The 55,060-nt window shown below is 38.7% G+C and overlaps 1 protein-coding gene and 2 non-coding genes across 3 annotated transcripts; 1 reads left to right on the top strand and 2 right to left on the bottom strand.

Annotated features, from left to right (window-relative positions):
- Positions 1-4,834: 4,834 nt before the first annotated feature.
- Positions 4,835-4,906, bottom strand: Trnaw-cca (transfer RNA tryptophan (anticodon CCA)). Its single transcript has one exon. It is a non-coding gene; the product is annotated as a tRNA-Trp (tRNA).
- A 15,908-nt stretch (positions 4,907-20,814) lies between these two features.
- Positions 20,815-54,552, bottom strand: LOC145766237 (protein MTSS 2-like). The gene is made up of 16 exons (XM_082577906.1): positions 54,383-54,552; positions 51,924-51,985; positions 51,649-51,722; positions 32,692-32,776; positions 31,714-31,805; positions 31,298-31,372; positions 29,392-29,552; positions 27,706-27,867; positions 25,922-26,010; positions 25,282-25,363; positions 24,841-25,050; positions 24,281-24,419; positions 23,671-23,982; positions 23,052-23,321; positions 22,738-22,920; positions 20,815-22,317 (listed from the first exon to the last, which is right to left on the bottom strand). Exons 1-16 carry the CDS (start codon positions 54,446-54,448, stop codon positions 21,890-21,892), a joined length of 2,490 nt encoding a protein of 829 aa, XP_082434032.1. The 5' UTR covers positions 54,449-54,552; the 3' UTR covers positions 20,815-21,889.
- Positions 46,693-46,804, top strand: LOC145767662 (U6 spliceosomal RNA). The gene has a single exon (XR_014288831.1). It is a non-coding gene; the product is annotated as a U6 spliceosomal RNA (small nuclear RNA).
- Positions 54,553-55,060: the final 508 nt, after the last annotated feature.

Genomic DNA, 55,060 nt, shown 5'->3' with positions numbered 1-55,060 from the left:
AGGTGTTTAGATAAATGCAAAATATAGGCCTATAGGTTCGTTTTACCACCTTTTTATTGTAGGCAACGTCCGATAACTTAATGGAATCAAATATAACTCTAAACTCTCCAAGGGAAACAAAGCAATACTGTATTATAGGGCGTGTTGATTTAATTTATTTTGGAACTTTGCTAGGGAACGTATATAAAAACATGTGTATAGATATCTATAATTGAAATCCAAAATTATTATTCGATTAAATAAGATTTAGCTTGGTAAATTTAGGTTTATTTAAAATACAACAAATAAAAAAAAATTGTTTCGATTATGGTCATTTTTTAGTTATAAGTTCTTCAATTCCATATAAATATGACTTTAAATTGTTTCTAATTTGTTATAGTCTTCATTTAAAGATACTTTTTCAGCTTTCAAGATTTGTTTTTATATCAGATGCCAGGCGCGGATTTATGGGGGGGCAAGGGGTCTGCCCCCCCCGAAATTTTGTGAGAAATTGTTGAAATTGTATGCTTCCGCATCAAATGGTTTGATATGCTTCTAAACACCTGATATTAGTCCCACGGCGGACTTAACTTATCCCGGGGGGAAATAATTTCTTGTTATTATTATGGTTGAAATGATCCATCGATCAGACTCCGTATTTTCTTTTATACAACTTCAAATACATTTTAATGGCAACATTTGTTGGAGCTGACTCAGCTGAAATCAACGCTGAACCAAATGACGTCAGTTGAAACAATCTGAAACCTTGAATGGCTGTTTTATAGTTTTTAGTCTTCATTATTTAATTTACAATTTCAATCAATTACCGTACATGCCTGCAAACATGCAAATATCCAATTGGTCATGGACACTGCATAGTGCATACAGGGTTTTAAACCAGATTTCAAGTTTACTTTCAAGATTAAAATATTTGCATTAACTTGTTGAAAATAAATTTAATAACGATGGCTTCTAAGAAGAGGGACTTTGACGCATATGAGCAACTTATTGGAACAGGTCAAGAGATGTTGCCTTCTGAGCTTCCCATTCTGAGATGTCTTCTGAAATATGGGCTACTGTTGAGAGAACGAAGCTGTGAGGATGTGAGAAACTAGCCTACCCTCTATCTAATCTGGCAATGGACATATCCCCTGAATTATTGAAAAGATGGAGCCGAGCAAATTGTTGTTTTATATACCTAATTATTACGTGCCGACCCGCAATCTTAAAAAAGATTCATTTGAGCTGGGAACAGGCAAAAAATATATCTCTTGGAAGAGGAAAGATTCAAGTCAAAGAAGCATTTATTGCAAAGCTTGACAGGCTTCTTGATATCCTGAATTGTAAATGCAACATTATTCCGTGTTCCGAGTTTGGTTGCTCAGCAGATATTGGTAAAATACAAATTCACATAATATGTACGTGGACGTGCCCAAAGGAAAAGAAGATTCCAGGGAAAGAGCTTGCTTTTATCAACGGCCAGAGAAATAAGATCGGATCAATTGGGCCACATCAGATTGCCTTGCCAGATATAGCCTACCTAAGCACAACAGGCAGGTCAAAAGACAGAAACGACAAGAAGATGAAAGAAAACTGATTGTGGAGGATTTTGAAACCATTAGGGAAGAGGTTTCAATATCATCTAACAAAACCATGTCCTCCGATGATGAAAATATTGATGATGTTAAATATGTGACATCAAGCCCAGAAATGCCAAGCAAATCTTGTAATAAATTACAATAGAATACATTAGAAATACATATTGTGGCTATGACGAGCATTAGATATGGTCTTGGGCTACATGCAGCGGCTGCTATGACCACTGCTGCCTTTATGGATAGGGGCTTAATCACACAAGAAGACAAGAGACTTGTAGTTGATCATAGTAAAGTCAAAAGAGCCCAATGAAAAGTCATGGCAACATTAAATGCATCTTCTTTGACGGCCGCCAAGACATGACAAAGGTTCTTATAAAAGCAGACAATTCAGACAGACAATTCCCGAGCATCATCAAAAAAGAGCTCTATTCAGTATGCAGTGAACCAGGAAGAAGATATCTTTGTCATTTCACTCCTGTGACAAAATCTTCCAACAAAAAACCTGCTGAAGTGATTGCAGATAATCTCATGGATTTTTTCGGTAATAAAGAGATTGAAAAAAGTCTGCAGGCAATTAGAAGCGATTCCACGAACGCTAATACTGGCTGGGCTGGTGGTGTTGTCCATTGGGTAGAAGTGAAGCTGAGACGCAAGCGGATATGGTTGATTTGTGCCCTCCACACCAACGAGTTACCCTTAAGGCATTTAATGAAAACAATCGATGGAAAGACCTTGTCTAACAACAAAGGGACAGGTGACATTGGAAAGATGTTAGACATTGCCACATAGACATTGCCATTGGACACTTCATTTGTTAAACTTCCCATTGGAGAACCCCTTATTGGTTTATCTCAAAATTTTATATCTGATCTGTCTACTGATCAAACTTACGGATATAGAATTACCGAGGCCATTAAAACAGAAAAGCTTCCTGCTGATTTGGCTCTCCTTCAGATTGGTCCTGTGAGCGATTCCGGGTGGCTGACAACAGCAAATAGGGTTTGCAGAATATGGATCTCAATCCATGGCCTTGAAGGCAATACTCTTCATAATTTAAGAATGTTGGTAGAATTTATTGTCCGGGTATATTATCCCTGTTGGTTCAATATTAAAATTAAGTGCTCTTGGGTCGAAGGGCCATGTCACATTCTGCGCCAACTCCGGCTAGGCCGGATGCAAAATAAAACAGTAGTGAATGCTGTCATGCCAACCATCAAACCTTCAGCATGATATGCATTCAGCGAAAACATCATCCAGACTATTTTGTGCTCAGAAGACATTGAGGAGAGAAAAGCTGGAGTACAAAAGATTATAATTGAGCTAATCGACTGATCCGACAGGGTGTACGATCCACCTTTGACTTGCAAACTTACAATAGTGCAAGTAAAGTGCTTGATTAACGAACCTATGAAAGTTCCACAGTGGCCTTGTCATGGTCAGTCAATAGAAAGGTGCTCTAAGCAAGTCACTGAGGCAGCTAGAAAAGTGTATATGCATAAAAGACGCGAGGGTTGCATCAGGGGCCAAGTAGCGAGTCGGCGCATGATGTCAAAGAATGAATTAAAACAAGACTTCATGAATCTTGTTGGTCAAGAAAATACCATTATTTTGTGTTTTGTATTGTCGTTTTATCGTTGGTTATTGCTGTTGGTAATCCTTCATGTTAGTTGATTTGTTTTTGGTAGGCAACTTAATTTTGGTCTACATGTTTTTACATTACTTCATGGAAAAAATTACATTAACAAATAGACCATTTCATGAAGATTTGGGAAAAATATAGGCTACCAGTATTTTTATTAAATTTTAATTTATTTCTTTTGTTATATAGGCTAGTGTTGGAGTGGACTTAAGAGATGATAAATTAAAAAAATTATTATTTTACAAATTTTTTCATGGCTTTTTTCATGGCCTTGAAAAAGGCTCATGGCCCACTAGGGGGCCATGGCCCCCAAGTTGGGAACCCCTGCCGTACAATATTTGTAACTTCATCATTGCTGTTGTTTTGCGACAAAAAAAGCAAAGTGAATTCATTTTCAACAAAACACAATTAGTTCAATTCAATTTTATTTTTCATGCTGGCGCGACCTAGAGAACGACAAAGTAGACTCACGAATGTGGCACTAAACAAAAAGAAAATATGACAAAACCGAAAGGTTTAAAATATTAAATATGCATCGATAAAAAATGATGTGTAACTTAGTCTACATAAATCCGTCCTTGCAAAACACTGTGTAGTGTGTCTTCTTCATCCGTTCAGTCGTTTACGACTCTCGGTCACTTTCAATTCAATTTTTTTTATTTTATTTTTTATTTTTTGTTGCTGGCGCAAACATGTACACAACGGCAAAGTAAACGTACGAATTTGACACCAACAAAAGGGAAAGATGGCAAAACTCAAAAGTTTAAAATATGCATCGATAAAACAGTGTTACCACTATCTTAAAATTGCACAGCCACCAAACCTGGAAGCGAGATAGAAAAAAAAATTTTGTAAAATAGTCCTACAATTACAATTAACACTTGCAAGTACAAGGGCGATTAAACTTTATAACACAAAGAAAATTTTCAAAAGGTGACAAGTTTTCTAAACTTTTGCTTTGTGAGTCTTTAAAAGCATTTAAAAAAATTGATGCTATAAAAGATTCAGCAAGGCAAAATTACAGGAAACCGGCTCAGTGTGACCGCACGAATTTAGAAAAAAGTAAAAAAAAGTAAAAAAAAAAGCAAAGATACGACTACGCACTCTAAATGTCATATTTCTCCACATCTCTCGAACCCACGCAGCCTCCTTCAATTCATGCACTCCCATACCACGTACCACTGTCATTTACAATTGCGTCAAGCCGTTTTGTTTTTGGGCGCCTCCTTCCTCTTCCTCCGCTGACCAAACCAAGCAATGCAAGCATGATGTCTTTTTGTGTAGTGTGTATTCTGTGTTAATAAATGAAATAAAGGCAATCTGGTGTAATGTGGAGGAAGACTAATAGACAAATCAAATGGCAAATAAAACTTTTCCACTGTTTCCAATAGTGTTGGCAGGGGGGTTCAGGAGGTACTTTTGGACTTGGGCCTGGGATAATTTTAAGGGCCCAGAACCTTTTCAAGAGACCCGGTATCTTGAAGAAACCACCGTGTATTCTTTGGATACAGTGTGTTTTGTTACAAAATTTCTTGAGTGGGGCCTAAAAATCTCATATCGCGCCCGATATATCGTCTCAACGACCCTGACTGTTTCAAACAACGAGAAAAAAAAAACATGACCCCGACGTGATTTGAACACGCAACCTTCTGATCTGGAGTCAGACGCGCTACCGTTGCGCCACGGAGTCTTGGTTTCCTTTACGATAAATTTGTAAAGATGAAACGCGATACATCATTGCAATTGCATTGCGTTGCGTTGGCAGTTTTTTTAAATGATAGATCTATATCACTCTGAGGGCTAGATTGCTGCGAGATTACAGCTGCGGGCCGGATGCAAATTGTGAAAAGATATACAACTACTGTATTTAGAATCTCCATTGACTTGCATTGAACACAATAAATAACAAAGTCAGCGGTGGAATAGCAAAGTTGTGATCAGGGGTGCATTCCTAAAATTTTTTTTGGGGGGGCTCTAACACTTAGCTGTGTTGTTATAGACAAAGTATGTATAAGTAATCGGTGTAGGTTAGCCAACAATGTTTACCTTTTTTAAAAGGAAATACTGTTCAGTATGTTTTTACTTCTGAACATCATGTCGAAAAACAACCCATGCTAAAACATAGCTTGAAGTACAGAAAAAGGTAGAAGCAACAAAACGTGAAAGCGTGGTTGAATCCGATATAAAATTATAAGTTTGAAATTTGGCTTGGTTGCTACACTGCAATCTCCTTTGCTTTTTTTTACTGCGTAGGCCTACACTTGAAACTCGATTTGCATGAGCTAATTCCAATCTCTTAACTCAATTGTAAACTTATTTGTATGAGCCAATCCTAAGTACACTTGCAAAAACATTGACTGCAATAGGAAAGTAAGGAAATGCAATTCTTGAAATGAGCGCTTGTGGTTGCAGATTTGCTATATAAGAACCAATAAGCTGCCAATGTGACAGTTACACTAAAATCTCATTTAGTTATTAACGAACAGTTTAAAAAACTCCAATTACAGCAAAAGTATAGTCCGCCCCGATAGCTCAATTGGTTAGCGCGTCACTTCTGGAACGAAGAAGCTTCAAGATCAAGCGGCGCTGGTTCGACTCTCGGGGTGTGCGCTTGAGCAACGCACGTTAAGGACTGCTCTCCATTCAGCGGCATCTAATGGATGGAATAGTTCCCCGGCAACAAGACTTCAACAATCGGAAACTTCACTCTGTAAATCTCGGTGACCGGGCTTGCGTCAGTAATTCAAAAGCCTCTACAAGTATGCGAAACTGCCAGGATTAAGCTCTGCAAGAAGCTTTCCCAGTCCGAGGATAAAGATTCAATCAATCAATCAATCAATCAATCAAGTTGGTGCAAACGAGATTACACAAAACGAACAGCCTGTCTGCCAGGTCTTTGGTTTTATGGGCTAAGTTTAAAGCACCACGACAGTCCTTGATTTTAGCTAGCAAACAGTTTTTGCGGAGATCTGAGTTCATTCAATGTGGGCAGCTTAGAATGCTTAACTTGAACATCCACAGCCGACCGATGAGTCTGCAACCACTTCTGAGTTGCCGCAGTGCCATTCCATAAATGAGGAGGTGGTCCATTGATGCTGATGAACAACAATGCTGAAACAAGTGATATGGTCAGCCGTGATCGTAGCTGTGTGATGACCAAGTTCATTTGTAAAAATCCACGTTCGGCTTCAGCAGAACTTATAGCAATCATGTTTAGTACTACGTTCTTGAGCAACTTTATCGTATCTGGTATATGACAAGGATTGTCAACATACAATCGAAAATCGGAAATAGGAGTGATGACATGAAATCTCTCCTCTATTTTTCGTAATCTCTGCTCCCCTTCTTGCCATGGAACTTCGACTGCAGCAGGCCATAACTCTGGTACAATAATTCCCAAGCTCTTCACAGAATTTTCATTGTTGGTGTCCACCATCCTGCTTCCAATGTTCTCAACCAAAGCTTAAATAAACTGATTACGATCAAAAGAAGGGTAGGCTAGTCTCTACGTCGAGCTTTGAACTGGTCCAATGTTGTGCCTTTAAAGGAGTAGTTTTTTGTACTTCCGGGACTCAAGTTAACAACTTCATCAAACGAATACTTTCCTTCTTGAATAGCTTTTTTTATTTAAAGTAGAGAATTAACAGTCCATTTGACATGACGATTAGCTACTACAAAGTTGATATTCCCAGTCTGGAGAATTTCTGACAAAAGTGATAATTGGCGATTGCTATCAACTTATGTTCGTGTGTTTTTTTGCAGTTCTGTTGTGAGAAAGCTGTTAAAGTGTTACTTGTTCAGTCGAGAAGTTGTTGTTCAGCCAGAAAAGCTGAAAAATGGAAGCTTGAACGAGCCCCCCCTGAGCCCCCCCCTACATCAAGCCTTTTCGTTTTTCGGGGGGCTGAGCCCCCCCGAGCCCCCCCAGGAATGCAACCCTGGTTGTGATGTAAATCGAAAGTTGCTGGAAAAGTCCGCCCCGATAGCTCAATTGGTTAGCGCGTCACTTCTGGAACGAAGAAACTTCAAGATCAAGCGGCGCTGGTTCGACTCTCGGGGTGTGCGCTTGAGCAACGCACGTTAAGGACTGCTCTCCATTCAGCGGCATCTAATGGATGGAATAGTTCCCCGGCACCAAGACTTCAACAATCGAAAACTTCACTCTGTCAATCTCGGTGACCGGGCCTGCGTCAGTGATGCGAAGCCTCTACAAGTATGCGAAACTGCCAGGATTAAGCTCTGTAAGAAGCTTTCCCAGTCCGAGGATAAAGATTCAATCAATCAATCAATCAAAAGTTATCCCTTGCTGTGATACACTACAGGGCATCGTGCTCTTGAAAAAACATTACACCTTTCCAAATTTGGCCTAGGCTGTCCCCGGGTGTCCCTATTTGTGGTGGCCTAATGATAAAAACAGAACACCAACATGTAGGCTGCCTGGTGGAAAAAAGTTAAACTTTTTTCCTTAACAGTTGTAGTGCAGCTGTTATTTCCGCGACACGTGGCGGGCCGGATGAAATCAGTTTGCGGGCCGTAATTTGGTGACCCCTGGCCTATATTAATTCTATCTTTGCTCGCCCGCCAATCGCCTCAAAAGTGCGACGCGTGTAGTTAGTTTTTTGCGCAGTGACTTCAAGTGCCGGCGGTACGTGAGTGACCTGTCCAGGGTTATGCCGAGGTATGTAGGTTCAGCACAGCAGGGCAGGCGTTCCCCATCAATCTTGATGTTTATCTCACGCTGTGCCTCCCGGTTGTTAAGGTGGAAGGCCGCCGACACTGTCTTTGACTTGCTGAGCTGTAGCTTCCATTTCTGGAGGTATGCTGATAGTGTTTGCATGTCTTGGCTGAGGTTCCTCTCCACTGACTGCCAGTTTCCTGCTGAGTGCAGGAGTGCCAGGTCGTCTGCGTAAGCATATTTCCTGGAGGTGGTGGGGGGCAAGTCGTAGGTATATATGTTGAACAGGAGAGGAGCCAAGACTGAGCACTGTGGGACGCCGTTTTTAAGTCGGCGTAGTCTGCTTCGACGACCGCTACCGGTTGTGAGGGTAAAACTGCGGTTTTGCACAAGTTCCATCATCATATGGACCATGTGTCTGTCAGGGAGCAGACGGAGTAACTTGCAGGTAAGGCCGCTATGCCATACGGTGTCATAGGCAGCCGTGAGGTCAACAAACACGGCGCCAGCCTTCTTCTTAGCCGAGAAGCTGTCCTCAATGTCTTGGGTCATAAGTGTGACCTGATCTACGGTTGATCGTCCGTGTCGGAAACCAGCTTGTTCACGGGGGAGCTGCGGATCTATTATTGGTTCGACACGGGCGTAGATGAGTCTCTCGAGGATCTTGAAGGGGATGCAGAGCAGTGAGATTGGACGGTAACTCTTCGGGTCCCCTGGGGGCTTCTTCGGCTTAGGGACTGCAACCACAAGGGCTCTTCTCCAGATCCTGGGAATTCTCAGGTGGCGCAAACAGCAGGAAAGGAAGTCTTTTAACCAGGACTTTAAGGAGGCAGCAGCATGGAGTATCAACTCCGGGCATAGGTGGTCAGGGCCCGGGGCTTTACCTGGTTTTATGTGCTGGAGGGCGGCGGAAAAATTCTTCCAGGGTGAACTCACCCGAGATGTTGTCCCCGTTTTGGGTTGTTACCCTCCAGAGGTCCGTCATTTCTTGCAAGACGGATCTATCAGATTCACGGTCTCTCGATTTGTATTTCCCGTTCTCCACAAGTTGTGAGGCGATGGAGTTTGCTGAAACGGGACATTGTTGGCGAGAGGCACGTGAACTGCCAGTTAGGTTGTTCAGTGTACTCCATGCTATGCGGCTGGAGTGCGTGAAGTCGATTGATTCAACGGCTTCTGTCCAGCGCTCCTTCCTCTTTAAGTCCAGCCTTGCCAGCAGAGCTGTGGCTGAGCTGTTGGTGTCATTGCCCTGAGGGGCGTGGAGGAAGTCGGAGTAGAGGCTTTCGCACTCCTTATCCCAGCACGGTATGTAGGTCTTTCGTCGGCCGCGGGGGATGGATTGTTTTGCCGCTGATGTTATTGCATCACAAAAGTCCTGGTAGGCTTCTTCCACGTTGTTGGTGTGAGGGGATGGGAGATACTGTGGGGCTTCATTGGTGAGGAGGCTATAGTACTCCCAGTTAGCCATTCTGAAGTTCCATCGATTAACAGGCTTGCTCGGGACAGGCATTATGAGCGTTGGAGCCGTGATAATCGAGGGTCGATGTTGGGACCTGGGGAACTTCTCTAGCACACGTCTGTCCGGTTGGCAATTATCGGGGTCATCACTTGCGAAAGCCAGATCGGGGTTTGTACCAGTGTTCCAGCGTCCGGAGAAGAAGCTCGCTGCACCCTTGGGATCGTGCAGTAGGGTGAGGTTGTTATTGGCTGACCATGAGGCCAGGCTTTCTCCGTCGGTGTTGGTGGTGTTGTAGCCCCAATCAACGTGGTGGCAATTAAAATCGCCAGCATAGAGGCTGGGTTGGGGGAACACTGGGATGGCTGTTGGTGTTAAGCGTGAGGGTGGTGGCTTATAGACATTGATGATGTGATAGCCTGATATGTCTATGCATAACCACTCTATCTCCGACTGGGCACTGGACTGGTCTATTGGCGTCCAGCTCAGTTGCTCATGGACAAACGTGGCGAGGCCGTGTTTCCTGCTGATGGTTGCGCCTGCGAGTGTGAAGTTGGGTAATACCAACTTATCCACAGATGTGCAGTGGGTCTCCTGGAGGAGAATAACGAGGGCCTGATGTTTTGTGGCCAGATACTCGATGATGCTGAGCTTGCTGGCCGTGATGCCCTCGGTGTTCAGCTGCAGTACGGTGGGTCGTCGGTACTTTTCGACAGAGGAGCTGCCGCGCCCTGACAAGGGCGTTTTCCTATCCACCCTGGGCTGAACCTGGGCCTGGTTTGCTCGAGTGTGACAAGCTTCGTTTTGCATATCTTTTCTCAAAGATATGGTACTGACGGGAGGGACCACGAGAAGGTGCTTGTTCTTCCCCCCCATTTGTTAAATGACCAATGCTTAAAAGACATCAATAAAAGTTTGTTGCCTACACAACCTTTATATTCATAACATTGTCGATAAAGGGGGCCCGAAAATAACTTGGTACCGGACCCGAGAAATCCTATCAACGGCCCTGCACTTGAATAAAAAGGGGGATCAACTTCAAAACTAAATGTAGTCAAACAACACAAAAATTCAAAAAACAAGCATCATCAAATATCAAAGAAAATGAAGGGGTGTACCAGCAAACATCTATAGGATTGGCCCATGATACTAGAGAAGGATCCACAGAGGATACAAACTGATATGAATGAATCAACAAGTGAATAAAAAAATAACAGTTAACCTCTCAAGTACATGTAGCTCCACACAGAGTGAAATTTACATGCCTTTTGACTCTTTTTTATCTCTTTAAAAGTAATGTCTAAAAAGACATTATTGACCCAAAAAGAATGTCTAAAAAGACATTATGAAAAGTAACTACGGACAAAGGCCAGTGTTTCGACCTTCCGATCTTTTCAGCGTAGTAAAGTGAAAGTTGTCTTGAAGTGTTGGTTGAGATGATGATTTGAAACTTGAGCGATTGTTGTGAGACAATAAGACTGGATTTAATTTTTAATTTCGGACTCAAGCGAAACGTAATTTTACAGTCTATTAAAAGGTGTGATTTTTTTGAGAGAGTTTGTGCTAAGAATTGACAGGAATTTGTTAAAAATAAAAACTAGAAAAAAAGACGAGAATTTGCAACTGAGCTAGGACATAACAATCATCTGAGATGGATCTAAAATACAAGAAATTAGATTCTAGTGGCATCAAATATCTTGGCATATTTCTTGATGGCAAACTAAGTTTGAATTATCACAGTGAAGATCTATCAGGGAGATTGGCGAAAATATCTGGAATATTTTATAAAATTAGAAACTACATAAACAAAGAAAGCATGTTAACACTGTAGGCCAGGGTTACTCAATTAATCTCAACAAAGGACCAGTTTGACAAGTTGAGTATTTTTAGCGGTCCGATGAATCAGTTGGTTGGTTTTCAATCTTTATCCTCGGACTGACAAAGCCTTGATTGGTTTTATTCCTAGTAGTTTCGCATACTTCTACTTGTAGAGGCTATTGACCAGTGGCGTAGCTAGGGGGGGGGGGGGGTGGGAGGGGGGCGGACCGCCCCGGGCGGCACGTCTGAGGGGCGGCACTTTCAGACAGGACCTTTTTTTTTTGATAATGCAAAAGTACACGGAAAATAAAAGCAAACAGAACGGCAACGTTCAAAACAGTGGCGTAGCCAAGGAGGAGAAGGGGTTTGGGGGTTACAACCCCCCCTTTGGCATGCATGTGACGTCACGATATTGAGAATGATGCTTTCAGTCTCTATGTTTCTAAAACAAAGTTTGCCTAATTTTAAACAAAACTACATTAAAAGAGCGAGTTTTGCCAATACCAAACATTCAAATATCTCAGCCAGGAATTAGCAACAAGAAAACATAGAGACTTAGCTTTATTAAGTTACCGAAAAATTCCCAAGAAAACATGATCTTATCCTTTTGCTATGCCACCGGACAGCACCATTTTACAGGAATATTTATACTAGGGGATTTATACCCACATTTTTGTTGAAAATGCTCTCAGAATGCACCAAATCCAAAGTAATTTTTCAAAATTTTCTGGGGGAGGCCCCCCAGACCCCCCGCCGCTGGGTGTCGTCTTTGTCGAGAACGCCGTCGGGCTTCGCCCGCCGGCCCTTTCAAAATTACTGGCTACGCTACTGGTTCAAAACATACAATAATTCCATTTTAACTCAATTAAAAAAATTTCATTTTCACATGCTTTTTCTTGAAAGGGCGGCAAAATCTGAATTCGCCCCGGGCGGCACATTCCCTAGCTAACGCCACTGCTCTTGACACAGGGCCGGTTACCGAGATTGGTAGAGTGAAGTTTTTCGATTGTTGAAGTGTTGTTGCTGGGGAATTATTCCATTCACTTGGTGCCGCTGAATGGAGAGCAGTCCAGAAATCGAGAGTCGAACTTGCGCCTCGTGATCTTGAGCCGGGCGCGTAACCACTGAGCTAACGGGACGGACATAAAGTTATTTCACACGCAACATCGAAAGTTAAACTATCTGTACCAAATCCAGGGCCAGATTTACCAATAGGCAGAGTAGGCAGTTGCCTAGGGCGGCAAATTATTGGGGGCGGCAAAATATACAATATATTACATTGATAATACTGTACGTGAATATAATAATTTACAACAGATATATTCAGATACATAGCAATTAATAAATATGTTATCACACCACACACATTTATAAACAGTGCGGCAAGTCATGTATGGCAAGTAACAGCCCCTAGAGTTCACGCTTGATTGGTTTTCAACAATATGTGTTGCTTAGCACTTCTTTTAATTAGGCTATCTGTCTTGCTTAGTATGGAGGACTAGGATTTGTCTGTGCAATTTTTATTAATCACACCAGATATCCTGCTAAAAGCATTAGATGGTGAAAATGTGGTGAAGAGTCTTTCGATTACGAGATGGTCACGACGAAATGATGCTTGCAATGCCTTGTTGCATAGTTATGCGGAAATTTTAGAGGCTCTGGAGACTTTTGAAAATGATCCCATGCAGAAGGCAGCCAGATGTGAATTTTGTGGATTAATTACCAGTTTGCACAAACTGGAGACAGCTTTTTTGACAGTGTTTTGGGCCTATATACTACAACACTTCTCACGATCTTCAGTGGCACTGCAAGCTGCCGACGCTGACATTGGTCTTACAGTATCCCAGTATGATAGGCTACAATGGGGGGTTTAATAGCCGATATTTAATCAAAGGCAGATGTTTTAACAAATTAGATGATGCGGCAAAGAACCTGCTTCCAGGAGTAGATTATGAAGAGGGACGCCAGAGAAAACAGAAACTTTTATCCGGTGAAACTAGAGACAATGATATCACTGTCACTGTGGACAAGCGAATCAATCTGAAAAGAAATGTTTTTTTGCCTATTCTAGACAATATTGCAGCAGAACTGAAAAAACGATCAACAGCATACCAGGTCATTTACACTAAAATTGCATTTATTGAACAATTGACGACACTATCTGTTGAAGACATCAATCAAAAGGCTACTGACCTGGAGGATTACTACTCTGATGACCTTGAAAATCTTGAAAGTGAGTGCATACATCTCCGTTCATTTTTGCGATCACTTTCCTCGGATGAACTTACTGCTGGAAATATTACTTTTGCTGTGCTGGGGAATTTTATTGCGAAAAGGCGACTGCAGGAAGTAGGCTATACTCAAATGTTCTAGTGGCAATTAGAATGGTTCTTTGCAGTTTGCACAATGGTGACCAATTGCAGTGCAGAGCGATCATTCTCTATTTTGAAGCTGATCAAGAGCATGGCGGTCTACGTTGAAGCATGATCACATGAATGATCTCACATTTTTGAGCATTAACTCATCTTTACTTATTTCTAGACTTTGAAGAAATTATTTATTTGTTTGCAAGAGAAAAAGCCCGCCGGAAGCGGTTTTAAACAATTAGTTCATTATACAATGACATTCATTGATGTAGCCTATTCAAATAAACAGAGCAAATAACTTTTTTGTAAGGAATTGAAAATATAAATCGTAGCGCACCATCGAAAATTTTTTTGGGGGGCGGCACTTTTCTTATCTGCCTAGGGCAGCACTTAGGCTAAATCCGGCCCTGACCAAACCACGTAAAATGTAACTCGAATTGGATTTCTGAAAAAGTGTTGGGGAGTATGGGAGTCAAAGCTCCCCAGCAACTAGGATAAATCACTGCTAAAATTGCCTTTTCCCAGTAGAAATATGTTTAAAGAAGCCCTGAAACGTGGCAATGAGGTTATTCTTCCAAAAGCTCAAGGTCCACCATCAACACCCAGAAGGTCCGGATTCGAACCGCGGTCCGCCAGTTGAGTAGCGCTGCTGTAGGCCTACTATGCTCTTGCACGCTCAATAATACAATATGGTATTTTATGTTTCTCGGCAGCCGATTTGTAGCAAGAATTGACAGCGATAGACACCGTGTTTCGCCCATGAGGCTGGGCTCGTCAGCTACACCGCTATGGTTAGCGAATCGCAACTGCTCGCTGTACTAGTGAGTGCTCAGCCTTGTGCTGATAGCCGGGAAGAACGCCCCTTTCTTCACAATGGTATTTTATGTTGGATTTTTTATGTTTGGTAAAACAACAGCTTGAACCAAAATGCAATGGTTTAGGTAGAGTAGGCTATCACAAAATGATAGCACATTTTATATAGACAAAATAGATTTCGTAGGCTATATTAGCCTATAATTTCCAAGACCATCTAATTTAATTACTTAACAATGGCTTCAACTTGATCAGAATTTGCTCTTTTGATCTTTCATTTTTACCAATGACTTTGTAAGCTGCTCTCTGTGGCAATAAAATTTACAAGCTCTCGTCATAAATCCAGGTAAGCTATCAAATATGGCAATTTTGCGTAACCGCTAGCTCCCAAGAGATGCATATTATATTTAAACATCTAATGATCTAATGCCATAAATCTAGTTTCAAATGTCATTTCTTTCATAACGGCTTTTCATTCAGAGATGTTCAATTTATAAAGCAAGCAGAAACAACTAACATATAATCGCCTGCAGCAAAATTATAATGCAACAAGCTTTGCTGCGAATACAATCAATTATTGACAGTTGGTCATGGTGTTTTGCGCTAGGGAATAAGTATCTATTTTTCTAAAAGAGATTGAAGTCCATCAAACAAATCATGTAAGATGCAACGGATTTATTAAATCATCACCAGCAGACTTTTTTGTTTTGATGTGAACGTGAAATGTGCACTGTGCATCTTCCAAGATTACAGCAGGCTGCATGGCATTCTTGGCAAGAGCAGCTGTAGGCCTATCAGAGTAGGATTCTTGTTTTGGAATTTGGTTGAGTCCTAATTTTCTTTTGTAAATATTTAAATTGGATTCAACCCAATTAAGCTTCCTTCCTTATCGATCAATAGTTTGTAATTAGGCCAAGTTATTTTTTCTCAAAGTTACACAGCTGCAGCTAGAATAAATCAAACACAGAAAATCTGCTTTTTTAAATCTAGCTTTTCCGCAATCTTTAATTGGGTCTCTTGGTCATTGCCCATTGTATCTTCCTTGTCTTATTAGGTTATGGTTTGCGAAATTTATAATGATCTGAACGTTAATTAGATTGGACTCTAAATAGCCTACACCAAAAATGTGTTTTTTTCTTCTTTAATTTGACGTTAGCCTGCAAGCCTACTTTGTTTCAGCAATGTTCAAGTGTATGGCTGTGGAAGCAGAACGCAGAATTGCTCCTCCAGTACAAATGGGACCGAAGCAAGAAAAAATTCTACATTCATTATACTTTTTATTGAGAGCACTCTGAGATCCTGTATTGTCTTAATTTATAGCTCTAGAGTTTGACCATGCCAGCTAATAACGCTCCAGCTCTAAAAGAAGAAAGACGGACATAATTGGTAGGCTACAAACAAAAATAAACGTTTCACATAAAAAAGTTTTGCAGCAGGGAATAAGTTTTAAAAGATGAGGTATCCCCAATAGCTAGCGGTTTTAAGGCGGAGGTCTGTTGTTTGCGATTCACACTGGATAATTTGCATTCGGATCAGGATGAGTTGCTATTCTCAAAATGTTTGTAAAAATGAAAAAGAATGTAAAAGTAAAGTAGGCTAATGATAACAATACTCCAAGCAAGTCAGTCCTGATTTGTAAGTTCTGTCATGCATAGTTTTTCAACGTAACAACTTTAATCAAAAAATTAGTAAAAAGTAATATTACAAAAAAGCAATGACGCAGTAAGTCGATATGCCTCGTAGATTCGGAGATTCTTAGGTGTGCCGTAGCCCAAAAAAAGTTTGAAAACCATATTGTGGTAGCTTATTTGTCTATTGCTTTGGCGATATAGTTAGAATGATGATCACTTTAAGAAAGAGGGCTCAACCGTTGCATTAAAGCTTCCACCATAAAAGCTTTAAAGCAAGGTTGTTTTTGTAGTAGCCTAAATGCACCATGACATTATTTTAATGTTCGTCAAGCTGAAAAACTTTTAGAACCTCTGTTCTATGTCGTTCGTACTCAATAATCAATAACCTAACAAATAAAAGCAATGAGAGCAACAAAAAGTTGTAACCGAATTTCATCCATTAAATTAATTAATAACATTCAGTGAAAGCAACATTTTAGCAGGTTGCAAAACAGCAAAATCCATCATTATTACATTGATTTAACGTCTGCAAATTTTGCTGTCTGTTTGTTTTTTCCATGCAATTATCTGCAAGGTGGTGCCCGATGACCTTCATCCAAGTGTTAAATCTCCACTACAGTATATTGGTGAAAACTTTAAACAATTTCAAAGTAATTTGCTCCAACTTACAAGTGAAGAAAAACCAATAAAAATTGAAAATCTTTTGCATTGATATAATGTTGCTTTGACAAAAGAGCGATGTAACAAAATTTAACTTCATCGCAGTCTTAACTTAACCCTTTGCGCTGAAATCGATTGTGGAAGCCAGTGGCGTTTAATCCACAAATTGCGGATCGCGAGTTAATGGCTTTTAAATTAGGATTAAGCTTCGAAAGCGGAAGCTGGCCGCTTTTATAGACAGTTCCTTTTTACTGTAGCCTACACTGAATCAACAACGGTAGAAATTGAATCAATGTACCATTTTCTATCTGGTAGCAAAAGTTTTGTATCTGATGTTAGCATTATTATGCTATACTGTTGGCTTGGTCTTACTCTTGAGCCAAGTGTTGCACCTCAGAGGTTTATAGACAGATTGGAAGAATAATAACAAGCACAAAAAGTCTAAATTTTAAGCCAAGATGCACTAAACAGTGCACCGCCGTTAGATCTGCTTTAGCATTAAAATAAACGGAATCGGATAGCCTATAGCCTACTCCTGAAATCAGGAATGGATTGTCAGAGCTGCTTTCAAAATTTACATGGCAATGTTTGTGTGTGTGCATAGATTTCTGTTGAAACTTATATTTTAACAAAATGAAAGTCATTCACCAAAGCGTGATGAAATTATAATTTAAAAGTGTAAGTCCACCAACTAGTTGGATTGAAAAAACATCTTTATATACCGGTAGCCTAGTAGTCTAAATAGGCTACTAACTTATTGTTATATGGTTAACCTGCCCCACAAGTTTGCATAATGCACTGTAGCCTCCTTTCTTCATTTTATATATACGTAGGCTTATATTTTCATAATCTATCATCCTTGTTTAAAAAATAAAACTATAAATGTTATAATATAGGCTAACTTACGTTAGGACTAGGTTATACTTTATGTAGCAATCAATAGAGTTTCCAATTAATGTTTCATTCCTAACACCAAGCAGAGATTTATTTTACAAAATTTATGTTCACGTTATCACATAAATCAGGAATTAGCAAACTGAAAGTGATAACTTCCTTGTAGACAAGCATATTACAGAAATAGGCTACTGTACTATTTTTCATTTTTACCCACCTGCTATTCAAGTAACTAATTCAACGAATCTTATCATGTTATAGAAAATATTAACCATGCTAAGCCATGTTCGTACTACTGTAGGCTATTAAGCTATCTTCTTTTTATCTTAGTTGCAGTTTGTTACAAAGTCGTTTTAAAGTTTTAATCGCTTGTAAGAAAAATTTGGTTTTTTATTGCAAAAAAACATTATGAGAAAAAATCATAAATTACACCAGCGTAATCAAACACAATGTTCAACATGGACAGAAAATGAACACCCTCACAAGAAAGAAAAAGTTTCAAGCTTACCTTATAATAAGGATGAAGCGCAGACCTCAAAATTGCTGCCTGGCTATCCTTCAAAAGTAAACCAGACGCCGATTCTGTACTGCCGAAGCTGCAAGCTACACAGCGACAGCAGCTTGAGAAGCGTTTCGGAAGGAGCAATTTCACCCATGAGATGTTGCGGGTATTCACATGGAATTGGTTGCCAAATGGAAAACTATCATAACTCTCACAAGACATCAAGCCGTTCTTTCCAAACTGCAAGGTAGGCAAGTGAAGGCTGTGTTGACCAGGGCTGACTAATCTGACCAAACGTGCCCAATTACAATCCACCAAAGTTGGTAATTGATTTTTGTTCTAAAAGACCAGGCGCTATGTAAAATATAAAAGATAAGACTATTGAAAACCAATTTATTTCAGAATTCTGAAAAATCCTTCTCCACAATCGCTTGGTGACAAAGTGAAACAAGAGCATTGTGCAAAGATACTCGTCGAATCGGTTCAACAGGACAACGCCATTAGCTTAAAGATGCCTTACTACCAAAGCAAGCAAAATAAAACATCTTACAACACCTCCAAGATACAAAAGCACATGAAGAATGGATCGATTCCAAAGAAGACTCTGCGCAATAAGAAAAAATACCAAACCCTTTTACTTCACGTTAACAGAAAGAATCCTGCTTTGTTAAACAAGGTAGGCTATAAATGGGCTTAACCGACCGGTAAATATTGTTAAATTTTTAAAGCTTGTTTTTAAAATTGTTGTTTAACGTTTTAAAATTAGTTTGCTAATTCACCATTTTTTATTGAAATAAGCAAAATATTTAGTCAAAGTTTTTAGCCCCACTCAAAATTTTGGTGTGGCTTTTGGCTGTTGTGTATTTACTTTGAAATGTGTGTAGGACCTTACTTACAAGCCTAGGATTGACTTGAGAGGTCGTGACATTCCAGACAATTTCTATACAGCATTGTTCACAATGTTATGTTGCTGTCCTCCATTTGGAATTGCGTCCTTGATGCAAACCTTTAAGGTACTGTAGGCAAAGATATCGATGCATTTTTGCCACGTTTTCTAAACTGTAATTTGCATTAAATATTGCCTATAGGCTTGTAGTTACAGAATACAAGCGTGGTTTACCAGTGCAATGGGCTAACATAAATACTTGGAGCCAGTAGCGGACCCAAGAGGAGGAGGACGAATGAGGTGATCGCCCTCCTCCATAAAACACAAAAAAGTATATCCACGTTACTTTTGCAATGGCGGATTAATGTAAAGTTACATACATCATTGTGTTTTGTTGAAATCGTCCCCCTACGACTACTTTCTGGACCCGCCCCTGATTGGAGCTACTATCGGAGCCAAAGTTTTTGAGGTTTGGAAGCTTTCACGAATCATAAGCCAACATCGGTTTATGGATAATTCAGTAGCAAAAAAAAAAACTGATCTGTTCACATGATAAGTTACTGTTTTCCACTTCCTAGACCAGGGGTCGGAAACCCTTTTTGCAGTAGCTTGCTAACCGGATTAAGGCAGACATTATTTTGCGGACCGGCCATCAATGAAACACATAATAGGCTGGGCCATGCTTAGTGCATGCTGTAAATGCACATAGCCGATATCACAACTTAGGCTATTCAGTTACCGTAACGCTGAAAGCCCTGGGCTTGTTTTGCAGCAATAAGCTGCCGCCAACTGGGGATTATGATTGTCAATGACACCCACAGTGTGTTCGTTTACTTCCAGACTAATTTGTAATCTGTCGTGGTTGAGCTGTTTTTCAAGAAAACTTTATGAAATTCTTCTTTTTTGTTTGAGTATCTTTTCGCAGCAAACCTTTACTAAACCTAACTAATCCTTAAAAATAAAATTCATATTTTAGCACCAGCACGGTTAATAAAAAAATGCAATTTTTGTAAAAGTTTGGCCTTGCTTTTGCGTGACCCCGTAACAAATTCCTCACGGACTTTCCGACCCGTCTTAGACTGTGTTTTATAAACAGGTTCGAAAGTTCTTGGCTGCTGGTGACTTCAAGATGGCGCGAAAGAGCTCGGCTAAGGGAAGAAAACTAAACATCAGAGGAATTCTGGTGGGATGCTTCTTCATGGGACTCGCCATTTTTGCTTATGTGATTGTGATAAACTTTCAGAATAATTGGTGGGAAGTTGAATATCCTATCCCAAGATATCCGGTTTACTAAAAAGAACACGTTTCTTGTCTTAATCACACGTTGATTCAACGTAAATAGAGCTGCTTTTGTCAGTTGGGATATTTTTGTGCAATGTTCCCACGCTCCGATCTGTTCCAACTACTTTTGCTTACCAATTAAGTGAAACTTTGACTAAAATGCAATGTATCTTCGAATGAAAAAAAGTAGACAGTATCACACTAAATATTTATTTATAGAGCTTTACAGTTTCTATTTGAATAAGACTACACTGAAGGAGCAACATTTGTGTGGCAAAAGCTCTATAAATAATTTGATTTTTTGATTTAGTGTGATACTGTCTACTTTGGTTGCTTAAAAGTCTTTGGGCGATCCGTTGTCCTCGATCGTCTTCTCGAATTCCGTCAGGTGTAGCGTTGCTCTATTGGGTGAGGACTGTCTACTTTGTATCAAATATTTTATCACACTACGCATCTTATTGGATCATCAGTTAAATCATAAGAAGATTTGATGAAAAGTTTAATAACGAAGTTTCGCTTTGGAATTATCTTCAAATGCTCTGCCCCAGCCAACAAATCAATCTTCTTTGCATCGATTTGCTGGATGGGCATTGGACAAATGTATCGAAGTGAACCATAATGTGATGCTGTGATATTTATTTGAAAGTTTTGTATCACGCTCGTAAGAAAGTTAAAAAGAAAATATACCGAAAAATGCGTGGACTATTTCAGGATAAAAAACAAACAAAGCAATTGTGCAGAGTAGTGGTTCTAAACTAATTAATGAAACAAAAAAAATATTTACACAAAACGAAAGACTCAAATAGGCTAAGTCCTGCTTCACTGTGGACAATTTAAACCCACAATTTACTCTGATCATAATGCCACATTACACATACAAAGAAACAGGGAGTCTGCATCACTAGATCAATAATTTTGATCTCCACAGATAAAAAATAAGTTAATCACAAGAAATAAGAATATGTTTTGGTGGAGAAATAGTTAGCTTGAAAGTACGTCATAGGTAACAATCGTGTCATGGTTTCGCTTTATCAATACATGGTGAAGGAAGATATGCTGATGTAACAAAATACTTTGCAACTGACGTCACAGGGTATTGGATAGACGCGAATTATGACCTAACCAAGATGTGATTCTTTATCCCTTCCCAGACAACAAAATCCGTCTGCAGACGTTGAATTAATGTAAAAATGATGGGGGTTGCTGTCATGGTTCAAAGCGACATTAATAAATTCAAAATACTGAAATAGTAAAAGAACGCAAGAAATCGATCGGAAAAGAAAGTCTTGTACCACGGCTTTTACGTGATGAAGAACTCTAAGCTTTATAAGGTCTTGCTAGGCGAACTCTGACAAAGTATATTTGACAGCTGCAACGTATTGCCGGAGTCACATATAGGTAAACCGGAAATTTGATCTAGCGTCAGCTAACAGGGAGGAGCAAAGAACACCAGCATTTGAAACCAAAAGGAAAATTAACATGTAAGCTTAGCTTCCATTTTAGGCAGGCAAACATCAAGGCTCGGCAGCCAACGTATATGAAATCCTTTCGCAACGTCACTGTTTCACGACACGTGACCACTTCCACAAAACGTCACCGGCTGCAGACAACACCCTTCTTCAACTTGCTGAACTCGCCTTCAGTGACACAAGCAGGATGGAATCAATATGTAGCGGTGACTTCGCACTCCTTGGTCAGTTATGACCACTGTGATGGGACGTCACATTCGACGCGACGTGCACATTTTCGTTGTAGGATTGAACGTAGTCAGTTGACGTCATTGTCATGGTAGGAGTGGGCGAGTCGTCTCTCGAGTCATTGCTTGACTGGAACTGCAATGACAGATGTCGGGTTATTCCATGATTCTGTCGCGGGGAATTGGGCTCTTCAGTGCCGCGGAAAGCCGAAGCATCTTTCGATCTCTCTGTTGAATTATTACCATTGACGTTGGCGTACTGAGAGGGAGGTAGAAAGGTCGACGTGAGATTAGCAAGGCCATTGTTGGGAACTGTAGGCGTCCGCACAGCTTTCGGACCGCTGTTCGTCCGTCGAATAGAATTGAATTTGCTGGTTGGCTTACGACGAATTGTGGCAGTTCCGCTGTCGATTTGAGTGGGAATCACTAAAAGGAAAAGCGGGGAGTTAAAAAAAACTTAAATTGTAATTACTAGGTGTATATCATATTTCCTTGTTATCAAGTTTTAACTTTGCGGTTGGCAGAATAGCCGAGTGATGAGAGCCCTGATATAACGCTCGAATGGGCGCCGGTTCGACACCGCTCAAGAGGATACGTCTATGTCTTTGATGAGACACGTTAAGGCATGTCTGAAGGTGGACACAAAGATTGGCTTCCTTGCCTTCCCGTCCACTTAATCTAAATCTTCAACACCGGGCGTAAGCCTGGATACGACAAAAAAGCTTCACTACTCCCAACCTTTTAACACAAACCGAAACAAAAGCTTTGCAGTAATTTGCGACACAGGCACAAAAATCACAAAGCTTTCTTTTGTACTTGAAAAGCAGACCAATATTTCATACTCACTGCTGGAAGAAGGAATTCCAACAGTTGACATAGGGCGCCTCGTGCGGTTGCTAGAAGTGCTCTGACTGGTTCCGTTGCCATGGTGATAGTTTCTAGGAAGGGTAGAAAATTTCTCTTGCTCGTACGAAAGTCTATGGACCTGAGATGACTGCTCTTCGCAACCGCCAGGACCGTAATCCGTATCTAAGCAAGGTATCAATGTTATCTCAGCTTGTAAAAAACATTGGATTTAAATTAATTCGCTATCTTCAAGCGCACGTCACCTCTCCACAGAATGTAAATGGATTCATAAGTGGATTGCTTCCGAAACTTACCATGAGAGGCAATGGTGTCCTCCGAGCAGGTGGGAGTGGTCTGCTGGCTTCCGTATCCACTACTGGAGGAGTACTGGAGACTCGTGCAACTTCCTTTTCGTCCCAATGTCATGGAGCGGAGTTCGTGAGTTAGAGACACATGCTGTGGTACTTGGCCATCCTGGGAGCGATATTTTGGAGGAAGACCATTTACCATGGAATTGTGACGGGCTGGAAGATGTGCAGATGGAGGACGTTGATTGGTTTGAGGATTTTCCTCATCTTCGAGCACTAATGGAAACACATTGCGTAAAATTAACTGAGTTAATAAATCTGAGGCAGAAACGTGCGTTATGAAGTTATTGAAGCTTAAAATACCCGTAACTATTTACAACTTGTATACTTGCTTTATGTAAACGTGCTTGTTAAATTCAGAATGTTTAAGCTTGCGGCAAGCCTGATCAAACCAACAAAATCCTTACCAGGCTTATAACTACCTCGGAAGCTCACGTTTGAAGTTTAATCACAACCAAAGGCGAGATACTACGCATGTTGACATATGTCCTGGGATATGGCTAACCAATACCTGATGGAAACTGACACAAATTTATATTAATGACTTCAAGTCATCCATCCTTACATGCTGGAGGTGGTGGCGGAAGGTCGTCGTGGAAGCGTTCCACTAGAGATGCAAGATTGGTATCAACTCCATGAGGAGGAGGAGGACAAAGAACGTTTTCTTCTTTAGGAGGAAGAACGGGAAAGAAGCAAGGAGTAGTGTTGGCGTGGAGAAGAGGAGCAGGAGGGAAACGTCCATGGGTCAAATCGGCGGAGTGGCGATAAGAACCTTTGGTTGGCTTCGGAGTTAAGAGAGGAGGAGCCGTTTTGCCTGGGATGACTTTACAGTTGGAATCCCCGTTATCTTGCGGAGGAGGAGGCAAATCATACGGGCCTAAAAAACGTTTGATTCAACAGACAACTAACATGGCAGTGACACTATAACAAGTAGACAAGCTGTAAACGTTAGCAAGAATTGTTCCTTTCAAGTATCATGAAAACGTCTCAAAACAAATGTAAAAAGAGCTGGATTTTCTTGCTGGAAATTAACCTTTACCTTTGATTTCAATAATCGACTAGATTGGATAAGATTACCACAAACTGACGTTATAAACTGATAAAATGACGTAAAACGTCTGCTCAAAACATACATCAAAATACCGACATATATTAAAAATGTATTTCCTTCTCACCTGGTCTTGACCAATCCTTCCATGAAAAAGGTTTATTTTGACCGATAAGAGGCGCTGTGGGGTTCGGAAGTTGTTCAGAATTTGATCGCAAGCGGACGACAGACGACGACCTGTCGATGACGTCATCACCTGGTTCGATCTGAGCAGCAAACATACGCGTTGTTAGCCTTGCTTCAAAGTGGCTATACCCCAGACAGCAAATCAGTCGTTTTTTTACATTGATCCAACGTCTGCAATCAATGTAAAAAATAACTGATTTGCTGTCTGGGATTGACCCACAACGTCTGAACCAAAGCTAACGGGACAACATTTGAGCCCTTGAGGGGTGTTTTCAATTGTCTTTTGTGTTTTCAATGCAACTTTTGTGTCCGAGATTTTCCGTTGATGAAATAAAAAACTGCTCTCAAAAGTGTCAAACTAGTACATTTAAATTCACGAGTAAAATCATGTGATAAATGGAGAAGGAAATGGTACCAAAAAGCGTTTAACTGATGCCAAAACAAGTGTAAACTCGGCGCGGCTCCAACAGCCCAAATCTGGGCCGCTTTCTTTCAGCTCACCTTGTGCGGAAGGTGCCTGCTTGTCTGCTCAGCGCCCACTGGCTGCATCAAATTAATCGGAATCGTCCCATTTTCAGTCGAAACGAAACCGGAGTCGTAAGACGACGCAGACGATAACCTGGCTACCGCGCCACCGACGGAGCCACTTTGATACGATGTTGGACTACTTTGGCCGGCATTGCTTCCGCTGTTAGAACGTGGGTGGTATCCCTGAAATGCCAGCACATGTTAAATGATCACGGGGGGGGAGAAATAGAATGACAAGTCTGTGCATAAATAGTTTTGGAAAGTTACTCACCCACGATGAATGGTCAAACCCCAGGCGTAGCTGCGATTTACGTTGAAATCAGGTCTTGCACAATGCTATTGGAAAAAATTATTGAGCAATCGGGCGTCTACGAACGTTGTATCAACGTAATAAGTACGTAAATAGCAACTAACCTGATAATGGCGATGATGGAGCGATGAACTCCTGTTTAAGGATCCACTCGATCGAGAGTCGGAGCTGGCAAGGCTGTTCAGACTGAAACGATGGAGCAAATTTGTTTTTTATGTTTATCGTATCCAGGCTTACGCCCGGTGGTTAAAGATTTAGGTTAAGTGAACGGGAAGGCAAGGAAGCCAATCTTCGTGGCCACCTTCAGGCATGCCTTTAAGTGTCCTGCCAAAGACACAGCCGCATGATCTTGAGGGGTGTCGAACATGCGCCCTTTGGAGTGTCGTTCCAGGGCTCTCACCACTCGGCAATGCAGCCGACAAGCAAATGAATAAATGAAACGAAGAAAATAGCGCATTTCATGGCAAATGGTTGACTAAATATTCATTCTCGGATTGAAAAAGCATATTATGAGCGCGTATGCTGGTAGACTCGCACGCTTCAATAAGTTCTGAGCAACCGACGCAGGTCACTTGGACTTTTCTTTGGTAGTTGAGATGTGGCTGTTATTTCAAGACTTTATTTGAAAAAACACTGATAAAAATTCGCTTTATTTTTGTCTGTAAAACTGTAGTATACAACTGAAATACAACTACTTTAATCAAAACCCGTCAAGCTAAACTTGTAATGATATATAAAAAGTACCTGCACAATGACGATCTTTTGCTGTCGCTGGACGTTGGTGAGGAGGGAGGGCTACTGGCGTTGCTTAGAAACCCATTTATTTGGATATCCTGCAAAGAAAACAAAAGAAATGATCAAACTACCGAAACAATTGGCTTTGCACGTGTAATGTTTACACTGTTTCATTACCTTAGTTTGGTGCTCTAGTGCAGCGTTTCTTAACCTTTTCTGACTCTAGCACCCCTGTAAACAGGCCTGAACAGTCTAGCACCCCCTAACTATCGTTGACATGCGACTACTACAGTGCCGACCAAAAGTTTAGTAGAGGCCGAAATTTTGACATGCCTTCAGTCTCAGATCGCTGGCGATATATTTTGTAATGAAGTCTCTTGTTGTTTAACAAACTGTGCAGTTGTTTTAACGAAGTTGATTCAAGATTTGGTATTAGACTTTCATTCACCAACAGAAATTCAATTATAACCATATGTAAGTGAATCAACTCTCTTAAAACAACAGCACAGTTTGTTAGGCGAGAAAAAATTTAATCAAAAAGCATGTCAAAATTTCGGCGCCGCCATTAAACTTTGGCCTGCACTATTGAAAGAAAAGCGATGTACAAATTGATCATTTTGTTTATTCTTCAAAACTATTGTCGTCATTGGTGATAAAATAGGAAAACCCGAAAATAGTGAAAGATAATGGACAAACTTAAGCATACTTAAGTTACCCAGCTGGGTAACTAGTTACACATGTATCAATGTGATTTCTGTTGTTGCTTATGTGTGACCAATTTCTCTATTCGAGGCTTCGTGTTGGTCAAAGCCACTCTCATATCGTAGAGCAACCCATGTTGATTGTTGAAGGCAGTTCCGAACAATTGTTTTGATTTGGAGCATGGCGGAGAACGCCTTTTTACACAGGTAGGCAGTCGGAAATGTAACGATCAATTCCAACGCTGCTCGTGCCAATGCAGGATATGCTGTCAACTGATCACACCAGAAATCAGCAAGCTGAAAGACGAAATTTCGTCCGACAACTCTGATTCACTTGCATGTCAATCAGGTCCTCCTTTAGTCTATTATCATCATTTATGTCTGCCAAGAAGGGCTGCTGTATCCAGTCTGGATATGAGTGATTTGTGGAAACATATTTTGCAATGGTGGTTTCTAGAAGCGAGAGGTGAGCAACAATATTATAACAAAGCACCCACCAGGTAAGTTCGCACAATCTACTCAGGATCAATTTGCGTACTTGACTGGGAGATGACTACAATAACAGCAAATCATGTAGGCTACTTCGAAATAGCAATCATTGATATGACAACTGCTGATACTGTCAGAAAAACGAAAAAAATGAATAAAAGTAAAATGGCATTTTTTGATATTATACTGCATGCATTTAGCACCCCCCACAGTCTATTCCAGCACCCCCGGTTAAGAAACGCTGCTCTAGTGCTTTAGCAGCACATGCTTTTGTGAGACCAAAATTTTAAAAACTATACATCAGAATGGAAAAAATACATATGCTTCATTGTTTATGTCTTCTGTTATATATTTTTGCAACTTCCAACATGCCTTCTTCTTCAGATGCTCAACTTTCCTCGCTGACACGAAAGTAGCTCATCATTAAACAAGGTGTCTCGAGAAATTGCTTTAATATTCTATCAGCAATAGAGTTTCCATTTCCTACAAGGCCGTTTTTTGTTGCATACACGCACGCATTGCAATACAGTTGGTACTTTTTTGGTGGTACTGAACACAATGGCGACGAAACAGTTTTAAAAGTAAAAGCAACAATGAAATAACCTGCAATGGCGAAGAAGGATCGCTGTTGGCGACCGAAACGAAATCTTGAAGTAGTTGCTCAGTGGAAGTTGGTAGCTGTTTGGGATTTCTACACAACTTGGCTGCATCAGCGGTCAGTTCTTGCAGGCTGCTCACTTCGTTCAACATTGATACTTGCAAGTCCTGAAATATGATTCGCAAAATAAAAAAACGTCTTAATAATGTTTGTGGTTGAGAAATTGATCCTTAAATACAGTAAACAATAAAACATGGTTATGAGTAGATTTAATTGTGAACTATAACTATAGTTTGGCTATTGTAGCAACGGGGTTTATCTTTTCTTTCCCAGAAGAGTAAAAATGACGGATTTTGCTCTCTGGGAAGCGTTAATTTCATATGTAGTAGGTAGCATGCATGCGAGGTGGCAGGATGTGAAATTTGGTGTCCTTTTTCAAAAGCGGCACGGCGTGAAACCAAAAAATGTAACCAGAATCACGGAATACCTTCCAGGCAAAAAAACGGTATAGGTCGTTGTACCTACTTTCTAAGAAAGTGTATATATAATTATATATATTAACCGTTATCTAAACGTTTTCGGCTTAGCAAATAATTAAACACGATTCAGTCATGTTTTGCAAGCATAGTATTTCAGAACAAAGTTAATCGTACAGCAACAAACAACCAGTTAAGGACTTGCATGTTTGATGTGACGTTTTTATGCTAAAAAACAGAAAACAAAAATAAACTAAAAGTTCAAGTACAGAAGAACCTCTCTGCAAGTTATGAGTATCGGCTGGTCTTCAATTCTCCTTTCTCTTTGCTTGCTGTTGTACATACAATGCGATTGCCTTATAGAAGTTAGATGGCAATAACCAACTGCCTGTTACCGACATCTAAGCTTATTTAGAGACAAATGTCACAGCTGCAGGGGTTTAGAATGGTAAAGAATTAATGATACGGTAAAAAGGTTTTAAACAATCGCCATGCACTAACCAAAAATAGGGCAGTTTTGAGACTATTTTTATAGGATTAGAAACTTTCTAACACACAGCGCTCAAATTACAGTATCATGATACATAAGATGAAGCCAAATGGAAGATATTAAAGAGAAAACGTGGCACGGATACCAGCAACGGTATAACGTGTCTATTCTGTCTAAGCTTTTGATGACATGTCTTGAGAAGACAAAAAGCGCGAAGCGGTAATTTGCGACAAATCGAATCGTATTTTATAAAAAAAAGCGCAGCGGTCGTTATGGCAACGTCAGTTGTCAACCAGCTTAATACACATTGAATGCGAGATTACTCCCAGACACCACGACTCCCGAGTGACGTCACGTGGAAAACAATGGAGAGAATGAATTGGCGAAGGTCAGCTACAAGATCGCGGGTGGGCCATTTTCATTAAAAACGAAAGATCATCAAGAAGCGATAGGCAAGAATGCGCGATACTTTACATTGTTTACGTAGTTCCAACATACAATAACGATAACTTTCATGAAGAGTTACAATCATAAAATCCTCGAGATGTTCATAAAATGTGGCTGTTTGGAACCCAGCTTGCAAAACTCGTCCTTTTTTTATCAATTGACCGTCTGTAAACGTTGAATCAATGTTGAAAGGACGGATTTTGTTGTCTATGCAGATGGTGAACTCTGCCAATGATAAAAACGTGGTCAAAAGTGTTTAAACTTTTTGGTCGTCTCACCAGAACAGGAGACAGGCAGTTGGTAAAGTGGCACATCCTCGTACGTTCCTCGATCAGCAGGTTTCTCAGGGCCGACTTCTCCGCTTCTTCGAGGGCACTCAACCGTTCATTGACGTCACGCATCACTAAACTCAATTGATTTTGAAGATCTGACTTGCTGCCTAAACAATAAAAAATAAAAATTTGAAATCCAAAAAAGTTTGACAAAAATATTTTGAGGGAGAGCTATCGTTGTAAGTTTTAAATGGCAAAGTAAACTTTGCAAACAAAAACAAGCGTAAAATCTACTCAGGAGTCTAGACAGTTTAAGACTTAACAACAGGGGACGCATACAACAACCACTCAGATTAGTCATAAACACATAAAGGGTTCACCTCTTCACCATCATACAAAAGTAAGTAAGCAGAGTGAAAGACAGCTGATGGTATAACTTTAATATTCACAGAACGAGTTAGTCAAGCGATTTCAAATGGTATCAAAAGTGGAACAAATTAAAGTCTAGCCCGCACTTTACCATCATTGACGTTCGTTGAACTGCTATCGGATTGAAGATAATTTTGAAATTCAGATCGGAACTAAACACATGCAGAATTTTATGGGTCATAGCCCAGCCAACCAAAAGTTTAAAATGTTACTTTGGAAAGTAGCTAAGCCAAAGCTTTTTTCATTATACCACAGGTGGATCAACTGATGTGCCAAATACCCAGAAAGTCAATCAAAGCTTTTTTACGTCTGCAGACGTTGAATTAATATACAAAAGGACTGATGGCTGAATATAAAACAACAGCTAAAAGGCCACCACTATTTGATGCATACACATACGGAATTGGGCAGTCCAATTAGCCAAAGCTGGAGGGTTTGTTTTGGAAACCAAGGCTAAGTTTTAACGAGAAAAGATTAACAAGGGGCCAATAACATCAGTAATGAAGTATTGCGGCCAAATCCGTGCTAATTGTAATCACAGATTGTTGCCGGTTGATTTCCAGACATAGAACCAGTCGTTTTTTACAATGATTCAACGTCTGCAGACGTTGAGTCAATGTAAAAAACAACTGATTTGCTGTTCGGGTTTTGCGGTGTTTAGTGGAAGAGTTAATCTGAGGCTGTTTAGATTTTAAAAAGTTCAGTTGCTTTCACATCAATTTAAAGAATTCTAACGTGAAATCTATGTAAACAAATCGGCTTTTGATCGTGTTTTTAACTTATGGACTGTTCAATTGGTATTGCAGCTAACGAAATGGTCATCGTTTGGTCTTTTCAACTTAGTAAGATAATGCAACAGCCGAATCTAAATAACATAACCAAAAGTTACGCAGCAAAACATAACTGGTGGCGTAGCATGAACTTAGAATGACGTCACACAAAACGCGGCCTATTTGCAACGTAAGAGAAACAAAAAAAATGCAAAAACAAAGACCTCAAATTTTGAAGCAGTAGAAGAGAAACACAAATTCGCTTATTTTACTTATAGATAAAGCATCGTAGAAAAACGTGCATATTTGCGTGAATAAAAGTTTTATGAATCTGTATAAGGATTAGAGTACCTTTGCCCAGCCAGCAAAACTGGTCCTATTTACAATGATTCAACGTCTGCAGACGGACCAGCTTCCTGTTGTAATGGGCCAGTTTTACTGGCTGAGTGGAGACAAAGTTTTGAAGTTCAGTTTTAAAATCCACTCAACAAGATATGGAAAACCGATTTCCACTAAACAAGCTCAAATTTAGCGCGTTTCGGTGCCGGGTTTCAGGCGTTGGTAAGACTTCTTACAATAGGTCACAAATACTAGCACTCCAGCAAGAAAATCGGTTCGTTTTTACGTTGCTTTCTAACGTCTGTGCACGCTAAATCAATGTAAAACGTCTCAGATGCTGTCTGAGCCATAACCTATGATTTACTTCCACTTACCCTTGCGTACTTTCTTCTTTAGCCGAAGGGTATCGGCGTTTCTCTTCTTTATTTCGTGCATCGACTTCTTGTATTCTGAAAAAAAGATCAGTATTATTGATTAAAGTGTTGAAATATACCTTAAAATCATATCAAGAGACAAAATAAGTTACGAAAGGTTTAAGCTAATGTTACACACATGCCAATGGCACCCGCTAATTTCAGGATTGACACGTAATTCTAGAATATTGTACACGTTTGGGCTATTTGAAAAATATCGTTAAATCAAAAAAAACAGTTCACCAACTTAAAAAAAAAAACGATTCCAATGCATGATCACGTCGTGAAAAACCATGTTTGTAGGCTACAAGTCATATCACGAATGGAAAAGCGGTGAATGGCGTTTGTGAACTAAAAAAGTGATGTTTCTTTTCTACCTTTTGTGTGATCTTTTTCAAGTTGGTTGGCGACTTTCTTCCATTCTTCTAAACGTTCATGCACGGGGCAAACGAGGTTATCCATCAAAGCGCTAAAACGAATCATTCTTTTAATGATGAACCTTATTGAATCTAGGAGAGCCTAACCATTTAAGTTTTCATGGCAATTAATGTTAAAATAACGTCGTAACATGATAATATAAACCAGATGGAACAGGAATTTACTTAGATGAGCTTTTTTTATTGTGGAAAAATATCATCAAAAGCAAAAATAAGATTGTGACATAAAATCGTTTCTCAATGCCCAACCCAGCTCGCAAAAGTCGTCAGTGTTACGTTGCATTAACGTCTTGCAACGTAGGACGATGCTCAAAATTATCAGCAGCACAAAGCTGCTGCAGGGAAATCAATACTTGCAATGCAACTGATAGCCGAAGCTGCGAAAAAGGCGATAACGCAATTCCACATACTTAGCTGTAATGCATGCATAGCAGATAAGATACAGGATCGTTTGATGTAACTTAACCTAATGCAAAACGATGTTTTTATTACTATAACGTTTTTTGACGTCAAACCGTAGCAAGAAATGTTGCAATCAGTTTGCCCGCAGACTGCTGAGCAATTGTCTTGAATGTGGATAAACATCTGTCTGAATAAATCGAGCCAGGCAGAATAACCGTTCGTGAATGATTTTCAGTGGTGGAATGGATAGTGAGCTCGCCTCAGCTTCTGATAGGTCTGGGTTCGATTCCAGATCGGGTCACATCCAAGGTGCAAGAACTTTAAAAACCGTACCAATTCTTTTCTTTCTTGGACAAAAAAAATGACGATAATTCAGCCAAATAAAGCGATTACAGCGTAAGTACAATGCACGACTGGATGGAAGTTGTTGAGAAGCAATAAATGACCATGGCATAAGCTCAAAGAAACATACTATCTATACCTCCATAATGCATATTCATAATATAATGAACTCACTTTGTAAAATGCTTTAGCTTGTTGTCCATCATCTTCTGCCTCACGCACATTCGAGTCAGAGCGCTTCCAATATCCTTTGTAGAACCTGAATGGAAGTAAAAACAAGGCATTCAGCACATTTGAACCCACTCGATCTGCAGAATCGCCATATTGGAGCGTTTTTATTGATCTACAATTTTCTGTAGAATTTCTCCAGTGTAATGTGACCAACCGTTTGACCAGTATGGCTTGGCTCGGATGTGGTCCAATTACACATCATGATCATGGCACAGTTTTACATCATTCATCTTCGCACCTGCTGGCGAATCGGTGAAACACGAAAGGCAGTTTCAGCACAAAGCTTTCTTTCCAACAAATTAGTCCTTGTTTACATTGATCCAACGTCTGCAGACGTTGAATCTTTGTAAAAAGGACTGATTTTCTGGCTACGTTATTTTATTATTTGTAGGAAAAGTAAATTTATTTACTCTCCAAAACGGACGGAAACAAAACAGTCATAGTGTAGCAAAACAGAGAGACAACGTTTTGCAAGAAACAAATCTATGCAAACTAAACTACCAAACTATGTTTTGGTTGTCAATGAGTTTTATTTGAATTAAACCTAAGTCTTAGCAGTACTGACGTTTGTACCCAGATAGCAAAATCTGTCGTTATTACATTGATTCAATGTCTGCGGACGTTAAATCAATGTAAAAACGACGGATTTTACTGACTGGGTATAGACTAGGTCAGACTGGACAAGTGAATACAAATCAGATGTCTGGTGCTGGCATAACACGGGGCTTCCATCCTGTACAACACATTGTACGTATTTTCAACAACAAAAGCTTAGCTTCTGTTTCCCTGTCATTTCCTCAATATCTTACGTTAGGAAGTAACAAGGATTCATAAAACAGATGTTTGTTCAATATGAGGTTGTTTGTAAGGTGATACATAATTTTAATCTTGTTTCCAAACGGCATTTTCTGTAAGGCAACAAATTAAACAATCATGGTTTTTCATCAGTACCACGATATAGTTTCACAGCGATAAAGTGGCTTGGATAACGCAAGATGCAAAACCAATTACCGGGCATTTTTTTGTGTTTTAGGTCAGCTGAATTTCCCAAGAAGACATAATGCATTTGCATTGCAAGTACAATAATCTTAGTCGAAAATAGAAGCTTTTAGTATTTCATTGTGCGAAATCGAAAGGCAACATTTCCAAGAAGGGACTCTAACTGCGCTGACATCCAAATAAAAAACACTGCATTACGAAATCGATGAAAGAAGATTTGGCCATTTAGCGGCACGACCATCGCGATGTAATTCAATCGCGAAGATTTCTTGACTAAACATTATTAAACGTTCAAAAAACGTATTTTTTTGTTCACAGAATGTTGCACCGACTTTAAAAGTGGATAATTTTAACTTGTAGCACACCTAAGGTCATGCAGCCAGCTTAAAAGATCAGGGAGACATTTGACACGGGAGAATACCACGTGGCAAAAACAAATAAAATCTCATAATTAGAACATGTGTGTTAGTTGTGTGCCTCCAACTAAACAAGGCTTTTAGTAAATTTTCAAAGGCAGTGCTTTTTCACTGCAGTTTAATGAAATGCAATTTCGATTTTTGAAATTACATCATAAGTTGTTGAAATGAGAAGTCTGACGTTCTTTTAAAAGGAAAAGTTTGTTCTTCCAATTAAAGAAACTCGCTGAAGAATCGAAGCGGAGTTCTTATTTCACACATGGGTGAGAAAGCGTGTTGCAAGAATTAAACCGTCCTTTGTGCAACCTTTCAGACTTGTCAGTGCAATAAAACAGCACACGCGACCTGCAAGACATCCAAACCAATGGTTAATTTCTAACACAACATCAACAGTCTCAATTAAAAAAAAATTGTACTGGAATAGTGTCTTGGCCGTGGGCAGTATTTTTGTGTGTTGGAGTCATATTCCACTACAAGAATCTACAAGACCGAACTGGGCACCATGAACTGATCACCACTTGGACAGGCGCTTGCTTAACCGAATACAATCACTCTTCCGGTCCTTTTAATACAAAACATAAACCAAGCTGCCAAAACGTTGTAAAGTGCAGAGTTTGACAAACTGCCAATTCAGGATAATCTTTGTAAAATGGCTTGTCCTCTTTCCCAAAGTATTTTCTTTTCAAGCTGGTTTTCAGTCAGCCAAGCATAAATAAACAAATCGTTGAGGAGGATTTTATAGAAATAAATAGTAAATACACAGTACATTAAGAATAACGCATGAAATCATACACAGCATAACAAAAATACATGCAAGAAAGCGCCGTTTGTTTATGAAACGGTTCAACCTTTGCATGCTAATATGCTAGCCATGATAGGCACTCTAGTCTAAACCCAGCATAACTAATACTTATTCAATGTATACAGCCTTCAAAATACGGTTTAAAAACAAGCACAATTCATGAAAACGACTATTTTACTTTTGACACTATCAACCTTTTTCACGATGTAGTCCCTGAAATTCATCAAAGAGTGTCATCGCAAAATAACTTCATTGACAAGATGAAAAAGTGATTATGTGCCAAAAACCAAAGAGCACAAAGGTAGCAGAGGAAGTGAACTCAGCTGACAGATGTTAACGCCTTTTTGGCCAAATCCGTGTTACTAAACTTCAAGCAGGATAATTACTATAACCCACTTTCGTTTTGAAAGAAAAAAGATATGATCGATGTCAATCAGCATAATCTAACTATTAAACTAATCAAACGTAGTTGTACGCACACAAGCAAACTGTTTACAAATCAACTCACATGACTAATAAAAGTCGCTCGCATGTCTTGCACCGCAATAAACGATAATATTTTCTATCTTGCTACTACGTTTGTAATCATCATAATAAAGACGGAAATCCGTAGATGAAGTCATAACTACTGGAACTTGTTTCACCCAGACGCAGTAAATCTCGGTAAACAGATGACAATTTTTTTTTTACACAATTGGTTTTTGAAAGAGAAATAGGTGTGATTCAGGTTTGTGGGATATTGCTGAAAAAGTGTTCACGTGTGTTTCTAATTGCAATTTCACTACAGTCTATCCTGAATACTTTTCACCAAATTAGTGTACAAACAAATGGATTTGCATACGAACATGTAGATTACTAATGTCCTGTAAGAGTACTAGCATGGAAAATGTTTTCTTCGTAAAAAATAGACCACCTTGTCTGCTCTGTCCTTCCCTATGCACATGTCTAGTCTCTTCTTCAATGAAAAAGCGATTATTTATGATGTTTAGCAGACGAGCCATAGTCCGAAATTTGTGGAGTAGAAATCGCAATAGGTCGTTAAGTGGGAACACCCAATTTGTGTCGTTTGCATGGTTCATGTTAAGTTGTCTCCGTCCCATTTGACATATTCCATAAACAGATTTTCTTTTTTTTATTCAGTTTTAAACACAGAAAATATATTACACAATAGATTGAATTTCGCTTTTAGCAGCATGATCGTTACAAGATATAATTAAGAAGATATAATTGCTAATATAGTGCACTCAATGCAAGTAAAAGCAAAATTGATCACATACAGAGCTTGCTGATTGGACAGATTAATAAACATAAACATATGCGTATGGTACAGAACAGTAAACTCTCTTTCAAAACTCTACTATTAGATAACAGCAAATAACAATAGGCTACTTCCAGACAGCAAAGCAACCGTAAAAAACGGTTGCTTTGCTGGCTGGGTTTCGACATTTTTTTCTTTTTTATTGCTCACAAACTCCAGGGACTCATTGATTTAAATTATTAATTATTCCACGCAACCTTTTCATTCATTTCTTGAAAGGGGTTAGCAAAATAAATGTTAAAATATCAATGCAAGTTAGACGATCGAGATGTTATTACTATCCTGAAATTTAGTTGTTCATTGTACATTATTCAACGATGAAACAATGTTAATTTTTTCAATCAGCAACCGTCTCTAAACATACTCGGAACAAAACATCAGCCATCAACTCAAAATGACAACGGTTATCAAAACACAAGCTCATCTGAAATAAGTCATTGGTTTGGTCATTACAATAATACGGTAAGTACAAGCAGCCAAACGTTGCGTTTGGTTGAGAGTCAGAGGTTTAAACCTACAAAAGTGTAAAAAACTGATAGAATTTCCGAAAAGATTTTCATAGTCTAAAGATAATAATCTTGCAATGAATAAACGTGGCTTTGCGACCACCAGTTCAACAACTAAATGATTGAGATTGTTGTAGCAGCGGGACTGAACAGGTGTCTTTGTTGCGTTTGCAGTATGGCGAGGAAAGTTATATAAGAGCAGCACTATGGAAACATCTTCACCTTTCGAGCATCGTGTGACACGTATCAAAATCATTTCAAACGTCGTGATGCTTTTTCGGATAAATTAAGAATTTCGGAAAGCACTTCAATCTCACGGAATTCACTAACTTCAAAAGCTCCTCGTTTGAAAGTGTTCACAGCCCATACAGCAAATCAACTGCTTTTTACATTGATTCAACGTCTGCAGATGGCCCTAATCGTGTCTGATTTGCTCCTTTGCAGACGTTGAATCAATGTAAAAATGGTTGATTTGCTGTGTGGGAAGTTGTTTACGTTCACCTGAATCAACTTTTTTGTCCGATGAAGATGTTGAATCAATGCAAAAAACGGAGTTGCTGACTGAAGAACAACCAACAATAACCCTGCTAAAGGTCATTTCTACGTAAGCAGAGTTAGTACAATCGTTTGCAGTAAAGAAACATGAATAAATTATGCAAAGAACTTGTTTGAAAACATCCGTTTTTCTATCTCGTGTAAACGTCGGTTTTACGTGAATGCAACAGTTTTTATGATGCGTAAATGTATGATCAGGTTAATTTGCCTAACTAAGACACAGTGGCGTTATCCGGTTGAAACCGGAATGATATGGTACTGTCACCTGCAAAACGTTTCTTGCTGGTGTCAATCATTTCCAAAATTCCTTCAACAAATTGCTTGAAAATTTGCGTTTGCAATGTAGACTCAAACGCTCCTTCGCTCAAGAAGGAAACGAATACAGCAGCAGAAAGTACATCATCAAACAATGCACACAAACAAGAAGTCTCACAGTTTTGACAAATTAATTATTGATGAGAAATTGTTGAAATTCCTTTAAGACAAACAATGCAATTAGGATCACAGAGGATCACCATAGTGGTCAACAGCCTAGCCAACAAAATTTGTCTCTTTAGCATGGTTGTAACGTCGTCAGACGTTGGAACATCAGTATGGAGAGTTTTACCAGTCAATAAACTTAAAGGCAAGGCTACCACGCTTATAAGTTACAACCAGCCCGAAAAGAAAAAATATATTTCTATGTAAAGTGATAACAATGTTAACTAAAAAGAACAACAAAAAACTTTTCAAACCAATGGCTCTCAACCACTTGTAACTTTCGACATGCTAAAATTCTTCAAGAAAAAACAACAAACGTTTGCAAAACATTTAAAATTGTCTTAACAGTTTTTGCGACGAACAGCTATGATGTGCAGAAGGACGGGTTGTTTGATTGACTTCTTGCCAGAATGGTGAGAACTCAATTGACTGGCGAAGAACGGTCGAGAGCTCTGTGGCATAAATTAGTGGTGCGATACTGATGTGCCTAGCCTCATGGGAGAAACGCGTGTCTATCGACAAAAAGCTGCATTTTACCAAGAACCTATAGAGAGCTACGTTACTGTGAATTGGATAGCTGTAAGTGGGGGATGACCAATCAAATTAAGCACAATTTCAAGGCTGCCATTTTAGTGAGTAAATAGCTCACTCTTGATACTTTTAAAATTGTAAAGGGCCGAACGAAATACCGACTTCTTTTTGAAAAAAAAAACAAACAAAAAAAAAAACAACTAAAACGTACGTTTCACAGCCACTCTTGCAGGTAAAATTTGTAAAAATAGCCCGGTTTCGTTGTTTACATTAAAAAAAGAGAATTCTATCTTTAACGCGCTTCTTTTCCTGAATGGGTGGATAACTCCAACCCCAAGCTGAACTTTCGGTTTGAAATTGTGTGAAAGGCTCACACAATGCATGACTGTAAGAAACTAACTCTTCTACGTCATCTCACACTTGCAACAAGTACCAAAGCTTTGTTGAGCTTTCATGCATTGCAGAACACTGCATCGCGCGTTGTAAACAATTATTATCGAAATTGAAAACAATTATTAAACAAATGTTTTTTGTAAACGTTTGAAAAAGAAGACAAAAAATAATTTGCAAATGTCGAGGAGTCTGCAAGACAACACTTGAGCAAGTTGAAATTACTTAGAATGTGTGAAAACCTATTGGCTCGCTACTCCTTACTCCCGATTTTAAACACGTAGACTACACATGACATTGTTTTCGATTTTCATACTACAATTCTTGTGCATCCGGGCCAAGGTGTTTAGTTATTTTGAGAGCGGTCACGAATCCAAAACACACAAACATCCCAGACAGCAAAATCCGTCAATTTTACATTGATTCAACGTCTGCAGACGTGATGTTGCTGCCTGGGAAAAGTTGTTGGTCGCATTTCAAACTGTCAAAATGCAACAAGCTATTTCAATTTGTTTTTGCAAAAGACGATGACATTGTATTGTTGAAAGTGAACAACTGAACATGTATGTGTTGCAATTTCCAAGTCCTTTGTTTTTCATTGTAGGACACACAGCAATCTGTTTTTCTGCACAAGCCAAACAACCAAAAACAGGTGCATTTTGACTGATTGATGCTCAGTAGTAGGCTGACGAAAAGCAATATTTCGAGGACACTACAGTCCATATTGGCCACAGATTGCAATTAAGTGCCACCAATAGGAATCTTTTTTTTTTTTTTTTTTTTTTAATTTTTTTTTTTTTTTTTTTAAGGTTCACCTTTAACTAAGGTTCACCAATAGGAATCGCATTGTTGACGATCGATACCTTTACCAAGGAAAAGGAAAAACCTCTCTCTTTCGCAAAAAACTCTACAGTAAAATGAATGAAAAGTGTGATAATCCACAAGATCCAACTCTAGTTATCAATTGAAATTAACTAATTATTACAGAAATTCGAGAGTTTACCTAAGATTTTAATTTCTTATCTTCTTGGACAGCTTCACTATTATTTTATTTATTTGTCTCAATTAGCCAATTATAATTATCATTGATGAGTTTGAGGGTGGCTGCTTGACTTGTATGAAGACCTTGAATGGTCACTTCGCAGCCTCCCGTTGCTGTGATGTTATTATTATTCGCTTATTTTTAAATTGTGATCTTTTCATCAGTTTTCTGAACATTGTGTTTTGATTTATCGTACATCTTTCTTCGCACCTACCAATGAACATCTATCTATTTGTCCGCAGACGTTTTTCATATGCCAAACATACGAAAAAAAGATATATAATCTCTTTGTTCAAGTGGTAACAATTGAAACGACATCATTACAAGGTACTTACTGGTAACACAACTGCGAGCGTAAAAGATCAGCAATAGATAACATCACGTCACGTGCTTAATATTTTAAACCTGTTAATTAATCGTGATGTCGTACCCTGAGTGTGAAACAGTCCATAGCTCACGTACTCTGGCACTGCACATCGTCGTAATGCAATAAACAGAAATTGCATTTCAGAGAAAAACGTTTTTCGTAACAGCGTTAGTTGTATGAATCTTATTTTTACGTCGACTGCAGTCTGAGAGAACTGACGTTCTGGTATAAACTCTATTGCTGATATTTAGCCATGATGCCACCGTATTCAACAAAGGCTTCAACAGGAGCGTTAACCATAAGTGGGCAAATCTGGTCAAAACCAGTCGCTCAAAAATAAAATACAATTTCCTTTATTTACTTGAGTAACATTAAAATGATATTTTACAGTGTAATCTTAGGCTTTTAAAAGTTTGAAGATAAAGTTACTGTGCAAATGTTAGAAAATCGGCACTACCTAATTATCTCTGTTAGGTCAGGTACTATGCTTTCTCTCCGTCTACAGCAGGGGTGGGGAACCTTTTTAGTATTGCGGGCCACATAAAATGAAAAATAACACAGGCGGGCCACTAAAAATTTCGAAATTTTGTCCAATCTTTCTGGAACATTCTGCCTTTATCACTAATCTTTCTTTTTTTCAGAAGCCATTATACAACGTAAAATTTTGCTAATTTGAGAAATAGGCTACTCTGCAAAACTCTTTTCACGAATGGCATAACTGACCGATTAAACAATAACTGGTCACATTGTTGTTACAAATAGCCTTCTATGATGGATAAACTAGTCATAGAAGGCCATTCGCAATACACTGAGAATGCAGAGCCTACTCTTTTTTGAGCTGTTGTTTCAATATATTTTGGGTAAAGAAATTTTGATGCGGGCCACATGGAACAGTCACGCGGGCCGCAGGTTCCCCACCCCTGGTCTACAGTGAGAACCAGTTGCGCAATATATTCAATTAGCAAAAGTTGCCTATTTACTATATGTAAAAATAGCAATTTTTGGTAGCCAGGAGTCCCGCAGTTGTCTGCTGGAGTTAGCACAATATCAAACGACGATCATTTGAAGCAAGTTTCAATTTTGGTTCAAAATTTCAATGAAAATAAGAGCTTGTCACATTGCCAGAAATAAAACCTCAAAGATCGACCAATGCTGTTGCTGTCTTCATTAGTCGTGTGATATTTTTACACTACTTTTAAGTTTTGGCAAGGGGCATTAGATCGACGAACGAGACTTCGGAGAATCTGAATTAAATTGTATAGTGACACTTCGGCCAAAACTTAACTGAATAACCATTCAAACGTAGAACTTAAAATCTAAGCAAAAAAACGTGGAGTGACAAGGTTTATGATTAGTTGCACTTTTTGTCGACTAAAACTGCAATAATGTTTTTGGCAGCGTTGTCGAGCAAATACTAAAAGGTAGCTGACTTCCAACGCAATTTTGAGTGTTCGTACTCCAGAGGCTGTTTAGCATTGGATGTGACTTTGGAAAATAGCTCGTGCGCAAATAGAAAACACTACGCACAACTGTATTCATGCTGTAATAGTTCTTGTGTTCATTTGAAAGCAAGTATCCAGAAACCTAAGCATAGAATATGATCGTGCATGTTGAAAACCAAGCTCGTCTACTGTTGTATAGGCTTAGTTTAATTGTCGCAAAACAATTGCTGATGAAAGACTACTTGTTGATGCATCGTGTCAAAACGTAACAACAGTTCTGAACAGTTGTTACAAGCATTGTTTTTTTATGTAAGATAAACAGAATGATCCAATCAAGGTTATTGTTTTACGCGCAGACAATGCGAGAAGATGAAATTTCATAAAAAAATAATATCGTTACAAATGTAACCTATACGGACTGATGTTTATATTTTTAGCGGAAGCTGGGAGATCGTGATTTTACATTTCCATGAAAACCTGACCCAGTCGCTAGGTCCTGACACGATCAATAAATTGCTATTGTCTTGGCACGTGCATCAGCACGATTTTGAGTTAGGTACTAATTGTGGCTGAGATCATAATAAGCACTTTATTTAATTGGGATTCGATGGCGTCATTTTATTTCTGAAATCTACAAACAGTAATTAAACAAAAAAATCGCTCGTGTTTCGCACCAAAAAAAGCAGAAAAATCGACTTATTTTAGCAATCAAAAGTCTGTAATCAATTAAAATTTACACACTTTACTTATTTGTAGGTACTACAACTGAAAACATACTTGCTTTGCTGTGCTTGTACACACAGGACATTCCAACCACTTGATATGCAGAAGAAATCTAGTGCAGGTAAACACTGAATATGGGGTTATAAAAAGTCATCTCAGTGTTAATTGGTTTCATCAATCATCATGTAAATTTATAAAACTTCCGGAGAACGCAGTGGAGGTGCTAGGATTTCTCGTCGGGTTATGCCGAAAAATGCACAAAGATTAGCGATTGCGTTCTTTGAATAAGTAAAGTAGTGAGGCAATGAAAATCGTCGTGAAAACAATCACAAATAGGACAAAAATTGAAAAAGTACAGTCACTAGAAAACCTTGGTACTGTACTTGTATATAATGATGCTTGTTTTTATATAGCGCTGTATCCATCGCAGAATGCGTTGCTCCTCAGCGCTTTACAAAGCAAACAGCGTCAATGCAGCCGTATAGAGGCGCAACTGACTACATCAGCAATATGGAAACCTCAAGTCTCAACTTAAAATAGCCTAAGTTACGTTAATATACGCAACTCACAAAAATCTAGTTTGCGTTGAAGCAGATTCTCAAGGGAAGCCCTGTTGTGTACAGTAAGCCACTGCAGAATGCCGATCAATTTGTCGTAATTAACAACCACGGCAACTGTCTGGTGATAGTGGAGCTCATCAATTAAGGCAGAGTGCCAGAACTAAGGTTTCAATAAGGCTAATCAATGCTGCCAAAAGTGCGGTTTGCTGTGAAACTAAATTTAACGGCATGAACATAGTAAACAACTTCAGATTATCTTTTCCTTTTATTATTGACTAAAAGATTATTCCTATGCAATGCATGATTTCAAGATAACGTAAGCGGAAACACGCGAATTACACCATGGGCTAACGAATAACGATGCTGAGAATTGCGTAAGTGTAAATTTGTTGTTGGAGGCAGGTTTTAGACGGCATACAATCTTAATTCATGTAGGCACGCTCTGCTGTTTTGCGCAGCTTAGAGATATCCACTTCTCAGGCCAAAGAGAAGAGTTATTTCGCCACTTTTCAAGCCAATAGTGCGTCAACAGTCAGCCAGCGCTTTCAACCCGATGTTTGGATGCTTACAAGCTATAACCAGAGTAAATTTGATTGATTGAATCTTTATCCTCGGACTGGGAAAGTTTCTTGCAGAGCTTAATCCTGGCAGTTTCGCATACTAGTAGAAGCTTTGAAATTTGAATCACTGACGCAGGCCCGGTCACCGAGATTGACAGAGTGAAGTTTTCGATTGTTGAAGTCTTGTTGCCGGGAATTATTCCATCTATTAGATACCGCTGAATGGAGAACAGTCTTTAACGTGCGTTGCTCAAGCGCACACCCCGAGAGTCGAACCAGCGCCGCGTGATCTTAAAGCTTCTTCGTTCCAGAAATCACGCGCTAACCAAATGACCTATCGGGGCAGCGAAATTTGACGGATGCGCATGTGCAATTGGGAAAGAATAAAGTTTTTACCCTTTGCCATATGACTCCGTGATAAGAACGAAGACTGACGCAAAACGACGTCGGTTAGAACCCAACAAAGCCACGTAGCTGTGTATTGCAAATATACCACTACACTGGACTTGAAGAGGTTGACTGGCAGCATTTGACTTCACGTTAAGCCGATCTAAGATCTATATTGCCAGAGATGTAGCCTTCACAGTTCACACCATTGAAAAGGTTGCTTTTTCTGTTCTTTCAGATTTTCTTTACCAATTGGTAGTGCCTGACAGAATGTGCAGTTTTTGAATTTGAAGGGAATTTGAATTAAACTTATTGTATTTGAAATATAGCTATGGGGTGCGTACTTATTCAATAAGGATCAGGTGTATTTTCTCAGCTTTAATAATGTAATAACATCATAGCTCAGACTCAGAGAATATTTTCTTCTTCAAAAGCAAATACATTTTTAGCGAACAAACTATTTTTTGGACTAGTCACGTAACAATGGCACTGGACGAGGTGGTTGAATTGAATCAAGGTAAAGTCAATTTGAGCTTCAACGGAAGAAGGCAAGTATCAGATAGTGTATGAAGAAATACAAGCAAAGACAATACGTGCTTCAAAAACTCCCGTGGCTGGCTTCATCATGATGGTGTTGTTACAGGATATTAACAATAGGCACCCAGTGTCCCTGAAAACACTTCTAAACTTTGATTCACGGGTTCTTCTGTACTCAGAGGTTCGGTTTTACTACACTCGAAACAACGGTCTTTTGTTTTGTAGTTTTTACAGCTTCAGTGGAATGACATCACCATAACGTTAACGACTTCAAAATGTGTGCCATAAAGTCAATTTTGATTTTTCCAGGTAAAATATATAATGTAAAGTCAGGATAGTTTTGCGTTGTAATGACACGTGTAAAAGCACCAAAGAACTAATATTTAACCAAATAAGCAACCTTACATTCTAATATAAAGAATTTAATATCAATATATTTGGGTGTGGATTACTTGGTATGCGTCACACTAGCAAGCCTTTCTTTAAGATATTGTCTACAGTAATAATGTGTCTATGACATTTGTAGAGATGAAATGTTGGCTGTAGAGAAAGTATTCAATTTAGCTTTGTAACTAAAAGTGCTCATTATTTCCTGTAATAAGTTTTCCACGTATGCAATATGACACTATCGTAAAAAACATCATGGCATGAGAAGTGCTTGTCAATCACAAGAATCGCATTTTGCAAATTCGTTTTCAGAAAGTGAACGAAATTTCTTTATCGTACATTGAACTATCAGTGCAACATAGTTCGGGGACATTGTAAGGCTACAAGTGACAAAGAGACAACAAATTATTGCCAAAAAGCTGTAAAGAACTTCAATCAAGTTTTAACAAAACAGTGTTTGAATTTAATGTAAAGATTCGATGAATAAATCGTGAAGTATTCATTTAACCACGAAGTGAATTAATCAATTGAAACATACTTTATAAATTTCTTTTTTTTCTTTTTTGAGGCTGTAAACTTCTTCCAAGATTACATTTTAAATGGCTGTACAAGTGTACAGCCAACAGAGTCAGTCAAAAGAATTGTGAAAAAGCAGGCAACAAATACATCAGGCGCAAGGGTAATCATTCATAGAAGCGAGCGACCAAAAACAATCTCTATTACCACTAGTGCCCACACAAGTTATGTCGAATTAAAAGACATAATCGACCACTGTGTTCGCTGACTCAAAAAACAGCGTTTGGCGTAGTGAATCCAAAGTTGTGCGTCAAACAAACAAAAAATGAGTGACAGCTCCCTTACCTATTACCTTGGAATTGTGATGAATTTTGGAGATATTTCCTCACTATAATTATCAGGGGTGTGAGAAACAAAAATATTTTGAAAAATGCGGTTCGTTTAAACAAAAAGAATTGTCTTGTGTTATTTTAGAGAAATAAAGGCAATTTTGTTTTTTAACGAATGCAAAACAATACGGGTTTCTATTTGTTTTTTCAGACTAACTTCTCAGTACAAAATTATTTTTAAAATATTTCAAACTATTTCGTCTCGACACAAATTTCACTGTCTCGATTTTGTTTTGTGAAAAAATTTGTTTTATTCATTCGTATCATTTCCAGTGAAAAAGTTCAATAGCAATTCGTTATAAAGATTTAAAAGGGAACTGAACAAAAATTTTGTCTAGGGAAATTGGTTAGTTCTGAGAAAAGAAAATCAATAATCCAGTACAGAAGAATGAAAACATTTGCATTTCTACAACGTCGGCATCTTTTGCATTAATGTAGACCAAGGGTCACCAACCTTTTTTGCATGCGGGCCACTTTGGCACTAAGGAGAACTGTGGCGGGCCGCACTAATAAAATGTTAAGTATGTTGACTCTTATGCTAGAAGAGAACGCATTTCGTACCCAGTATCCAGCGTTTCATGTTGTTCATATTTATGTTAGAATACCACAGCAACAAAATTAATCGAACAACGCTACTGCCAGGCCAAGCTCCTTTTACAACACTTTTAACTTTTTTACCAATGCCTAATAAACGAGGCCACTTGTTTTGGGCACTTATAGCGAGGCGAGCGGTTTCATCAGAATATTCATCGCCAAGCAAGAGTGGTGTTGTTACTTCGCTTCGCAAAAGATACATTGCAATTAACAGTTTCAGTAAACAAGGAAATGTTTGACACATCGCAATACAGGTAACAATAGTGACCTGCAAACACATCAGCGAAAAATAGGCTCAAATAACAGGGAAAAAGAAACCAGGTATCATGAAACAAACGCTTGTGGAAATCATCAAAAAATCGTAATTCTATCGTAATTTATGAACATCAACGTGAACATTAACATCAACGTGGCAAGAATTTGTTGATTAACAACGTTTTGCAGTACTTGCTTCGGCAGTACATATACTAGGCTACAATTGGAACGATACAGAGAATATTAGCATGGCTCCTGCGCAAGGATGACACGCAAAATCGTGAAGCGTTCCATATTTCTTAAAAAAAAAACGTTTTGCAGTACTAAGCTAAATATTTTCATAATACAATCAGAATAAGTCTCTAAATTTATATGTAATATTTTGCCAATTTATTATAAATTGAGTTGGCACGCCGACCCATTTTGCCAACAAAAACTTGCATAAAGGGAACACTGCTCGTGAAACACAATAACGGTGAAACTCGCACTAGTGTTTACATGACATTTGCAAACTTAAAATAAGCAACCCTATGCTCACAGACAATTTCGAAATTCGAAAACAGACGTTTTAATTAACCACTGGGACAGTGTGGCTGGACATCGCATTGGAATAACTTTAAGCAACCCCCACCTAGAACTGTAATCTGATTGGTCGGTCGGTGGAATGGTATGCAATGCGAAAATATGCTTCCCGGAAAGTATTTTTTGCTTTCGTGCTCTTTAACTTCTCAAGAAAAGTATTTTTGGTTATACTTGTACGCTGATACCTTCCGCGGGCCGCAGCGATACAGCGTGGCGGGCCGCATGCGGCCCGCGATTTGGTGACCCCTGATGTAGACTTAAGTAGAAAATTGATTTAAAATAAACTTGATCATGCATGACGCGTACACAATGCCACAGAATTTCCCAATGGCTGACGTGTCACATTCAATTAAAAGGTTTATGGCAATTTCAAATTATGACACCACATTTCAAGATCAAACCTTAATGAAAGAACAAACGCTTGAACCACTGACAATCTAATCAGACAACCAGACGCTAAATTGATTAAAAAGGAAAAATAGAATGAAAGAAAATTGCGCAACTTCTAGTGTCTCCAAAAATAACCGTGTAATTGAAACCTTTCGAGGGGTATCATGTTTTAAAGTGGCGATGTAAAGTCGTCACATAAAAGTATGATACAAAATACAACTTTACCTGGACAAACGTAACAATCACTCACTGTGGCCTTGTGATAACAGCAATGCTGTGTGTTTTTCCTGTAACGTTGTGCATCAATCGCGGGCACAAGTTGCACTTCGCTATCATAAGGCACACGTTTTCAGCGCGCCGTACGGAGGCACAGCTTGTGCTTTTATCCTAAACCCATTCCTCAACAATACTGTTAACAATACTATTAAGCAGGAATGGCATCAGTGGTAACTGGTAATGCTCTTTTCACAAGGTCTTTGACGCGACCAGACAGGGTATCAAACTCACTTTTTGCGACTCTGCAGCACTCTGTCCGCTAAGCCACCACAGAAACCAGGAATTCCCCCAGGTCATATATATACAAGCAAGGGTAAAGGACAAAAGGTATTTATAACTTCAAACGACAACAGACAACAATTTATTTAGAAACTTCCAAAAGGCAAAAAAATTCTTTATGTCATGAGCGGCAATCCTATAAAAGGCCAGATGCAAAAGAATCACTGTATTAGTGTATTAATAGCCTATCAGTTAACGTGGATAGTAAAAATGAGTGTAAATGTGAACTTGCATATCGACAAGAACTTTTCGCGCTTGAATCAAAGCCATAACTTAAATGCAAAATTCCAAACGCACATTGTTCAAAGCCATGCGTTTCTGCTATACATTACAGGCCATGTCATGACAGCTGTTTACAAAACAAATCCGAGGAAACGAAGCTGCTGAGTCAATGAGTGGCCCCGCTCCAGACAGCAAAGCAGCTTCGTACTTCTACATTAATCTGCTGACGTTGAATCGATGCAAAAAATGATCGGTTTGCTGTCTGGAGCGTCGTACAAACTTTACCATCAGCTAACAAATAGGTTCATTTTTACATTAACATTAAATTCACTAAATCTTGGCTTTACTATTACAAATTAAGCAGGGAAAAAAGTCTTCCTCATCTGCAAAAGGCCAGGTTGGTGAAACAAAGGTTGCTGTTTTCATCAGGGTCACTGGTAGATCTGAACTCGATTTTAAGACGATTTCAATAAGTTTTTCAAAAGTGTTTTCTTTTGAGTATGGCGACGATAGGTCGTGATAATAATTAGCTCCCTACTACCGGTTTAATTTTTTGAAGAATGAACAAAATGAACTAAAAACTAGTTGTAACGATAAATCAACAAGAAATATATATACAGTAACACATCCACTGACAAACAATGTGTGGTAACACAGTTGGGCAATTCATTGGGATGATAGCCAGCCTAGATAGGTGTAAAGTGGTGTATCAACCGGAATAATGTCTGGCAACGTTGTATTTATGTACAAAAAGGAAGTTATCGCATTTTACGGATGTAAAAGATTTTGTCATCATCGTCACGTCGTACATATCCACAAAAGAGATCTAATATTAACGACCCATTATCACCTTCAGGCTTCAGAGAACAATGTTGACTATTGCGGTAACGTGAGATAGTGAAAACCTGGCAACCACGTCCAATAAACAGACACTCCCAAATATAGAAACATCTTTAAAAAGGGCCAATAACAACCACTAAGTCTTAATCGCAATCGTCGCAATCGCCTTGAAAACAATCTAATGCATTTAAATTTTTACCCTGTTGCCCCACTTGTTTTAATTTTAATGCTTTTCATTCTTTAGTCTTGCAGTTGAACTGTAACGGATAAGAACCCTAATTGTTTGGAAAAAAAGAAAAAGTTCAATTTAGAATGCTCTGTAAAAACGGCTAATAAGAACTACCGGTACCTCTAAAAACGAGACAAATGCATTTGTAAAAATTGAACTATTTTAAAGTTACGAAGACAGCCAAAGTTTTGAGAAAAAAACCCAGACAGCAAATCAATCGTTTTTTACATTGGCACTGGAAAGGCACTAAAAAACGCTGGAAAGGCACTAAAAGAATTGGTATAATCACATGGTCTCCTTGCGAAGTTGATTTGAAAGCATAACAATAAACCGTGACAGAAGTGAAGTTTTGACAACACACGATATAATATTTTAATTATTCAGAATGCGGTCGCGCAAACGAACGATGAAGCCGCAAGAAAACAAAGTTTAATTTCTACATTGAATCGACAGAAGATGCTGACACAAATGATATTTCCCCAGGAAGAAAAAGTTGAACTTTTGGCAAAGAACGAGCTTGAAACACAGAAATACAAAAACGGTGACACCTAAAAACCTCAAACTGACAATATACAGCAAGCTTCACGATCAATCAAAGCTATATTGAATTTGTCAATTACCAACACTATGATGCAATTGGCAAAGTTTTCCGAATAAACAGCATACAGTGAGTCCTTCTTTGGTAGAAAATTAGTCTACCGCAGTTTGAAAGCGAATGAGTGTTTTCACTAAAAAAACATAAATTCTACGCTTGCAAACGTTCAATCCACGTGAAAAGGATTAAATTTAATAGCAAAGCTTAGAACGATGCAATAAAACATCTGTACTGGTTCGTTAGAAAACACAAAAGACACATATAAGAAGTTGTCACCACTTACTATTGTAAGACGTTAATTGAACAAAAGAACGAAACAAAAGCCTGGGACAAGAAACTTACAGGTTGAAGTCGAAATTGAATGAAGTGTCAATTTGGTGATACAAGAATGTTGCGGTGTCAAGTAACTCTTCCGCAGCAAAGCAGCTTTTAAAGGTTTAAATCAGCACTGAAACCGTTTGTACGTCTAACGATGGATCGGATCGTTTACGGGATTTATTCGGCTGATTTCTTGACAACAATCACATTCCTTTTGAATTCACTACGAGCTGGTTTCAAGTAATTGACAGGTTGAAGTTTGGGTCATGTTTTTATTCAAGAAACAGTCCATTTTGGTTGAAAACTAAGCTGAGGAAACGGAATCGATTTGCAGAAATGGTGGCAAGTGTCCTCGAAATAACGTTATCGCAAAAATTTATAATTCCAAATAAAAAAATATAAAAAAAAACGCAAGAGATTGATAGTAGAGCAAAAATGGCGATTCACGCGTATTAGTAAAATAAAATAACAAGTGCAGCGATAACACCATGCACTTCAAAAGCAGCACAGTCGTAAGAGCACGTAGCAACACATAACAGCCTGTGTGGTCATGGCGAAATCGGAACTTAGTACTTCACATGCGATAAGTATGCACACATCTTTCACTTACACAAAACCATGCTACTTCTGGTCGGTAAAGACGCCTTTTCGATGAATGTATAACGTAAAAAATCAAATAGGAATTTTTTCGAGTTAAAACAACTTCACAGCAATCGTACAAGTAAAAAGATGCAAAGGAGAAGTGTTGAGCTGAAAGCCAAAGACACACAGACTACAGAGGGCAGCATTTTTCACGTTGTGACATTAATCAAACTAATCCGTACAGCACACTTGATCCTACACAGCTTCTGAAAACACTTGTGACCTCATAAGCACTTTCATCAGTGCTGCCAACAAATCATTTTTTTTATACTGATTCAACGTCTGCAGATGTTAAATAAACCTTAAGAGGTTTGATCTTCTGGCTGGGAGAAAACTGTTGTATAATATGGTCAAAAACCTGACAAACACGCATGAGTAGCGGTACTCTGGTCTACTTGACAATGAAGGGAAGCAAAAGAAGTGTACTCTACTCCAGAGGAGAATAGGGCAAGTGACGCAAAGCTCATTATGTTTAATGAAATCTATTGAGCGGTAACTACAAGCGCCAAAGACAGCAAATCAATCAATTTTTTACATTGATTCAACGTCCGCAGACGTTAAATCAATGTAAAAAGGTATCACGATGAGCTGTTGCAGTGAACTCTTTCTACCGATGTAATTCAAACTATGGAATCAGAAGAATAAAATATAGATTAGCAATAGTTTCATTGCATTTAGGTTTTCGGTCTCTTCTGCAAATGTTTTGTAAGATTTCTATATATATAATATACAGTATTTGGAAAGATAAACCACATGAAATACTCAAATTACCTTTGGTGTTAGTTGCCATATCAGCGATTTTCTGAATTGACTCAATGAAAGCAGATGCAGCAATGCTCGTTGACCTTCAAAGATGTAAATAGAACTTCATTGATGATACATTTTACAATCATGGTTGCATCAAAACGAAGTTTTTTCATGACAAAAATCTAGATTTTCAAGAAAATATCATTTGCTATTAGCCTATTATTCTTGCATCTTAGCATTTACACCTAACTGGTGTAAAATAAATTATCATTGATTGTCATTATCATTATCATTCTTACTTGAGCAAATTGTGTAGTTTAGTTCCTTTGTTGACAAAGTCATCCCATGCTGGTGCACTGGACTGAAAATTAATCAAACAAAAGTTTTAAAGCAAGAAAAAAGCCTCAATATATGATAAGTGATGAAGTAGGTGCTGATGTTACTTGTTACAAATTTCCATATTGCAATGCTAAGTGTGGCACATCGGTAGCACATGTGAAAATATTATAGCTTAAGCAATGACAGTTACGATTATTGATATGAAAAAACATTGAACTCAAAAGTACTGTAGATGGATGTAAATTTTTGAAATAAGATACATGCCTGTTACCAAAAACCTTTTGTTAACAGCATAATAACCTATATTATATGGTAGGCTACTTGGAAAGAAAAACAGAAAGAAACACACTATTGGATATTAACACAACATTAAACCTTCAAATTTTGAATTGCATACATATTTAAATCATAACAAATTGAGTTGTGTTAATGCTTCTAAATCAGACAACAAATTCCTTTCACATCGATTCAATGTCCGCAAACGTTGATCAATATCACATAACTGATTTACAGGTCAAAATGCTTTCTGAAATAAGTGACCTGATAATCAACAGAATTTAAACCATCAGTAAGTGTAGTATTTACACATATTCATCAACTACAGACAAACAGGATATTATAGAGAAGATCGGGTTTCCTGTCAGTTACTTCAAAGGCTTTCAGCCATATGTTGATGAAATACAGTCAACCTAGTTATAAGTGAAGACTACATGTTTTTATCTAGCTTTAGTGTCAAAAACATATCGAAGATATTTAAGATTGCAATGCTTACTAAAGGCATATTGAAACTAATAAGTTTTGACATTGCTTTTTTTTTGTTTGTAACAGATACACATTGCTCAATAGTCTATACATTTTCATAGCGTAATAAATCTAAATTGTTAATGTTTTCATAAATTGAGAGCTTCCAAAGTTTTTTGTATTATACTATGACATACACCCAAGCTAAGATTTGAAACCAAATATGCACTGCAACAATCTTTCAAAATTACAGGTTCACAAAAATTGTGAACCTGTAATTACATATGCACAGCATATGTTCAAAACAAAAATTGTAAAACACATATATATGTATTTAAAATTTCTTTTTGCAACTATCTTCTGCAATTTGGCTGATTAAGCAAAAAACTTTTTAGGATAACTTTGCAATTTTCAATTGCTATGCTGATTTTAAAGCTACTCATTGCAATCAGTGGTAGATCCAAGGGGGATCACCCCACTTAAAGCACATAAAAGCAACTCATTTGCAAGATGGATTAATGCAAACCTACCCATCACCGTGTTTTGTTGAAATCACCTCTTAAGGCTACTTGCTGGATACTCCCTTGATTGCAATTTGCATGCTAACAATATTGTTGTTGCTAATATTGCATAAAATTATTAAATCTTGGGAGGACCGAATTCTGTTACTGCATTTAAAGCAGGGGTCTCAAACTCAAATAGCTCTGAGGACCAAATGAATACTGCATGTGACCAGCATGTGTGAGACCCTTCATTTAGACGCAACATGGCAAAGACAAATTAACTTGTTTTGAATGAAGACTTAAAATCAATTGATTATTGTTTTTGTTTTGTTTGTTTTCATATCTTTATCCTGCATTGCGGGAAAGCGGACTTGAGCGCTGTGCATCGGTGTACGCCTTCCGACGTACACCTGACCCACACTGCAGCCGACAGCAATGTCTGTTTCCGGTTGTCTACTCTATTTATGACTTAAATTTGGTACTACCCATTACTCGAAATCGATCACTGGGTAGAGACAATTATCGTAAAGTTTCTTGCCCAGAGAAACAACAGCAAGTGCGGCTGGCTGGAGTCGAACATGCAGGCTCTGCAAAGTTAAACACAGTAACTTCTGCCAGTAGCGTAGCCAGGAATTTTGAAAGAGGGGGTTTTGACGAACCAGCGGCGGGGGGTCTGGTGGGCCTCCTCCAGAAAATTTTGAAAAATTACTTTGAATTTGGTGCATTCTGACAGCATTTTCAACAAAAATGTGGGTATAAATATTCCTGTAAAATGGTGCTGTCCGGTGGCATGGCAAAAAGATAAGATCATGTTTTCTTCGGCATTTTTCGAAAATAAAGCTAAGTCTCTATGTTTTCTTGTTGCTAATTCCTGGCTGAGATGTTTGAATGTTTGGTATTGGCAAAACTCGCTCTTTTAATGCAGTTTTGTTTGAAATTAGGCAATTTTTTTTGACTGAAAGCATCATTCTCAATATCGAGACGCACACACGCGTGCCAAAGGGGGGGGTTGTAACCCCCAAACCCCCCCCCTTGGCTACGCCACTGACTTCTGCCATCTATCAACATTAGAAAATGGTTCTGAATTTGATGAAGTATGCACACATGTTTTACTTTAAAAGCTTATCTAAAGATTAAGGTATGAACTGGCTAACTAACAAGTAACAAGTACACACCTTCAAATCAGTGACAATGCTATGAAACAATGTTCCCAATTGTGTACACTCCCTTTCCATATCCATGTTGCTTTAGTAAGATAAATAATCCAAAACCTTGAGTACACTCCTTAATGAAATACTTCTCTATCAATATGGTTTGCTTAATACATCAGTTTCTAAAAAAAATATTCACCTGTGATGTAGTTCAATAAAAATATTGGTTGTGATTTTCTTTGTTAAAATATTTGATGAACTTAGCAATAAGCACTCTATGTTCTGAGATAGAAAAGCACAGGACCTGAAACAATAAACTTTAACACTGTCCCTCTTTAGCCTGTCGTAAGTTAAAAGTTTGAACGTACGAATGAAGTAATGTCAATGTCCCAAGAAAAACCGTTCAGAGCTGAGCACCAAACCAGCTATAAAAATTAAGCTTTTTCTACAAAAGACATTCAGTCCTAAATTGCACATAAATTATCTTATCAACCCACGATTTCTTAGTGAAAAAGAAAAACTTTGCGGCATTCCCCACCTGCAGCGACGACGTAGACAAATCTCGAAATCTATCAAAAAGCTCAGCTGTCTCTGCGAAACGCTTTTTTCTTTGGTGCAGTGAGCTGCACAACTTTGCTATTTCAAACATACAGAAAATCTGCTCACAAAAAAGGTTTTGAAAAAAGATAGATCTTTTGCCCC

Source organism: Aplidium turbinatum, chromosome 3 (genome assembly GCF_918807975.1).
Source record: "Aplidium turbinatum chromosome 3, kaAplTurb1.1, whole genome shotgun sequence".
NCBI classification, from domain to species: Eukaryota; Metazoa; Chordata; class Ascidiacea; order Aplousobranchia; family Polyclinidae; genus Aplidium; species Aplidium turbinatum.
The sequence above is the reverse complement of the archived record's forward strand: the minus strand, read 5'-3'. Positions and strand labels throughout refer to the sequence as shown.

What these genes read in the sequence shown, in the direction of transcription:
- LOC145766237 (XM_082577906.1), bottom strand. Translation starts at nt 54,448, where the DNA reads ATGGATATGGAAAGGGAGTGTACACAATTGGGAACATTGTTTCATAGC. An exon ending in GAAGGATTGGTCAAGACCAG is followed by an intron (nt 23,983 to 24,280) that starts GTGAGAAGGAAA and finishes AACGTTTTTTAG; the next exon opens with GCCCGTATGATTTGCCTCCT. An exon ending in TGGAATTCCTTCTTCCAGCA is followed by an intron (nt 22,318 to 22,737) that starts GTGAGTATGAAA and finishes TTTTCCTTTTAG; the next exon opens with TGATTCCCACTCAAATCGAC.